Raw genomic sequence first — 72089 nt, 5'->3', positions numbered from 1 at the left:
ATCGACAGTTCGTGTAAAGAGGGAAATCCATCGTCGACTCCCTTCAAAATGGTTCAAATGGCTCTAAGCACTATGGGACTTAACAGCTGAGGTCATCAGTCCCTAGACTTAGAACTACTTAAACCTAACTAACCTAAGGACATCACACACACCCATGCCCGAGGCAGGATTCGAACCTGCGACCGTATCAGCCGCGTGGTTTCGGACTAAAGTGCCTAGAACCGCTCGACCACAGCGGCCGGCGGTCGACTCCCTGTCCGGCATAAATTTTCGTTGTTGTTATTCTAATATACAGCTGAAGATGGTTCATATTTGCAACTGCGAGTACATTTACTGAATACCAGGCCAAACCATAAGTAGTTAAGGTAACAGTAATGAACATGTCCCAGCTACAGTGTTGTGTTAATGATGTTTCACTTCTGTATGGAAATGGAAGAGAGGAAGGAAATGGGTAAATATCCCAGGAAGGCTCAGAGTGAGGTGATCCAGTAGTTAAAGCGCTGGGATCGCATTTAAGAGAAATGTAGTTAACCGTCCGAATATACCAACATTGGTTTCCAATCACTTCAGGCGAATGCCGAGAATATTTCTTTAAGATGATATAATGAATCACTATCCTGTAACATTACCTTTTTCTTTTTATAGAGACAACCAATACCATGTATACTATCGATTCCTGCATAGGTTAAATTTATATCAGCTGTTTCAGTAAAAGAATTCATATGATTTTGTATACGATGTATTTTATTTCAGGCTAAAATGTGTAAAAAAGAAATTAATGTGTTACAACTGATATGTACTAACAGTTAAAATTACTCTCCTTTAAAAATATTTGAAATTACGAAATTTCTGGTATACTAAAATTCGTATTATTAATTGTACAATCTAACTCTAATAATTAAATTTATTTCTGGATTTATTCATAAAATAATGATATAATTTGGTGAAGATTTTTCTTCGGTAAAGAAAGATTGTAAACTCTTTTGCTTTGTAAATTCTTTGGAATAATGTGAGTACCGCAGAATGTAAGTAGTGGTGGGCACGTCTCTGACGGAAGTACACGTTTTCTAAGTTTGTCACCAACACTGTAATTAATAATTTTTTTGAATGTGGAAAATGTAAAAACGATGTGATTTTGAAAGATGTGACGAAGAATAAAATTCAAGAATAATACAGACAAATCTTCATGAGTTATTTAGTCATCAAAAATCTACAAAATCGAAATTTCACCTGCAGGAATGTACCCCTTGACAAGATTTTGAGCCGTCGACAACAACAACGAGATAATAAAAAGTGTAAATGTCGTTTGACTAGGGCCTCCTGTTGGGTAGACCGTTCGCTGGGTGCATGTCTTTCGATTTGACGCCACTTCGGCGACTTGCGCTTCGATGGGGATGAATTGGCGATGATTAGGACAACACAATACCCAGCCGGGAATCGATCCCAGACCCTTAGGATTGACATTCTGTCGCGCTGACGACTCAGCTACCGGGGGTGGACAACGAGATAGTGAACACCTTTCGAAGCTTTCAAAATTTGTGCAAATACAGAATTTTAATAGTGATGTGTGGGAGGGTAAGATTACAATTTCCATGACTGGTTTCCAGCCTCATCTTGTCCAACCCACACTTACGCTGCGTATCTAATCGTTTCTTCCTTTTCCCCTTTGAAGGTGGACCGATCAGTATCTGATGATGATGATGATGTTTGGTTTGTGGGGCGCTCAACTGCGTGGTTATCAGCGCCCGTACAATTACCCAATCTTTGCTCAGTCCAATTTCGTCACTTTCCTGGATGATGATGAAATGATGAAGACAACACAAACACCCAGTCATCTCGAGGCAGGTGAAAATCCCTGACCCCGCCGGGAATCGAACCCGGGACCCCGGGCTCGGGAAGCGAGAACGCTACCGCGAGACCACGAGCGGCGGACCGATCAGTATCGTCAGTGTGGTCCTCATAGTAGGATACATCTGGATTTTAGATGGATATGTTTATGGATAAGTGGTACTCATGACTGTAAGCCGCCGATTCTACTTTCCAGTCCGGGCGAATTTGGCTGACGAGAATTGTTTCTGTAACCGAGAGTCCAACCTTCTTATTGGCTGATAAAACAACAGGGAGATGTGGAGAACTCAGCCGGGGAGGTTGAGTCTCACAAATCGGAGACTGTCGCATGTGCTGTTTTGGAGGGATTCCTCTTATGCTTCCCAGTTTATACTGCAGTCGCTAAAACAAATGTTCTGTTGGACTTTTCCGGTCAAAAGATGACGCAAAACAAATGGATTAGCACTAAATTTTGACAAGTACACATATCTTCATGTACGTACGTCCTCCGCAAGGAACCATACGGTGCGAGACTGAGGTTTCTCTACACCACTGCTAGTCAATTCCTTTCCTGTTCCACCCGCAGATGGAGCGAGGAAAACATCTACCTATATGATTCCATATAAACCCTGATTTCTCTTATCTTTGTGGCCCTTCGTGGGAGGTATAATTTGCTGGTGGCAGTGGAATTTTTCTGCCTTCTGTGGCAAATGTCGGTTCCCTTAACTTTCTCAATAGTGTTCTGCAAAAATAACGCCTTTTGTTCTCCAGGGGAGTTTCCGAGTGTTGATCAGATCAACCAGTAACAAATCTAGCAGCAGATAAAATTCAATTCTACTCAGACATTTTCACAACATATAAAATTAGGTTTCCCAAACAAGTGTAAAAATGTTAAGTTTCTGGGTTACAGATAGACCACGAACCTTATAGGAAAACCCACTGGCTAGAATTACTGACACGTCTTGGTTCAGCTATGTCTACAGTACACATGACTATTATAGATGATTTAAAAGTGAAAAATAAAAATACTTTATTCTGTATATTTCCACTCACTAACGAGTTTTGGAATCATTTTCTGGCGAAGTTCAACGTACAGGAACAGTATTTTCATCATACAGAAGCGTGTTATAGGAATTATATTTGGTATTAATTCCATTAAGGTCATTCCGAAAGTAATGCCTCCTATTTTTTTGTGGTTTCTCTGGATGTCCGTGCCAGATGTCGTTAGTGTAGCGCTACTGCTTGAACCTTACCCTTTCTCTTGCAAGTGGTTCCCTTGTTTTGCTGTAGTTGGCGCCAGCAGAGGAGTGTAGTGTTTCAAAATGGAGTCTGATATGGATGCGCGTGTAAAACAGCAATGTGTCATTGAATTCTTCACTCCAGAAGAAATCGCGCTGATTGAAATCCATCGACGCTCGCTAGAGGTGTATGGAGACGATACAATAGACGCGAGCAATGTGAGGCGATAGTCGCGGCAGTGTTAAGGTGGTGAACAGGGAGTGCATGACAAGCCACGGCCCGGTCGACCCTGAACAGCTGTCATCCCTACCAATGGAGAGGGTCTTGATCAACTCATCTCTGCTGATCGGCGGAGAATTGTGTGCAAAGCTGAATGTCGGCTGTAATACCTTGAAAACACTGTTGGAACACTTGGTTATCGCAAAGTCTGTGTAAGAAGGGTCCCGAGTATGCTCATAGAAGAAAAAAAAATCTCATCGAATGAAATTTTGTCGGGACTTGCTGGACTATTATGAAACTGAAGGTGACAATTTTCTGAATAGCATCGTCACCGGAAATGAGCTGGAATCAAAAAGACAGTCCATGAAATGGCGACATGAGAATTCTCCGGCAAAGAAGAAATTCAAGACAGAGCCGTCTGCAGGCAAAGTGATGTGCACAGTCCTCTGGGACAGCCAGGGTGTGGTTAATTTGGATTACATGGAGAAACTGTAAATTCAGCACGCTACAAAACGACAATGACTAAGCTGAAAGCCCAAATTTCTAGGACAAGGCTAGAGAAGAAGACCAACTTTCACCTACAACATGATAATGCCAGGCCCCACACCAGTTTTGCGACCACGCAACTCATTGCAAAATTCGTCTGGGCTGTCTGACCACACCCACCGTACAGTCCCGATTTAGCGTGTTCAGACTTCTATCTCTTTGGATCTCAGAGAGCCGGCCGTTGTAGCCGAGTGGTTCTAGGCATTTCAGTCCGGACCCGCGCGACTGTAAGGTCGCAGGTTCGAATCGTGCCTCGGGCATGGATGTGTGTGATGTCCTTAGGTTAGTTAGGTTTACGTAGTTCTACGTTCTAGGGGACTGATGACCTCAGATGTTAAGTCCCATAGTGCTCAGAGCTATTTGAACCATTTCATCTCAGAGACGTACTACGTGGGTAATATATTCAAGACTCGGATGCTATTGTCAAGTCTGCAAGGAAGTTGTTAGCATCAACTGGTTCCGATGTTTACAAGCGCGGCATACAGGCTCTGGTTCATCGTTGGCAAAAGTTCATAACAAACGGTAGTGATAATGTGAAAATGACAATCTGTAGTTGAAATACTGCTCTCTCTATCTCTGCTGTTGTGATTTATGTATCTCCTGTAGTTTCCATGAATAAAAATAGGACGCATTACTTTCGGAACGACCCTCGTAGAACATCCCGCAGAGACCTCTCGGAAACACTGTGTTGTTTTTGCAACTGCTTCACGCTGCATTTATTTAGCAATGTTCTTTATCCAGAATGAGATTTTCACTCTGCAGCGGAGTGTGCGCTGATATGAAACTTCCTGGCAGATTAAAACTGTGTGCCCGACCGAGACTCGAACTCGGGACCTTTGACTTTCGCGGGCAAGTGCTTTACCATCTGAGCTACCGATGCACGACTCACGCCCGGTCCTCACAGAAGTCGTGCTTCGGTAGCTCAGATGGTAGAGCACTTGCCCGCGAAAGGCAAAGGTCCCGAGTTCGAGTCTCGGTCGGGCACACAGTTTTAATCCGCCAGGAAGTTTCATATCAGCGCACAATCCGCTGCAGAGTGAAAATCTCATTCTGGAAACATCTCCCAGGCTGTGGCTAAGCCATGTCTCCGCAGTATCCTTTCTTTCAGGAGTGCTAGTTCTGCAAGGTGCGCAGGAGAGCTTCTGTAAAGTTTGGAAGGTAGGAGACGAGATACTGGCAGAAGTAAAGCTGTGAGGACCGGCCGTGAGTCGTGCTTTGGTAGCTCAGATGGTAGAGCACTTGCCCGCGAAAAGCAAAGGTCCCGTGTTCGAGTCTCGGTCGGGCACACAGTTTTAATCTGCCAGGAAGTTTCGATGTTCTTTATCGCTTCAGAGCTGTAATCGGCTCGTGAATGTACAGTCGGTAAAATTCTTCACTCTGTTGTAACTCTGCGCGCTGTAGCCTGGCAACAAAAGCTGTCACATCACGCTAGAGGCAACGTGAGAGTGCTGTGTGTGCGGTCCCGGCTCTGTGTGTGTGTTTCTAAGGTACCCCTTATTTGCCGATAAGGGTGCATTTTACATTATTTCCAATCTTGTTGTTTCACAAATTTTAAATGAACGTATCAGCGTTGGAGTACACACGGAGTAAGGAGCGAGCAGTAAGTACCCACGCTGGCTAGCAGAAAGGGCGGGCCAAATGGCCCTTTCAGAGCCAGGGAGATGTGTCGATGCAGAAATCGCTCGTGGCGTCAGCAAAGAGATAGGCAGAGAAACATTTATTCTGGCGCGAATCAAGTAATTGTTCTTAATTAATATTTGCTAGCAAAAGTTGCCTTTTGCCATTCGCACGTCAGGAGTCTAGGGGTTATAAATACTATCTTTCAGTAATTTTACAATGCCAGAAACCGTTGATATTAATAAATAAATGAATGAATTGGTATAACCGAAGATGTACGATCTTATACGAACTATACCGATTGTTAGTTCAAGTCACAGACTGTGCGCCATAGTCGGCAGTCGACGCCTTTCCATCTAGTGATGCGGCAGACCATGCTCTCGTACCGTTAATAGTTAGTTCACAATCAGTGTGAACAAATCCACTTTACGGTGTTTCTTAAATAAACGCACCATAATGGCATGTCATGTAGGTAAAATATAGACAGTAGTACTGCACTTTTAGAATCCGATGGCGCTGCTACGGCTGTGTAAGGTGACACAAAACTACGAGACCGTCTCCACGTAACAGGTAGGAAGAACTCCTACTCGGTGGCTGACAAAGTCAGTTCAAGGACAGACTGGATTAACTAGCGCAAACAGCCAGTGGGAAGGCCAGTTATACTGTACGCCCCTTACACCACCGTCTACGGACTCATCGGCTAAACAGTGACATTTCTGAGTACGAATGGGATGGGTTGAGGGGGGAGGGGTTCTTCAAGGCTTCTTGCTCAGTGGCTGTAAGTCTAAAAGCTGCAGAATTGTTAACGACTCTAATTCAAGTGCTTCGGTGCTGTATATCAATATTTTTATCTGTACTGTACGTGCAGCCTGTGCAGCCTGATATCCTTGCCTGCCTAGTTTTCCGAAAATGGTTAATAATAATTTATTTCTACTTTTGGCGTCGCTCTACGAATTGAGCCACGATTTTACAAGTCATCCACGATTTTGATCAATTTATAGAGTGTTACCCACTTTTGCACAAATTACTTTGATTTCTCCATATATTTAGACGCTACAGCATGACCCATTTTCGGACCTTTGGGATGGCTACAGAGAAGCAAATCCGCAAAGCGTGACGTGTAAGCTGCACTCGTGTCTCTTCTTGTGTACCTCAGTCACGAATTCAAAGTAGACTAATGTTTTATGGACATTGCATGAAGAACAAAGGTTCCTTCTATTGGGTTGTGAAAGAACTAAGGTGACATCTTTTTTACCATGTACGTGGACTGCCGACCACGCTCTTACTTAACATACTGTATGGCCTCAAGAAGAACGGGCTCCGGACGGTCACGTGGTACTACCGAGAGACAAGACCGTCGTCGTGTTCGGCGTACGACTCTCGAGCATCGTACTCCATCAACGGCAGCTATCTGAGTAACAGTTGGCACCACAGCGATACAACGAACCGTTACAAATCGGTTACTTCAAGGATAGAATGAGATTTTCACTCTGCAGCGGAGTGTGCGCTGATATGAAACTTCCTGGCAGATTAAAACTGTGTGCCGGACCGAGACTCGAACTCGGGACCTTTGCCTTTCGCGGGCAAGTGCTCTAACCAACTGAGCTACCCAAGCACGACTCACGCCCCGTCCTCACAGCTCTACTTCTGCCAGTACCTCGTCTCCTACCTTCCAAACTTAACAGAAGCTCTCCTTTGTCAGTTGGTTAGAGCACTTGCCCGCGAAAGGCAAAGGTCCCGAGTTCGAGTCTCGGTCCGGCACACAGTTTTAATCTGCCAGGAAGTTTCACTTCAAGGACAGCTTCGATCTAGACGCAGTGGAATCAAGTGAGAGTTCACTAGAGGACAGGATGGAGATCTGTTGTGTTTATGATGAATGCTGGTTCTGCCTAGGTGCCAGTGATGGCGGTTTGAAGAGGCTAGTTTATGGCCTGCAACCATCCTGTCTGCATTTAGACAAACTGCAGCCACTCCTAGGGTTATGGTCTGAGGTGCGGTATCGTATGACAGCAAGAACACTCTCATTGTTGTCAATCGCACCTTGGGTGCAGATTTGCCTGGTTATTCGATCTGCTGTGCCGCGCGCGGGATTAGCCAAGCGGTCTAAGGCGTTGCAGTCATGGACTGTGCGGCTGGTCCCGGCGGAGGTTCGAGTCCTCCCTCGGGCATGGGTGTGTGTGTTTGTCCTTAGGATAATTTATGTTAAGTAGTGTGTAAGCTTATGGACTGATGACCTTAGCAGTTAAGTCCCATAAGATTTCACACACATTTGAACATTTTTGCTGTGCCGCCATTCATGAACAGCATTCCAGGAGGCGTTTACCGGGAGTGTAACTCTCGCCCACATATTGCTGTTGGAACCCAACGTAGTGCGCAGGGAGTCGACATATTGCCTTCGCCTGCTTCGTCACCAGATCTGTCTCCAGCTGAGCACATGTGGGGCATCGTCGGACGACAGCTGCAGCATCAGCCACAAACAGCATTAACAGCCCATGTACTGACCGAACAAGTGCAATAGTTACGAACACCACCCCCACAAACTGGCGTCTGGCACCACTGCAACATAATGCATGCACGTTCGCACGCTTACATTCAACATTCTGGCGGTTACGGCGGTGATTAATGTACCAGCATTTTACATTTACAATAGCTTGTGTCGCACTTACATTAACCTGTGATCTTGGAAAGTTAATCACTTAAATATGTTACTTAAATATGTTAAATATGTTATTTAAATATGTTAAATATGTTACTTAAATATGTTACCCTGGCGTGCAACAGGGGAGTGTTATGGGACCATTGCTTTTCACAATATATATAAATGACCTAGTAGGTAGTGTCGGAAGTTCCATGCGGCTTTTCGCGGATGATGCTGTAGTATACAGAGAAGTTGCAGCATTAGAAAATTGTAGCGAAATGCAGGAAGATCTGCAGCGGATAGGCACTTGGTGCAGGGAGTGGCAACTGACCCTTAACATAGACAAATGTAATGTGTTGCGAATAAATAGAAAGAAGGATCCTTTATTGTATGATTATATGATAGCGGAACAAACACTAGTAGCAGTTACTTCTGTAAAATATCTGGGAGTATGCGTGCGGAACGATTTGAAGTGGAATGATCATATAAAATTAATTGTTGGTAAGGCGGGTGCCAGGTTGAGATTCAGTGGGAGAGTCCTTAGAAAATGTAGTCCATCAACAAAGCAGGTGGCTTACAAAACACTCGTTCGACCTATACTTGAGTATTGCGCATCAGTGTGGGATCCGTACCAGATCGGGTTGACGGAGGAGATAGAGAAGATCCAAAGAAGAGCGGCGCGTTTCGTCACAGGGTTATTTGGTAACCGTGATAGCGTTACGGAGATGTTTAACAAACTCAAGTGGCAGACTCTGCAAGAGAGGCGCTCTGCATCGCGGTGTAGCTTGCTCGCCAGGTTTCGAGAGGGTGCGTTTCTGGATGAGGTATCGAACATTTTGCTTCCCTTATACCTCCCGAGGAGATCACGAATGTAAAATTAGAGAGATTAGAGCGCGCACGGAGGCTTTCAGACAGTCGTTCTTCCCGCGAACCATACGCGACTGGAACAGGAAAGGGAGGTAATGACAGTAGCACGTAAAGTGCCCTCCGCCACACACCGTTTGGTGGCTTGCGGAGTATAAATGTAGATGTAGATGTATTCCTGAAGTTTCATTATGTACATTAATTCTTTTTGGTGTTGCGTTTCTTTCTGTCCGTGCAGTTTGAGATGGCACAGTAAAATATAATTATCTATAAATTCTGAAATACTGATGTGGAGAAAAAAATGCAACAGATCGAACAAGAGTTTCACCATAACATTTATTAAAGTTAAGTACTTTTTTATGTTGTACATCGTTGTCAATCAAGAACTCAACATTCATTTTACACTTACTTATATCAAAACCATGAAGAAGTAATTCTTGTAGGTAGACGACTCCATCGTCTAACCAGTTTTCTGCTCAACGTGTCTTGCGCTAGCTTACGATGTGTGCATGACAGTATTGTACTGCCTCTGGCGACTTCTTCGATTTAGTCTTGACAACTTCCGGCATCTAGAGTTTTTATGTGGTGTATGTGTGGATATGTGTGGAACGTAGCGTCACAACCTCATGCATATTATAGACGTCACCTGATTTTCGCTAAGTTTCAGACAGTCGAAAAATTTTCTGTGCGGGGCACCTGGACGTAACAGTACTATGTGTCTGCCTCTATGCTTTTGACGTTCGCGCCATTCGCGGTAAATCTGCGTATAACGACTGAAACAGGAATGACATTCTGTAATGCTCCTCTTTATTAACGAATCAAATTTTCCCATAATGAACTATAGCATAATCTTATTTCTGTAATAAATGTACTAGGAATTTATATTCGTCCACAGTTCTGATTCAGGTTTCTCGTGATTTCCTCAAATGTTTTAGTGCCCGAATAGTTGTAACAACTACGTTATACAGACATCACTCGCCACTCGAATGAGAACTTCGGCTTTAAGGATCCCGTAATCTTTGGGATAATAATCGTATGTTCTTGCCTTTCTTTTTCCTCTTCCTTGCTCATAATGCGTTCCTTACGATTTATGTCGGAGAACAAGAGGTTGCTAATCTGCCAATGAATGTATGTTGAATAGTCAAATTATTCTGCTTACTGTTGGCCGAAAAAACATTACTGTAATGTGCTTTCTAGACGACACTTAGCTGCATTGTCGTCCGACTGAAGTCGTCAGTGACTCCATGGTGAGGAAATGGCACGGCTGATTAGTTTCAAATTGTAACGGTGTATACGTTGACGGAATTTGATTTGGGTGTTTGATCCGTGTATGCTTCACTTCGATCATTGACATCGCAGAGTGAAGTTGGAAGCCAGGACGGTAACTGCAACCGCGCTGTCGGCGCCTACGCGCGCGAAGCTCTTATCTTGTGTACGTATTGTACGGCGGTCGTTCTCGCTAGCCTGACGTTTGTCCTTGCGATACGAGTGACCTCCAAAGGTCGTACAGGTATGTTCGTGCTCCACTGCGACCTTGCTTCGTCATAAAAGAGCTCTCACTGGCGGCTGCTTTGGAACTGTGAATGCCTACAGGTTCACGCCCGATTAGATTCAAATGTAAAGTCACTGTGTGCACACTCCTATCCATGCTACCTGCACTTCCTGCTTAGAACGAGTTAGATAACGATGTACTTAAGCCAGTCGACTCGATGCGCGAGGAGTGGGCTTATAAAACCCTGTTACGTCATCAAGGATTTGGTTATCTGTGATTTGTTTAAAATCATTTCAGATCTATGCAGGAGGAGTTCCTTCAAATAGCTAACTGTCGATTTTCCGCTACCTCGTCGCACAACTATTGCGGCGCTTTCAGTCCCATATCTGAAATGGTTCAAATGGCTCTGAGCACTATGGGACTTAACATCTGTGGTCATCAGTCGCCTAGAACTTAGAACTACTTAAACCTAACTAACCTAAGGACATCACACACATCCATGCTCGAGGCAGGATTCGAACCTGCGACCGTAACGGTCACGCGGTTCCAGACTAAAGCGCCTAGAACCACACGGCCATACCGGCCGGCCCCGTATCTGAGACAACAGCTGGAGACTTAGATCTAACATCTACATGTGTTCTCCGCGCGCCACCTTACACCTTGTTCTGCCTCCACACACCATCTTTTCCTCCCTTTCCTACTCCACTCACGAATAGTACGACGGAAAATTTGCTGTCGTTTAAGTTCCATAAAACGTCTAATTTATCTAATCTTTTCTCCCGATCATTCTCCCAACTCTGAGAAAGTATACTCTCGAAATATCTACAGTAAAACTCTCCTTGATACTCAAAGCCTCTCTTACGCCGTCTGCCACTAGAGTTTGTTGAGCGTCCTCGTAACACCCTCCCGCCAAGTAAACGATCCCGTAACGGAACGCGCCATTCGCCCAACGAGTGTTCTGTGAGGCACTTCTTTCGTAGATGAGTGAAATTTTCTGAAGGTTCTCTCAGCGAATCTCAATCTGGCATCTGCTTTTCGTACTATTCACTTTATGTGGTGATTTCATTTTAGATCGCTAAGGATGGTTACCCTTATATATTTCACGGTAGTTAAAGTCTCTAGTTATTTGTGTCTACAGTGTAATCGAACAGTAATGGGCCTCTTCGCCTCTCTTGGATCCTTGCTGCTTGAAGTACCAGGCAGAGCTCCGTGTTCTGTTAGCCGTATCTCTGCCTCATCATTGAGTAGATGCTTCTCCCAGCAGATGATTGCCGAGTGAGGTGACGATATGATAAGATACATTGTGGAGAGCGCTGGGTCAAACCCTCGTACGGCCATCCACAAACATATTGTTTGTGATTTAAGGGAAATCCTGGCTTGGTCTTCTGAAAAAGACACGGCTGATTCCCTTCTCCATCCTTTTCCTACTGAGAGTGTGCTCCATCCTCAATGACCCCGTCGTTCACGGAACAGTAATCCCAATCATTCTTTCCTAGCCGTTTAGCGTTGCTTACCACTGATGACATAATCTCTCTCATTGGTACCATACATTGCCCCTCATCTATAAATATATATCATCTGTCCAAATGGTCTATCTCCATGCCAAATGAGACACTTCCTTCTGTAATTGTGCATACATATTTCACATGGCACAGCACAGTGCTTGGTGGAGGGTACTTATTAGCAGTGTCAGAAACTTTTTGTCTTATTCACGAATAGAGCGAGAAAAAAGACAAGTCTACATGCATCCATATGTGCTCAGGTCTTGCTTACCTTATTATCTTGACGCCACTTTTACAATGTTTGCAATTCTTTCACAATTTAATTTGAATAATGGTTCTCATAATTAACCAAACAGTGTTTCGTGAGAAGACATCGCCTCTTATTTAACACATTCTTACTAGATTGCTGTCTCGTCTGTGTTCGTTTGGCTCAAATTTTGCTATTGATTTTAAACTAAGTTCCCGATTAGTTACAGGCTTCAAATTTAAAACTTAGCTCAGAACTCGATGACAATGCAATATTAACTCGCTTTTTTGTTGGTCTGTTTGGTATCGGTGTTGGTCGAGGGCAGTAAGGTTGGTAATGCCTGACATCACAGCTGCACATCAGGACTAACGTGTTGTGGAGGTAGTATTGGAATGCATCCCAGGCGGTGTGCGAGCAGATGACCACTTCTGAACAGAGAGAGAGGGGAAAAGGAGGTGGACAGAGAGGGAATGAGGAGGAGATGTCTGCAATATTGTGACATATGCATATAGAGTAGAAGACGCTGGTGAAAAAATCTATATGTATATAATTATTTGAATAAAACATATATATAATCTCGTCAAAATGTTAAAAACCCATTGAGCAGTTTCAGATGCAAAGGACTAAAAATACATAAAATAATTATTTAAATAATTTTGCTTTTGCATGCAGTATGCCTATCTGTCATGTTGCTGTCAGCACGTCTAAAGATTCATTCGATCTTCTCTTTTTAAGCTTACTTGATAACGAAACCGAACAGTGAAGCAGTACTCAAGAATTGTTTGTACTAACGTCTTATCCCCATTCTCCAGCTCTAATCCTTCTATTGCCTTCTGTACTACTGGTTTCACACGTTCTTTATATTTCGTATTCCTCAGCAAAATTACCCTTGGGTGTTTAAATTGTTTCTCAGGTACACCCAACACAAGCAACATTGGGTCCTATCAGTAGAAAAGCATGCCAGACAAACATCTATGAAAACCTAACGCACGACTGTACAACGTATGATTAAAAGTACCTGGACACCTATTCGTGGACATTTAGGTCAATGGGGCGTGTCCAAGCTCCGGTTTATGTCAGGTTGTCAGGTTGAACTTGAGAGACTTTGAGTGATGTATGTGAATGTCTGCGGAGGAATGGAAATCCATTCTTCCTCGAGAGTCGAAACCAATGAAGGTAGTGATGTTTAACGTTGGTGTCTGGAGCGAAGTCGACGTATTAAATCGTCTCAAACGTGTTCCGTTGGATTCATGTCTGGACTCTGGCCAGGCCAGTCCGTTTCAGGAATGTTATTGACACAAATCAGTGCCCCATGGATGCCGTTTTATGGCAGGTACATTGTCATGCCGATACAGACAATTATGGTCTCCGAACTGTTCCACACTTTACACACTATATAAGGCTCTACAATGTGTTCATATCCTTCCACATTTAGCGTTTTCTTAAACGCACTCAGGAACCACAGCCTAACCACGAAAAATGTGTCCATACTGTAATACCACAAGCTCTGTACCTCACTGCAGCCTTTACACGTGGTAGCAGTTGACGTTCTCCAGCCATTCCCCAAACCCAGACCCTTCCATCGGACTGTAGCAGAATATAGCATTGTTCATCATTACAAATACTCGTTTCCAGTCATCCACTGTCGGGTGCCATCGCTCTTTACACCACAACAAGCGTCGCTTAGCAATGGCTACAGAAATACACTTTGTGATAAAAAGTATCAGGACACAAGGCTGAAAATGACTCACAAATTCGTGGCATCCTCCATCGGTAAAGTTGGAATTCAAAATGGTGTTGGCCCACTCTTAGCCTTGATTATAGACTCTTGCAGGCATACGTTCACTCAGGTGCTGGAAGGTTTCGTGGGGAATGGCAGCCTATTCTTCACGGAGTGCTGCACTGAGGAGACGTATCGATGTCGGTCGGTGAGGCCTCGCACGAAGTCGACGTTACAAAATATCCCAAAGATGTTCTGTAGGATTCAGGTCAGGACTCTGTGCAGGCCAGTTCATTACAGAGATGTTACTGTCGTGTAACCACTCCGTCACAGACCGTGCACTACGAACAGGTGTTCGATCGTGTCGAAAGATGCAATCGCCATCCCCGAATTGCTCTTCAACTGTGAGAAGCAAGAAGGTGCTTAAAACATCAATGTAGGCCTGTGCTGTGATAGTGCCACGCAAAACAACAAGGGGTACAACGACCGCACCATAACACTACCGCCTCCGAATTTTACTGTTGGCACTACACACGCTGGCAGATGACGTTCACCGGTCATTCGCCATACCCACACTGCTATCGGACCGCCACATAGTGTACCGTGATTCTTCACTCATACAACGTTTTTTTTCATTGTTCAAGCGTCCAAGCGAGGCGTCGTTTGGCATTTACTGGCGTGATGTGTGGCTTACGTGCAGCTGCTCGACCATGAAATCTGTTTTCTCACCCCCCGCCTAACTGTCACAGTACTTGCAGTGGATCCTGATGCAGTTTGTCATTCCTGTGTGATAGTCTGGATAAATGTCTACCTATTACACATTACGACCATCTTCAACTGTCGGCGGTCTCTGTCAGTCAACAGACGAGGTCGGCATATACGCTTTTGTGCTGTGCGTCTCCCTTCACGTTTCCACTTCACTATCACATCTGAAACAGTGGACCTGGTGCCATTTAGGAGTGTGGAAATCTCGCGTACAGACGTATGACAGAAGTGACACCCAACCACCTGACTGCTTTCGAAGTCCGCGAGTCCTGAGGAGCGCCCCATTCTGTTCTCTCATAATGTCTAATGACTACTGAGGTCGCTGATATGGAATACATGGCAGTAGGTTGCAGCACAATGCACCTAATATGAAAAACGGATGTTTTCGCAGGTGTCCGGATACTTTTGATCACATAGTGTATGTGGATTGTGAGGATGTGCCCGCTCATTGTATCCCATTCTTTTTATCTCGCTACGCACAGTCATTATGTTACCTGTGCTACCGACACCACTTTGAAATTCACGACAGATCCCTTCCGACGAGTTGTTACGATTTTTTTGCAACCACTCTCCGCAATATTTGACTGTCTATGTCCGTTAGGACATGCGATGCACCTGGTCTTGCTTTAACTGTGGTCGTTCCTTCGCGTTTCCAATCCAGTTACATCACCAACGGCCGACTTGGGCAGCTTTAGAAATGTTGTTAGGTAGGTGACATGCAACGACTTGTCCACGGTCGGTGTCAATTAACTCCACTGACCGACCCAGTCGTTGGTTACTGCTTCTCTACTGACAACACAATACTCCATTTTATACTGGCGGCTCAGCCTCTCGTGACACCTAATGGTCGTCGTTTTTTGTTTCCCGTCATTAGTTACTTACTTCTCTGTTCTTAGAAATGCTTTAGACGAACCATACCTCCAACACTCTGTCAATTGTGCACTGCACAAGGGCATCCGGACACTTTTGATCAGATACCATATATTGATTATTTGGTGCATTCGTGTTGCTCACAGTTTTACTTGTACAACACAGTTTATTTAAAGACTGCTTTCTGTATCAGGCATCCATTTCCGAGATAACTACAATAACAAGAAGGAAAAAATGACTTTCGGATTGAAGTGCATTTATTTGTTGCAGCAAATATAGAAGTTTTTAAAATAACAGAGTACAACGACGAATGAATCGACATAAGAGCAAATAAGTGCTACTTAATTTTCGTTTTCTGAGACAGTCATCTGGTAACAATTAGCCTTCCGTAAAACAAACGTATTCAATAGATTTCTTGTGATAATTTTCGGTATACGGCTTCTGTTTTATACATACTTCCTCACAGAATTGTTTACTTATTTTTATTGCGCGTCAGTTTTACATTAGGAGAAATAATTTCAATAAAGTTGTTACTTGTTCAGCTGAAACAGTTTTCAACGAGCTGCTTGTGTAGAATGAAGAAAGACCGTTCTTTATCAGATGTTTTATAGATTATCTCAACACAGGAGACAGAGCGGGAAAATTTGTATTTAAGAAGAAAGTCTTTACATGTTGAACCGATTCCACTGATTTCTCTAGACCTCACAAAAAAGCTTAGGCTCCAGGTTATGTCGTGATCCACAGCATGCTATATTATTCTTATTGTAATGACAGGACAGCGCATTTGTTAACTAAATGAGCTCGTATTCACGTGAAAAAGCTTCAATTAGGGACTGGTCATCTTAACTTAGGTTTTCACTGTCCATTCTGTATCTCTTCAGGCAAATCTCTGGACGGGTCTTTAAACATGGCCTTATTTTCTTCCAATGCCAACAGGTACTCGGCATCTAACGTCAGTCTACATGTTTAAAATTTTCTGGCTGCAAAATAATATGAAATGCAAATTTGAGGATGTAGCCAACAGACGCAATCTCGTTACACACCGCTTATAGTTGCTCATAGAAACCCAAGGTTCAATCGGACCCGGAACGAAGCAGACGTAATTTTTTCTCACTAAACCAGCGTTTGTTGATTACTGTTCCTTATCTCTCTCTTGAGGAGGCGTTAGTCAACTCCATTGTTCGTTACGCAAGATGTTAATTCCACAACAGCACTAGATACGATGCAGCTGTAAGCGGACAACATTATAAATGTTATCTTAAAACCTTTATCTTTACGTCAGCGTTTCCATTATAGTTGTTCCGTCACCTCTGTGAGCTTACTAGAGATTCATACTTGGAGACTGGATGCCGACAAGCACATTTCTGGTCAGGAAAAAAGAAACACTCTGAAGAAGTGAAGTTATGGCAATGGCATTTAGGTTCCACACGAGGCCAATTCCACAGCCACCAAAAGCATTCATAACAACCGTAGTTTTGAACCAAAACAGTTCCCACTACGTTATATTACGGGACGGGAGATTAATTCGAAATATCCATATTTTGTGGTAATAATACCGATGTAAGCGATATGTACTTGTTTTTTCTCAATCCAGAACTGCATGAAGTTGCACCCCGCGCTGTCTATCCTTGCATGACTTTTTATCTCTTAATAACTACTGCAACCTACGTCAATTTGATACTGCTTACAGTTTGATCCCTAATTCTCCCTCTACAATTTTCATCATCATACTTCCCTCATTACCAAATTCACTAATCCTTGATTGCTCAGGACGAGTCCTTTCGGTTAATGCCATCTTTTAATCAAGTTGTACCATAAATTCCTCCCCCCCTCCCCCCCCCCCTTTCGATTCCGTATCTCCTTACTATTTATCCCATCTACGCATTTAACCTTCATCATCCTTCTGAAGCATTACGCTTCAAAACTTTCTTTTCCGGCGTAACACCAAACGCCAGCACGTCGGCCTGAACGAAACAGCACAGAGGGCCGTGAGACGCCGTCAGTCAATAGACCTCTGCCTAGGATGACACCACGACAGGAGCGGCACCCATACGGAGAGACTATGAGCGCCACTCCAGCTAGGCTCGGCTGCACTAGAAGACACGCACTAGAAGAGCCGTACTAGAAGACGAGCCGTCATCCTAACTCTCGAGTCGTGACTTATGTTTCGCTTGCATGGAAATTGTATATATCGAAGGATATTGATTATTTGCATGTCGCCAATTGCTTGTGAACCTGTTTGTGAAAAGGCAAAGTATTGTCAATTCAGTTTACTGTAATAAACTTCCTTAATAAGATTTGCTTGAATGTTGTCTAGCTATCCGAGAAAACAGCGTCGTAGGCACCCTATATAAGACGATTGGGCAGGATGTCACACTTTCATTCTCTTCTAGTCCGAACTGCTTATCGTTCACGTTTCACTTCCGTACAAGGTTACGCTCCACACAAATACCTTCAGAAAAGACTTCTTAACACTTAAATTTAGGTTGGATGCAACATGTTCTTCTCTTCCAGAAACGATATTCTTGCTATTGCTAGTCTGAATTTTGTATCCTCTCTAATTCGTCCATTATCCGTTATTTTGCTGCCACAGTACTGAAATATATCAACTACTTTCAGTATCTCAGTTCCTAACCAAATTGTTTTAGCGTTCCCTGATTTAATTTGGCTAATTCTATAACCCGTGAATGACTTTTGTTGAACATCTCCTAGCCTCTTTTCAAGGCATCATCTGTTGCGTTACACTGATCTTCTAAGTCCTTTACCGTCTCTGAAAGATTTACAGTGCTATTTGCAAACCTGAACCGTAATTTCCTTCCCAGATTTCGTCTTGGTTTCCTTTACTGCTTGCTTGTTATATAGACTGAATAACACTGGGGATAGGCTACAATTCCGCCTCTCCCCATTCTCAATCACTGCTTTCCTTTCATGCTGACTCTTGTAACTGCAGTTTGGTTTCTGTACTGTAACCCTCCACCCGTCACTTACCTGGTTTTGGTGTGTGTTCATCCCAGGTAATTGACTAACAGATCAACAGAGAGTGCAAAACTGCCGCAATGTCGAATAACGCAAAGAAAGTAATAAGGCCCTGTAACTCCTGATTGAACTACGGTGGCAGTGTTTACATTTATTGATTCAGAATTGATCCCTTTTAATTAAAAAAAGGGTGCACATTGATTTTATATTCAGCTATTGAACACCAGATGCAAATATTGAACATAAAATTAATCAAGAAAGTGACTTGGGATTTCAACTACTTGATTGAAAACAGATCCAGTCGATTAGCACAGATTTATTTTAACTCACGACCTTCAATTATCACATTACATGACTGTCCTAACAGGCAATGGTAATAAATTGCGTTTGCGTGGAGTAAAGCGCAATAAATCAAAAGTAATTCCTATCGACTGACCCAGGCGTAATGCAAAGTGTGAGAAGAATTCTACAATACACGGCCCATGAAACCCTCATGGAAACTTTGCCGACGTGATCCAACAAATTAATCAGTGGCCAGAGCGGGCGCAATATCACCGAATACAGCGTGGCGGAGCGGTGTCGTTGTGCGGACGTCGGCCGACCTCGTGGTGCTGCAAGGCTGCGCTCGTCTATTCACTCCTAGCTATCTTGCTCAGTACATAGCTGAACCAAAGCTTCCTATCTCCAAGCTCAATCGTTCCATTTGTTAAGTCCTAAACTGCAGAGATGCTCACTCTTTCTCAGGCAAGCAGAGTAAAGAACGCCGCGTCCGCACTCTAGGCAAGCTGGGAACGGAAGACTGCTACAGGGACTTCTCCCAGTCCACTCTTCGCCTCGGTTTCCCCTCCAGCAAAATCACTTACGCCAACTGCAGCACAAGACGCGTTAATTATGCGTCGCTTCCCAGCACCGACCAATGCTTGCTCTGGGAAGTGAACAACTTCCCACAAAATTTCTCTTCCTCTCAACTTCTGCTATTTAGCTCCTCCCAGGCCACCCATCAAGGTTAGCGTCTGCACAAACACCAATTTTTCCGGAATTCTGACTCCCAGGAGAGTACTTCAAATTCCTTGATCCTATGATCCCATAGGAGGCCAGCATATTTCATTCTGTCGTTCTTCACCTGATTTACTTCAGACTCTGCGGACCGTGAATTCAGCGTGAAGTTGCTATAGGTACGAGCATGCATATTTTGACCTCTGTTGACTGCTCCACCATAGCTTTGCGCGGCTTTCTCGCATGTATCACTGAAAATGGGACGACGGACATTTATCAACAGCCGTACAAGTTCTCCATCTGCTTCCCAGTACACCAGCATGGGGTCAACCAACCCACTCACTGTCACTCATCTTAAGGCAGCTGGAGGCCGTGCCCCCTTACCACTTTCTCAGAGCCTGAGCTGCCCTAAGCTGCCTATTGTCACTTCCCTTCACCGCTCCCCCGCTGGCCACGGTCACTCGAATACTTCCCTGGGATAAACTAGCCTCCAGTAAATCGACGCGTTTCCACAAAGTTTTCATGTCGTGTGAATTACTTTAAAACCATCACCCGACGTTAATATATTCCAATACATCCATACTATACGCTCTAAAAGATGCATTGTACCTTGCCAGTCATTTTTGTTCAGCCCTACTGTTTGCTCAATGTGAGTTAGGTGATCTTTAATGACTTCATGTAAGGGGCATAGTTCTTGCCATCTCACAGTACAAATGGCAAATAACCTTTTGTTCTCTGTATTTTATTTCTAGCTTCAAAATTTCAAAGAGTTCGGTCCAGCCATTATTGTAAAAAGCTGTCTCTAAGATTACAAATGCTATACAGGGTGTTCGGAAATACCCGTTACTGACTTCTAGGACTTAAAAAAAAGAGAGGAGAGAGTACATAATATTTTGAGTAGGAACCCAAGTTCAGAAACCTACCGTTTCTATGTTAGAGCCGTTTGAAAATATGTTTGCTAGGTAGGTATACAACGTGATAGTCATGGTGGGGGCTGGTTACGTCGGATCGGCTGATGTCATTTGACATTTAGCCCGCCTCTCTGACCTTGTTAGAGCGTCATTCACGTCTCTGTGAGTGTTGGAGCAACGTGATTGAGTACACATTTGCAGAATACACTGACATGATGCTTCTGAGTGGTGAAGCTCGCGGTAATGAAAGAACTGCTAGTCGCCCCTATCAAAATATTTATGCATGACGTCTGACTCCATCGAATACCATTTTCACCACAATTTCACAACGGCTTCGAAAAAGTGTAGGTTAGCTTCACCGTCAGCAGGCGTGATTGTGGCGCTGCAAGAAAACGGCGCACACCCGAATTGGAGTAGACGGTACTGCACCACCTTGAAGAGAAACCGTCAAGGAGTACATGAACAATTTATTTGGCTATTAGTAAGTGGAATTGTCAAACAAATGGTGTACTGGGTAACGCCTAATGAGTGAAACCTTCCCGTCTCCTCTATACCTCTTTTGTTAATGATAACCTTCCCTTTTACAATAAACTATGAAACCTTTCCTTAGGATTTCTATCTCTTGCTTAATAATAACAAATGAAATCTTCCCTTTGAAATTTATCCCCTTTCTCAATCTTCGCATACAAATTTAATTGCTGCTTTTTTAAAAGTGATTTTCGGAGTATTTCGACGAAACATAGAATGTATCGTCGTCGTGTGGCCCTCAGTCGTTATCTGCAATAATCCAAAACTGTTCCTTACCTTTTTTATTTTTACTGTTACTGGATCGCCATCTGACTGCTACATCGAACTGCGACATGAATATACTTACTCTGGTTTACTATACTCTATTAACTGCTGGTGGGCTGTCATAATAAGTGGCTGTATTTATTAGCAAAGCTGACGTTATTCTTTATTAGCAAAGCTGACGTTATTCTTTAATTAATTTGACTGAAGTTACGTAATTCATAGTTACACTTTTTCTTGACAACAATAAAATTTTTGAAAAGTTTTATGTTGATGGTTTTTGGGATGGATTATAATCAGTAATGCAACATTGCTGGCTAAAATTAATTATATTCTGAAAACGCTTCAAATATTTACTGTTGGTAATGAAATCATTTTACAAACGTTCAAATGGGACTTACTTTTTACAATAATCTTACAACTAGCATTGCGCAAACATACCTTCAGTAGCCTTGAGTTTCTCAAAAAATTAATTAAATAATATTAGTTCCTCTTATTATAATAGTTAGCTAATGTCTCTGTACATCCGTTTATAACCTCTTGTAAATCATAGCTAGCTTATTATAATAGTTAGCTAATGTCTCTGTACATCCGTTTATAATCTCTTGTAAATCATAGCTAGTGGCTGGCAGGCACACCGCTCCTCTCAACCTCTCGCTTCAGACCTGCTACCAACTCGCTTCACATCTCGCTTACTACTGACTTCCTACGAACGCTAAAGTGCGGTCTCTCCTGCCAACTATGCTTTCTGGTGCAGACAATCCCTGCTACCATTACAAAATGTATCAATGCGCGGTCTTTCCCGCTCTTTTCTTAAAATGTATCCATACGCGGTCTCTCCCGCCCTTTTTAAAATTATATGAATTTGCGGTCTCTCTTGTCAACAATATTTTGGTGCAGACATTCCCTGCTACCACAATTATTTCCAACATGACAAATGTTAATTATTCCTACTTAATCCTATTAATAAAATATAAACATCTTTCATAAATTTTGATTTGACAATAGACAATAGAAATATACACGTCTTACATGAGTTACTTGTAATTTATTTATTTATTTATTTAGCGTATGGCATTACATATGAACAGTGACTAGCAATTGTGGATTACATAGTTTTACAAAATTTTACAAAAATATATTAATTTCATAATTTATAATTTAAAAAATAAGTCTATAAATTAAAATCTAATCTGTCGATCCATTCAAGGGCTGCCTCTGTCACTTCAAAGAAATCTTCCAAGTTCCCATGGCAGGCTCTTCCGCTACAGCTTGTTACAACGTGAAGGATCGTCTGGTGTTCATTTCCACAGTCACAATGAGAAGATGAAGCCCTTCCCCATCGGTAGAGGTTTTCAGCACAGATGCCGTGGCTTGTGCGGATCCGATTAATTGTTTTCCAGGCACGTAGCGTTAGTTTCATACCGGCTAGTCTTGTGTCAGGTCTTTGGAGGGTCTGAAGTCCCTCATGGGCAGCAGTGTTCCACATTTCTGTCCACTTTTTGTTGATAAAGTAGCTGCCTGTAGCGATTCTGCCAGTAGGACAGATTTGCCAACACATTTTCAAATGGTTGTAACATGAAAACGGTACGTTTCCGAACGTGGGATCCATTTAGAAATATCATCTACTCACTACCCTCTACAAGTCTTAGAAGTTTGTAACGGACATTTCTGAAGATCCTGTATATGTATTCACTTCTAAGATAAGCTGTAGGTCAGTACTGCCGTGTGTAATCCTACATTTCCCGACAACCCAAACTGATTTTCCCCGAAGTTGGCTTCTAAATGTTTTTCCATTCAAAACACATATACATACATCAATATAATACTGACAGTATATTGAAAATATTATTGTATTTATAACTGTGTTGTTGTGATTTTTACTTACATTCATTTTGTGCTTGTTATTCTATATGTGCTAAATGCACATATTACAGATTTCTTCCAGTAATTAATGCTTTTCATATAACCTGTACTGTAGTATACTGCACATACTTGCAGTGCTTAATCACACGACTTACTGGGGATCCTGGGAGATGTAGAAGGGGAGAGTGAGCTGGGATGTTGAGTGGGGTTGTATAGGAAGGTTGGGTGGCAGAGCACTGTGTGTGTGTGTGTGTGTGTGTGTGTGTGTGTGTGACATCACTCTCCCTTCCTCTATCCCCATCCCAACAATCCACTCCACTCTCCCCTTCTACAGCTCCCATGATCCCTCCGCCAGTCATCTGACTGAGCAGTATAAGCATAAGCAGCATGCTACAGTATAGTTTATGATGTGCAAAGAAATATTTACTGGAATAAACCTGTACTGCGCATTTAGTACACAAAAAACAACAAAGGGTTGCATGCACAGGACACAAGATGCAAGTAAGTTAAAAAACTTAATTTGAAGAAAAAGCACAACAATATAGCTATAAGTAAAAATAACTAATTTAAACAAACTTCCAAGGAATCATTATAAATCTCATGACAAAATATTTATAATTAAATAACTTTATATATACACTCCTGGAAATTGAAATAAGAACACCGTGAATTCATTGTCCCAGGAAGGAGAAACTTTATTGACACATTCCTGGGGTCAGATACATCACATGATCACACTGACAGAACCACAGGCACATAGACACAGGCAACAGAGCATGCACAATGTCGGCACTATTACAGTGTATATCCACCTTTCGCAGCAATGCAGGCTGCTATTCTCCCATGGAGACGATCGTAGAGATGCTGGATGTAGTCCTGTGGAACGGCTTGCCATGCCATTTCCACCTGGCGCTTCAGTTGGACCAGCGTTCGTGCTGGACGTGCAGACCGCATGAGACGACGCTTCATCCAGTCCCAAACATGCTCAATGGGGGACAGATCCGGAGATCTTGCTGGCCAGGGTAGTTGACTTACACCTTCTAGAGCACGTTGGGTGGCACGGGATACATGCGGACGTACATTGTCCTGTTGGAACAGCAAGTTCCCTTGCCGGTCTAGGAATGGTAGAACGATGGGTTCGATGACGGTTTGGATGTACCGTGCACTATTCAGTGTCCCCTCGACGATCACCAGTGGTGTACGGCCAGTGTAGGAGATCGCTCCCCACACCATGATGCCGGGTGTTGGCCCTGTGTGCCTCGGTCGTATGCAGTCCTGATTGTGACGCTCACCTGCAGGGGCGCCAAACACGCATACGACCATCATTGGCACCAAGGCAGAAGCGACTCTCATCGCTGAAGACGACACGTCTCCATTCGTCCCTCCATTCACGTCTGTCGCGACACCACTGGAGGCGGGCTGCACGATGTTGGGGCGTGAGCGGAAGACGGCCTAACGGTGTGCGGGACCGTAGCCCAGCTTCATGGAGACGGTTGCGAATGGTCCTCGCCGATACCCCAGGAGCAACAGTGTCCCTAATTTGCTGGGAAGTGGCGGTGCGGTCCCCTACGGCACTGCGTAGGATCCTACGGTCTTGGCGTGCATACGTGCGTCGCTGCGGTCCGGTCCCAGGTCGACGGGCACGTGCACCTTCCGCCGACCACTGGCGACAACATCGATGTACTGTGGAGACCTCACGCCCCACGTGTTGAGCAATTCGGCGGTACGCCCACCCGGCCTCCCGCATGCCCACTATACGCCCTCGCTCAAAGTCCGTCAACCGCACATACGGTTCACGTCCACGCTGTCGCGGCATGCTACCAGTATTAAAGACTGCGATGGAGCTCCGTATGCCACGGCAAACTGGCTGATACTGACGGCGGCGGTGCACAAATGCTGCGCAGCTAGCGCCATTCGACGGCCAACACCGCGGTTCCTGGTGTGTCCGCTGTGCCGTGCGTGTGATCATTGCTTGTACAGCCCTCTCGCAGTGTCCGGAGCAAGTATGGTGGGTCTGACACACCGGTGTCAATGTGTTCTTTTTTCCATTTCCAGGAGTGTATTATAGACCCCTCAAAATGCCTAACACGAATCGGCGAAACGTGTCTGGCGCACAAGAATAAATTTCATTTGCAACAGAAGGAAGTTTTTTTATCTTTACGATAAAACGTAATAGAGTAGTGAAGTATGGGTCTTGAAGAGAATGTGCAGATCCACTTTTTAAAAATACGGTAGCATTGATGCTAAGTTTGACATTTGTGGGAAAATTCTGAAAAAAAAAAACCCTTCGGGTACGTCGTAACACAACACGTTGCTCACACTGAACACAACAAGGAAGTGAGAATATCTTTGTCCTGCTGCACGAGGTTTTACTCAGCAGAAGCGTCCCTCTTCTTGTTATTCTTGTTATTCTATATTCTCGTATGTTCTTTATCAACCTGCAATGGGGCACCGCCTCACATGCTTTCCAGAAATGTGTATTCTGCCAGTTGCCCTTCATCCACAGTTCCCAGTATATCGTGACAGAAAAGGGCAGCTGAGGTTTGCACGAGCGATGTTTTCTAAAACCATGATGATTCCTGGACGTACCGGTACTCTTCTCAGTGTCAATTAAGTTTATTATATTCGAACTGAGAATACGTTCAAGCATTCTGCAGCAAACAGAAGTGAGGGATATTAGTCGGTAATTTTGCTGGTCCGTTCTTTTATCTTTCTTATACGAGGTGCATTCAAGTACTAAGGCCTCAGATATTTTTTCTAATTAACTACTCACCCAAAATCGATGAAACTGGCGTTATTTCTCGACGTAATCGCCCTGCAGACGTACACATTTTTCAGGCTTCTTTAGGAGTCTGTTTTGACCACTGGAAAATCGCTGAGGCAATAGCAGCACGGCTGGTGAATGTGCGGCCACGGAGAGTGTCTTTCATTGTTGGAAAAAGCCAAAAGTCACTAGGAGCCAGGTCAGGTGAGTAGGGAGCATGAGGAATCACTTCAAAGTTGTTATCACGAAGAAACTGTTGCGTAACGTTAGCTCGATGTGCGGGTGCGTTGTCTTGGTGAAACAGCACACTCGCAGCCCTTCCCGGACGTTTTTGTTGCAGTGCAGGAAGTAATTTGTTTCGTAGGATGCACCTGTTACCGTAGTGCCCTTTGGAACGCAATGGGTAAGGATTACACCCTCGCTGTCCCAGAACATGGACACCATCATTTTTTCAGCACTGGCGGTTACCCGAAATTTTTTTGGTGGCGGTGAATCTGTGTGCTTCCATTGAGCTGACTGGCGCTTTGTTTCTGGATTGAAAAATGGCATCCACGTCTCATCCATTGTCACAACCGACGAAAAGAAAGTCCCATTCATGCTGTCGTTGCACGTCAACATTGCTTGGCAACATGATACACGGGCAGCCATGTGGTCGTCCGTCAGCATTCGTGGCACCCCACCTGGATGACACTTTTCGCATTTTCAGGTCGTCATGCAGGATTGTGTGTACAGAACCCACAGAAATGCCAACTCTGGAGGCGATCTGTTCAACAGTCATTCGGCGATCCCCCAAAACAATTCTCTCCACTTTCTCGATCATGTCGTCAGACCGGCTTGTGTGAGCCCGAGGTTGTTTCGGTTTGTTGTCACATGATGTTCTGCCTTCATTAAACTGTCGCACCCACGAACGCACTTTCGACACATCCATAACTCCATCGACTGTCTATGAATTTCAATTGGTTTCACACCACGCAAATTCAGAAAACGAATGATTGCACGCTGTTCAAGTAAGGAAAACGTCGCCATTTTAAGTATTTAAAACAGTTCTCATTCTCGCCGCTGGCAGTAAAATTCCATCTGCCGTACGGTGCTGCCATCTCTAGGACGTATTGACAATGAACACAGCCTCATTTTAAAAGAATGCGCATGTTTCTATCTCTTTCCAGTCCGGTGAAAAAAAAAAAAACGGAGGCCTTAGAACTTGAATGCACCTCATATACTGGAGTCACCTGCGCTTTTTTCCAATCGCTTAGGACTTTGTGCTGGGCGAGAGCTTCACGATAAATGCTAGCTAGGTAAGGGGCCGATGCCGTTGAGTACTCTTTGTAAAATCTAAGTGGGATTCCATCACACCTTGTGATTTATTTGCTTTCAAATCTTTCAGTTCTTTTTCTATGCCAGGTATGCTTATTACTTTGTCGTCCATACGGGAGTATGCCCGATGGTCAGATGACGGTATGTTTGTACGATTATGCTGTGTGAACGATTTCTTGAAAGTAAAATTTAAAACTTCAGCTTTCGGTTTGCTATCCTCCATTGAAACGCCAGACTGGTCAGTAAGAGATTGAATGGAAATATTAGACCCGCTTAACGATTTTACATCCGACCAGAATTTTCTTGGGTTCTCTGCCAGGTCTTTTGCCAGCGTGTGACTGTAATAATTGTTGTATGCTTCGCACATAGATCCTTTAACAGACGCACGAATCCCTACTAACTTTCGCTTGTCGTCATTTATGCGCTCCCTTTGGAACCGAGAGTGCAACAATCTCTACTTCCTAAGCATCTTTCGAATTTCGTTATTAACCCGTGGTGGGTCTTTTCCATTCTTTATCCACTTACTAGGCACATAACTCTTTAGATCACGATTTACAGTCTGCTTAAACTTCGCCCATAATTCTTTTACATCCATCTTACTGGAACTAAGAGATGCCAATTCACTATCTAAGTCAGATGTTAATAACTGCATATCTTCTCTATCTAACAGAAACACTCTCCTAGCCATCTTAACTGATTTATTAATTTTGGTAACCACAGTCGCTATAATGACATCATGGTCGCTAATCCTCGTTTCTATACTGACATTGTCGATAAGGTCCTGCCTAGTTGTAGCTACCAGGTGTAAGATATTTACACTGCATGTGGGCTGCCGAACTAGCTGCTGAAGATAATTTTGAGAAAATGTTGAAACGTCCCCTTTGAACAATTATACATGACTGTGCTTAAACTGACACACAATATTTTTAGCGCAACGCAATCTGACTTTCAAAAATCCCTACAAAAGAATGGCCCTGACTAACATTAACCTATACGTTTCACAAATCACTTACCTCACCAAAAATCTTTGTTACTCGAACTACTGCAATACAGCGAGCGCCACTACTGCCAGCTAAATAAAAGATTCAAACTACTGAAGGCACTAACTACTAATAGGCATAGTTAGCAAATGAAAGATTTTGATAGAGAACAAACAATGTATTTACCTTAATAGTATTGAAAAATCATAATATACATAGCAGTTCATGACATCCAGTCTTACAAATTTCAAAACTCCGCCATTTCTCTCTCCACATCCACCACTGCTGGCGGCTCACCTCCAACTGCGCAACGCTACGCGCTGTTCACATCCAGCTGCCGCTGCCCAACACTACAATGGCAGACAACAATGTAAACCAGCCACAGACTGCACACAGCACAGCCAGTGATTTTCATACAGAGCGCTACGTGGCGTTACCAATATAAAAACCTAAACAGCCTACTTACAATGTGTCCAAAAACATTTCGTACAACTGTCTGTATCTATCTCCCTGCAATGAATCCATGGACATCCCAGTCTATACTCGGCAGGTTAAAATTCCCTCCAACTAGGGTTGCATGATTTCGATATTTACGCGTTATTGACCGTAGACTTTCTTTGAATGATTCTAGAACTGTCACAGCAGAATCGGGTGACCGGTAAAAACATCCAACAATTAACTTGGTTTCACCTACACCTGTTATAGGCGACCATAACTTCACTGTCACACTCATCTTCGATCTCAACAGAGACAATATTTTTGTCAACTGCAGTAAACACTCCTCCTCCTATGGCTTCTAACGGCTAAATGACTCAGAGCTTTCCACTTCGGGTTTCAGCCAGCTCTCGGTCACACATTAAGGTGTGTGGTGGAAGGTACTTTTTGTGTACTGCTCTCAGTACTCCTCCCACCATTCCAGTTCCCGCCCTCCTTTCTAGTTTCAGTCGTGAACGGTTTGTGGGATGAAACATTACCGCTAAGACTCCGCGTGAACTCGAATCGCTCTAATTTTATCTGCATTTTCTTTTCGCGAAGAAACAATATATTGGCTAACTCTTCTAGGAATGTATGTTCTCTGAAGTTTAATTGTAAGTCGCACCCTGATGTAGAAGGCCTCTCTTGCAGCAACTGTAGTTGGCTGATAAGGCACTTTCGTGCTTGTTAAATGAGCCTGTAACGACACGCGTTACTCGTATTTTGGATCTACATCTACATCCTACTCCGCAAGCCACCTGACGGTGTGTGGCGGAGGGTACCTTGAGTACCTCTATCGGTTCTCCCTTCTATTCCAGTCTCGTATTTTTCGTGGAAAGAAAGATTGTCGGTATGCCTCTGTGTGGGCTCTAATCTCTCTGATTTTATCCTCATGGTCTCTTCGCAAGATACACGTAGGAGGGAGCAATATACTGTTAGGTTCCTCGGTGAAGGTATGTTCTCGAAACTTCAACAAAAGCCCGTACCGAGCTACTGAGCGTCTCTCCTGCAGAGTCTTCCTCTGGAGTTTATCTATCATCTCCGAAACGCTTTCGCGATTACCAAATGATCCTGTAACAAAGCGCGCTGCTCTCCGTTGGATCTTCTCTATCTCTTCTATCAACCCTATCAGGTACGGATCCCACACTGGTGAGCAATATTCAAGCAGTGGGCAAACAAGTGTACTGTAACCTACTTCCTTTGTTTTCGAATTGCATTTCCATAGGATTCTTCCAATGAATCACAGTCTAGCATCTGCTTTACCGACGATCAACGTTATATGATCATTCCATTTTAAATCACTCCTAATGCGTACTCCCAGATAATTTATGAAATTAACTGCTTCCAGTTGCTGACCTGCTATATTGTAGCTAAATGATAAGGGATCTTTCTTTCTATATATTCGCAGCACATTACACTTGTCTACATTGAGATTCAATTGCCATTCCCTGCACCATGCGTCAATTCGTTGCAGATCCTCCTGCATTTCAGTACAATTTTCCATTGTCACAACCTCTCGATATACTACAGCATCATCCGCAAATAGCCTCAGTGAACTTCCGGTGTTATCCACAAGGTCATTTATGTATATTGTGAATAGCAACGGTCCTACGACACTCCCCTGCGGCACACCTGAAATCACTCTTACTTCAGAAGACTCCTCTCCATTGAGACTGACATGCTGCGTTCTGTTATCTAGGAACTCTTCAATCCAATCGCACAATTGGTCTGATAGTCCATACACTCTTACTTTGTTCATTAAACGACTGTGGGGAACTGTATCGAACGCCTTGCGGAAGTCAAGAAACACGGCATCTACCTGGGAACCCGTGCCTATGGCACTCTGAGTCTCGTGGACGAATAGCGCGAGCTGGGTTTCACGCGATCGTCTTTTTCGAAACCAATGCTGATTCCTACAGAGTAGATTTCTAGTCTCCAGAAAAGTCATCATACTGGAACATAATACGTGTTCCAAAATTCTACAACTGATCGACGTTAGAGATATAGGTCTATAGTTCTGCACATCTCTTCGACGTCCCTTCATGAAAACGGGGATAACGTGTGCCCTTTTTTCAATCCTTTGGAACGCTACGCTCTTCTAGAGACCTACGGTACACCACTGCAAGAAGGCGGGCAAGTTCCTTCGCGTACTCTGTGTAAAACGGAACTGGTATCCCATCAGGTCCAGCGGCCTTTCCTCTTTTGAGCGATTTTAATTGTTTGTCCCTCTGTCGTCTATTTCGATATCTACCATTTTGTCATCTGTGAACAATCTAGAGAAGGATCTACAGTGCCGTCTTCCTCTGTGAAACAGCTTTGGAAAAGGACATTTAGTATTTCGGCCTTTAGTCTGTCATCCTCTTCTCTGTTTCCTCTATTAATCCCATCTGGTACGGGTTCCAGACTAATGAGCAACATCCAAGTTTTGGTTGACGGTTTTGTGAACTATTTCCTTTGTTGACGTACTACGTTTGTTGCGGATTCTTGCAATCTCAGTATGGCATCTGCCTTTCCTGCGATTGGTTTTATTGGTCGCTCCAAACTGAAGTAACTGCTTAGAGTGATTGTTCCGCAATTGTGTGATCATAAAATGGTGGGTCTTTCTGTCTATGAACACGCAATACGTTACATTTGTTTATGTTGAGGCCAACTGCCACTCACTGCACAAAGTGGCGATCCTCCGAAAGTGTTCCTGAATTTCGCAACAATTTTCCGGCGTTGCTATTTCTCAGTACAAATTAGCATTATCCGCGAAATGTCTTACGGAACTTCTGAAGTTGTCTACTATGTTCTTTATATTTATTGTGAAAAGTAATGGACCTGTAACACTCCCTTCGGCTACGACAGAATTTACTTTTACGTCTGAAGATTTCTCTCCATTGAGAATTACAATCTCTGCACTGTTTGCTAGAAACTCTTCATTCCAGTCACACAGTTGGTTCAATATTCCCAATGGGAGAAATTTATTCATTAGGTTTCAGTGCGGAACTGTATCAAATGCGTTACGGAAGTCAAGAAACACGTTGTCTACATAGGCGCCAGTATTTATACACGCTGGCTGCCGGGGACGTACAGAGCGAACTGGTTTTACTCGATCGTTGTTTTGGAGCACATGTTAGTTGCCACGTAGGAGATGTTTGGTCTCCGAAACTATGTTTTATCAAGTAAATACTTTAGCGTTGTGATGATTTCTGACCCAAGTGACAGGATATTTCTCAAAACTGGCAACACCATCACTGAAAAAGAAACTAGATTCTACGGCAATATCTTGGACAATCTCCTTTTTTTCTTACACTTTGAAAGTTTACCGTCTTACCTCTTTGCCTAGGGACGCCAGATGAAAGTGGATGTCGTCAAGCCCTGAATTAAAATTGCGCAACGGATAACTGGGGAGGGGAGCTTGAAAGAGCTACCTTTCTGTACGATACTAGGCAAGGGGCTGGAGGGCTCACACGCTGCTGTGTGAGTCCCTGCATTCTATAGCTATAATTTTAAATAAATTCCTTTAACTTGACTTCTTTGTGATTTTTAAGGTATGTTAAAGATTGATGACAGTTGATTACCTATTTATTTTAAACATTATCACTCGACTTTACAGCGATAGCAGCAATTGTTTCAGTTTACAGATATTACAATTTTACAACTTATAGCGCGGGTATATTATATTCTAATCTGCCCGCACATTTCTACGGGTAAGACGGAATTGCGTTGGCCAAATGTATACCACCAAAGTCTCCCAGTATTTTACATAGGACATTCACTATGTGAGTAGGATAACGGGCAAACTGGGGACCAGATACTTTAACACAGGGGGTCAAATTTCCGGAATTAAACGAGTACATTCATTACCTTACACAATACGAAGCTGGAAATAAAAGAATTAGTACAAATATTCAAATACCTCTCTTCCATGCGTGAACATTGAGACAGACGCACTGAGGGCACGTCTGCTCACATACCCGTCTTCTGTAACACTCATAGAATATGGCGGGCACCCGGAGGTCTTCCTGGGCCCCGGTGGAGGGGATGGTCGAACCACTTGGCCGTGACCAACCTCTCCACCCCAAATCTTGTGACACTGGAAAATCTTTGACTTTTACATGCCTGTGCTGTCTCTCTGATCCCCTAGCCAGGAGTAAGGTTGGCACTACTATGCTACAGAACTACTTCCCAACAAAGATTTGGCCACGCTTTACGGAAAGGTGTGAGGAGGATTAGGAAAGTTCACGTGCAGATTCACATCCACGTACAAGAAATGCATAATACACGACACATATAAATACGTATTATGAAGCCTGATACATTTCTTTCCACCAGTCCACATGGGTTCTGTTGCACCCGTGGCCGGCCGCGTCGTGTAATAAAATTGGCTGCGGAGCCGCCTCTGTTTCTATTTCCCGGTGCGAGCGAGCAGCGAAACCTGCTGCTTATAGAGCGGAAACTACTGTACCGTTTCAACTTGTTAATGTGAATCACATCATATGAACAAAAATGGGGTTTCACTGACTTTTATCCAGAGAAGGAGGAGTTTTACACGTGCTACAGAGTTTTAAGAGTGAGGTTAGTCTTTAGATGACAATTTTGTCTTAACGTTATTGGACACTACTTTTAAGAATCGTTATTGAGCCAACATTGAACAAAGGTGCTAAGCAAAAGTCTAAATAATTCTTCCGTCACTTAACTAATCAATTACAAAAAATTCCTTTGGGAACATTAGAACAGTTGTAATGCTTTTTTTCAAAAAAAAAAAAAAAAAATCAGACATCTTAGGAAATATTTGCGAGTAAATCAACAATGACAGACTGTTCCTAGCATAAATTTAAATAATAACAGATTGACGTTTCTAATATTATATCTTTTTTCGTGTAGTAATTTTTTTCATTTTAATACCCCCCTCACTCCTCCTCTATGAACAATGGTCCTTACTGAGGTGGGGGTGGCCTACTTGCATCAACTATATAGATACCATAGGTGCAGCAACAAGGGAGGGATGCCTGTAGAGAGGCCAGAATAGCCAGTGAACCCTGAAAACGGACGGCAGCCTTTCGAGTAGTTTCAGGGGAAACAGACTGGATTTGTAAGGTTACCCTAATTGCCTTTGCTATGATGATACTGAGGACGGCTGAAAACAAGGGGAACTACAGCCGTGATTTCTTCCCCGAAAGCATGGAGCTGTGCTGTATATCTCAATGACGATGGCATCCTCTTGAGTAAAATATTTCGGAGACAATATAGTAGCCGGCCGTGGTGACCGTGCGGTTCTCGGCGCTACAGTGTGGAACCGCGAGATCGCTTCGGTCGCAGGTTCGACTCCTGCCTCGGGCAAGGATGTGTGTGATGTCCTTAGGTTACTTTAAGTAGTTCTAAGTTCTAGGGGACTAATGACCTCAGAAGTTAAGTCCCGTAATGCTCAGAGCCATTTGAACCATTTGAGATAATATAGTTCTCCATTTGGATGTCCAGATGTGGACTACTCAGGAAGATGTCATTATCAGGAAAAACAGAAATAGCATTCTGCGGATGCAGCTTGGAATTTTAGGTCAATTAATCCAGTAGATAGGTTAGAGAATTTAAAAAGGAAAGTGGAAAGGATGGAATATATAATCGAAATTAGGTCTTGACTTTTAGTCAGGTGAGTACAGGATGATCAACACAAAATCAGATAGGCATAATACAGGAGTAGGCATAATAATAAATAAGAAAATAGGAAGGCGGTAAGATACTACGGGGCAGTCTGATATGGCAACAGAAGACAGCAAAATGAAAGCTGAAGTTTTCAATTTTTCAATTAAGAAATCATTCACGCACAAACGGTAGTATAATATTCGCACAGTTTTCCGTGTGGAGGACGTAGTTCAGAAGCAACTGAAAGAGTTGAAAACAAATAATTTGCAAGGTTCAGATGGAATCCCGGTTCGGTTTTACAGAGTATCTGCCCCTTGCTTAGCTTGTATTTATCACGAATCTCTCGCCTACCGCAAATCCGAAGCAACTGGTGAAATCGCAGGTGACTGCTGTATATAAGAAGAATAAGAGAACCGACAGACAAAATTACAAACCAATGTTCTTAACATTGGTTTGATGCAGAACTCTTGCACATATTCAGGTTCGAAAATAATAAATTTCCTTGAGATGGAAAAGTTTCTCTCCAGAAAGCAACAAAGATTTAGAAATCATCACTCGCGCGAAACTCAGCTTGTTATTTTCTCACATAATATACTCTAATCATGGACGAAGGGCAGGAAACAGATTACATATTCCCAGATTTTCGGTAAGTTCTTGATACGGAGCCCCACTGGCTGATGTTATCAAAGGTACGGACATATGGATTAGGTTCCCAGATAAATGAGGGGTTCGAAGACTTCATATATTTTCTTCCACTGTAAGTAATTCGCCTTCACTGTGCTGGGGCAGAGATGAATGAGCGCGTTGCACAAGTAGTGGGTAAGATCATTGACTCTGCGTTTAATTTTATCTGTGGTTCGCCTGCTCGCCTGTCACTTGTGCAGCGCTGGGCACTCTTATTTGAGGCACAGTAGCGAGCAGCTGAGTTTTTAGAGAAGGAAATTGGATACTTGTGAATCAGAGAGAAATTATCCGGAATATTTTTATTTTTATTATTTTTATTTTTGAGGAATTTTTCAAAGTAGCCTATTCATGCGCAAGAATGAAATATTTGTTTCTCAGACAGCTAATGACTTTCAAGGTTAGTTATATTTGATCTCTTTGTTTTCATAATGTCACAAATAACGCATTTGATTGGAATCTCTGTAAATTTTTTTATTGAGAGAATTACGTAATTTTTAATGTCTTTTTATGGTGTACAGTCTTTTTTTGGCAATAATCAGAATTTAATTTTTCAAGAACGATTTTCTTTAAAGTGAATTATTCCTCGATCACGCTTAGTAAAATTTTGAATATTTTGTCGCGTGCGCATCTCACCTTACGCCATACGGAGACGTCGATTGTTTCTGACAAGGAAAAAACAAATTTTGTAGTGAGTAATTTATTTTTTGTTTACATGTTGCATCTGTTGACTTCTATTTGCTTTCGAGAACGTCAATACATTAGACACAAAACAACATGCTCAGCATGAGGTAAGTTACTTATATTTCAGGGCAGATCTCACTTTCCATTCTTATGTGGAAATATAGTCTGTAGTCAGAATTATCAGGTGTTGTGCTAAGCAAGTACATTAATTTACAGAGAACTGTGTAGGTAATCTTAAACAGCTATTTTTTTCTGAGTTGAGTAGTACTTTATTTTTGTGGACATTTCAAGTGAGAAATTGCACTTCATGCCCCACAACTTTCATAATGTACTTCAATATTGAGTTACAGTTAAGTAATTTCCACTGAATACATAATTAATTACTTTTGGCATTTAATTAGATTAATTTTCATTATTTCAAACTCAGTATTTCACTAAGTTTAAAGTTTTGTTTCATGACACTGTTTACATGCACAACATAAGGTCAACCAACCATCAGTAGTGCTCAGAAGTTGAATAGAATATCTAAAGCACACGTTACACGGTGAAAACGTTTCTGGAAAAAAGAGTATTCAGTATTTTCATTTATAGGTAAATTTTTACAAAAAGCTTACAAAGTAATAGACCTTAGTGCGTTGTTCTCGACGTCGAATGTCCATCAGAGACACAGGTATTGTCAGGAGTGCCCCAGGGAAGTGTGATATTACTGCTTTTTGTACCCTAAACACATAAATGGTCTGGCGGACAGGGTGGACAGGAATCTGCGTTGTTTCCCCACGACGCTGTGGTGCGTCGGCACGTGTCGTCGTTGAGTGAATGTAGGAGGATACAAGAGGACTTTGTTGGACAAAATTTCCAGTCTGTGTGATGGCATCCAGTTTGCTCCAAATGTAAAATAATGTGATGTAATGAAGATAAGTAGAAAAAATAATCCAGTAATGTTCGAATACATTATTAGTGGTGTGCTGCCGGTTAAATATCTTGATGTAACGCTGCAGAGTGAAATGAAATGGAACGAGCATGTTAGGTCGGTTGCAGGGGGGAGGGACAGGGGGGGGGGGGGGCGAAAATAGTCGACTGCTGTGAATTTTAAGTTAATTTGTTATGAGCGTTTTCGGAAAGTGTAGCTCCTCTATGAAGGAGACCGCGTATCGAACACTCGTGGGACCCACTCTTGAGCACTGCTCGAATGTTTGGAAGTCCCACCAAGTCTGACTAAAGGAAGACATCGACTCAATTGAAAAGCATACTGCTAGATCCGTTACCAGTGATTTCGATCAACGCGCAGGTATTAGGAGATGCTCCGTGAACTCCAGTGGGAAACCCTAGAGGTAGGACGACGTTCTTTTGGCGAAAACCTATTCAGAAAATTTAGAAAGCCGGTAGTGGAAGCTGACTGCAGAACGATTCCGCTGCCACGAAAGTGCATTTCGCATAAGTAGCACGAAGATAAGAGAAATTATGACTCATACGGAGTCATACATGGTAAGGCTGCGTTAGTTGTACCACAGCCTAAGTCGTACGCCAGAAATACCTGATCCCATGTTTGTGAAGTGCGACATCAAGTGGTGTAAAACTGAACTAAATACTCGTGCGAGTAAGCAAAAACGAAAGAGCGAACCGCTGACAGTCTTGGCAGAAAAATAATTAACAAGTAAGTTTGACTGTTCTTATTACAGTCTCTCGCTCATTTGTAACCAATTTCAAAGAACAATATGATGATAAAGTAATTTTTTTGTACCTTATCTACTTTCGTGGAGCTCTGCCATGTATTGAAGCATAATTAAACGGTAGGAAACTTCGAAGTTATGCATGTAGTTCTGGTTTGGACCGGTAGATGTATCACTGCCAACATCATACCTGTGGAGCATTCGCATATCGTACCAGCACGACTTACGCATGGATGGAAATTACATACCAGTTAAAAATTGTTTGTTTCTACTAATCAATATGACCAAGCTGGAATAGAATAACTTGAATCAGGAGAATATGGACAGTAAAACATCGGAATGGTGAAACTGGATTTAATGATGCACGTGGAAGATATAATGCACCAAAGCCTACACTGCGTCGTCATGTGAAGGGTTTAAACAAAACATCAAAATTCGGAAGCTCTAATGATTTGACAGCAGAGAGGAAAGATGAATTAGCAGAGCCTGTAATTAAGTTAAAGTCTAGATTCTTCGGAGTAACTATTACTGAATTAAGGAAATTTAAATACCAATTTGCTGAGAAATATCATCCACCGCACCGCTTCAATAAAGAAAAAACGACAGCTGTTAAAAATGGTATTACAGGTCTATGAAACATCATCCCCCTTTGTCGTTGCGAGTTCCCGAAGTAATATCGAAGCCACGAAGGAAGAGGTTTAAAAAGAGCGAGTTAAGGAGTTTCTTGATATATATGAGGAAATACTAGATGAATATAAGTTTACTGCTGACCAAATGTACAACGCATTATTCACAGCTCACGAACCGTCTAAAGAAACAGCCCGAAAATGCAAACACAAAGTGGCCGCAGTCACAAGCTGAGGAAGGGGTCTTATGACAACATGTGTACATCCAGTGAATGCAGGTGAATTGATCCCTCCAATATTAATATTTAAGTGCAGCAGAAAAAATGATCCTTAAAAAGGGGAACTCAACTAATTACAGCTTTTGTATACTCGACAAATGGATGCGTAGCATCAGAACTGTTTTTCCGATGGATAGGACATTTCATAAAATGTACAAAAGTAAAAGAAAGCAAGCAGAGACAAATGTTACTTTTACTGGAAGGACATAGCACATACAACAAAAATTTAGAAGCAGCTCAGCTGGCTCGTGATTATGGTATTCTCGTGATATCATTTCCTGCTCACACGACATATCGTCTACAGCCATTGGACAGATCGTTCTTTATAGCACTAAAAAACAGCTACAATGAAGCGGCATCTTCTTCACTATATTCAAATCCTAACAGTGTCATAAAACAAGCTGCCATTGCAGAACTCCTGGGTAATGCATACCCCGAATCAGTTTATATGGTCAGAGCACTAAACGGTTTTAAGGCAACAGGCTTTGGCCATGTGACGGAAATGTCGTCAAAGAAGAAGACTTTGTAGCTTTTCCTGTACACATTCTTGATCAGTCAGACAAGAATCGGCTGATAGAACTGAAGCAACAACGCAAAAATCTGGAAGGCCGTTTGTTACTGCACCGCCACTCAGTGATCAGTCTGGACCCTCTACAACGTGTCAAAAAGTGGACCCGAAAACAATATTAAAACATTTGTCGAAGTTAGCAGCCAACAAATAAAGTCTTACTTGAACACTTCATCTCCTATCCTGTGTACAAAAGCAGTTATCAAGAAAAATACGAAACGACCTAAACCAAGAGTGGAATTAATATTAAGTCCTTACAGGAAGGAAATAGAAGCTATGAAAGGACAAATAAAAAGAAGAAACCTTTTAAAATGTAAACTCCCACGGCCAGAAACGTCACAGTTAATGAAATAGTCTGGCCTTTTATGCCGTGGTCGATTGGACGCCACATTAAAACCCAACGTATAGTCCCCATCTGTGGCGGGCATTCTCAATGGGGATCGTAGCTGCTTTGAGTGTCCCATTAACACTGTGGCTCGCTACTGATCGTCAGTAGCCAGTCATGGCGTGAAATAGGACACTCGCCCACCAGGTGAAGGACCGGTAGAAACTACTTCACGAGCAAGGCGACTTCATGAATAATAGCTACTACGAAATTCTGAAAGACATGTAATAGCCTTACTTTGGGTGGGGTAGTTCGTTTTACCAGATATCAGCAACCGTGGCCACACTGATCTTCAGTGCGGCACAGTACTCGACCTGGCGCAGTAAAAACTCCCTCTACGATAGCCAAATAGGGGGGAGAGAACATATTTTGGGAATTTTCTAAAGTTTCTTTTAAAGTTTTTAATGATATTAAATCCCTAAACTATGTTTTACATATTATGCTTACGAGCACTTTTTATACTCGTATACAGAGCGCTCTTTGAATGTTACTACCTTAACGATCGCCAAATGGAAGGAGGAGAAGATATTTTTGGAATGTTTTAAAGCTCTTTTAAAGTTTTTAATAATAACTTCATCTATGTTTCACATGTTACATTTAGAGAAATCTTTTATGTATTCTACCAGTCCATGGAGGGCACTTTTGAGAGCTACAAACTTTGCACCTGTTAGGATCCTTAAAAAAATTTAAACTGTTTGTAAATGGTTTATAATATTGTTTTCAACCGTTTTAATGTTTTCAAATTTCACATCACTGTTTCATGCAGTCTACTCTCTACATTTTAATACACCAAACAATACGTTATATCGCAAGTATAGGTACTTTAGATACGATACGTAGTCATTTTCGATATCAAACGATTCAGATGAATCAACTGGGCAAAACTTCCAGTTAACATATCGCAAGGATGCGTGGTACCACGCTTCTTCCGGCTGAGCGTGTGAATGGCAGGATGGGGCTGCGTCTGGTCTCATCTTCAGTATGAGAAACATTCCTTACGGCAGCATGCGGAACTAGCGTGGAACGGTCTTCCAAGATGACACCTAAGGTTTCTTTGGTCGTCACTATGCATGATTGCAGCACTGCACCGTAGGTAGTGAAGTCTAGAGAAGATACTGCCTTTTTTATCCCAGACAGTTTGTTCACAAAGGTATGGTCCTGTGATTATGAGCATTAGCATGTTGTTTGAAACCTGCTTCAGGGAGTTCGCTGGTTACTTTTCACTGAAGTGTTTAGTAGAGGTGTCTGATTTCGAAAGAAAAATTGTACACTGACCAAATTAATTAGATCAGAGTTGATATCACGTATTATAGAAAGGTAAACCTTTAAATTACAGTGATACATTAGTAACACGTATGACAGTAAACTTCCATGTACAACATAAGGTATTTAAATATGCGAAATTGCAGTTCTGTTACAGACAGCAAAGGACTAGTAATACCAGTTGAAGAGACTGGATAGTGTCTTACAAAGATCTTATAAGATAAATATCAACAAAAGTAAAATAAAGTTAATGGATGTAGATGACTCAAATGAGGAGATACTAAATTAAGTAGATTACGAAATGAGGTACCAGTACTAGTAGATGAGTTGTGTCATTTGGGAAGAAAATAACTGACGATGGGCAAAACAGAGGGCAAGAAAAGCATTTCTGTAAAAGAGAAATTTGTTGACAATAAATATAAATTCAAGTGATAAAAAATTTTCTCTTAAGATATCTGTGTGGAGTGTGGCTATGTACGGAAATGAAACGTCTACGATAAACAGTTCAGGCAAGAAGAGAACAGAAACTTTTGAAATGCATTGTTACAGAATTATGCAGCTCGGATTACCAGTGAGGAGATGCTGGAGAGATTTTGGGAGAAAATAAATTTATGGCACAACCTGACTAAAAGAAGGAGTCGGATCATTGATAGGCATCAATGAATAGCCAGTTTAGTTACGGAGGAAAGTGTAGGGTGAAATTTGTAGAAGGAGAAATAGGTTTGAGCTTAGTATGTATAAGATTCAAATTGATGTCAGTTGCTGTAGTTATACGAGGTGAAGAGCCACATAACAGACTAACGTGAAGAGATGCACAGAGCCAATCTTCGAACTGAAAATCACAACATACATTTAAATGTAACAGGTTATTGGAAAACTACAAAATCTGGAAAGGGAAATGCAAAAGCTCAGTTTAGATATTGTAGGGGTCAGTGAAGTGAAATGGAAAGAAGACAAGGATTTCTGGTCAGATGAGTATAGAGTAATATCGACAGCAGCAGAAAATGGTATAACGGGAGTAGGACTCAAAAATGGTTCAAATGGCTCTGAGCACTATGGGACTTAATTGCTGAGGTCATCAGTCCCCTAGAACTTAGAACTACTTAAACCTAACTAACCTAAGGACATCACATACATCAATGCCCGAGGCAGGATTCGAAACTGCGACCTTAGCGGTCGCGTGGTTCCATACTGTAGCGCCTAGAACCGCTCGGCCACCCCGGCCGGCGCGTAGGTATCATTATGAACAGGAAGGTAGGGCAGAGAGTGTGTTACTGTGAACACTTCAGTGATGGGGTTATTCTTATCAGAATCGACAGAAAACCAACATCGACAACGATAGTTCAGGTGTATATGCCGTCGCAAGATGAAGAGGAAGAGACAGAGAAAGTACGTAAAGGGTGACGAAAATCTAATAGTCATGGGAGACAAGAATGCAGTCTTAGGGGAAGGAAGCAGAAAAGGTTACAGGTGAATATAGGCTTGGGACAAGGAATGAGATAGGAGAAAGACTAATTGAGTTCTGTTTGAGCAAGTAATAGCGAATACTCTGTTCAAGAATCACAAGAGGAGGAGGTGTACTTGGAAAAAGCCGGGTGATACGGGAAGATTTCAGTTAGATTACATCATGGTCAGGCAAAGATTCCGAAATCAGATACTGGATTGTAATGGTCACGAAATAGGTGAAGTTACGGGATTCTGTTACCTAGGCAGTAAAATAAACGATGACGGACGGAGCAAGGAGGACATCTAAAGCAGACTAGCAATGGCAAAAGGGCGTTCCTGGCCAAGAGAAGTCTACTAATATCAAATATCGGCTTTAAGTGGAGGAAGAAATTTCTGAGAACACAGCGTTGTATGGTAGTGAAACATGGATTGTGGAAAAACCGCAACAGAAGAGAATCGAAGCATTAAAAGGGCAAAAACTGTAGAGAAAGACAGAGATAGAAATACATCCAGCAAATAATTCTGTCAAACCATGCATTAACTTATGCCAAGTGGTCTCGTCTTGGAGCCATTAGGATGCGACAATAATGTATGGTTTTGCGCGAAATGTGTGCAAAAACGATTGTAATAATTGCACCTGTATCAAAAAATAGTTCAAATGGCTCTGAGCACTATGGGACTTAACATCTATGGTCATCAGTCCCCTAGAACTTAAAACTACTTAAACCTAACTAACCTAAGGACATCACACAACACCCAGTCATCACGAGGCAGAGAAAATCCCTGACCCCGCCGGTAATCCAACCTGGGAACTCGGGCGCGGGAAGCGAGAACGCTACCGCACGACCACGAGCTGCGGACGCACCTGTATCAAATTTTAAAATAAGACAAAGTTCTTGTGGGATAAAGAATATATCCTGCTAAGCTGATGTAACAGTACCATAACTGCGTAGTGCAGTCGGTGTTGATATTCGTGAAGGCGGATGTGTGGTCACATGAGACCACCATCAGTTACCTCTCTTTCTTGCTTGTGCTGTCTGACCTGATTCGATAAACTGAGCTCCTTACGTCGATTGCAGATGTCGCCAAGTGAACAAACGAATTAGGTCATGCTAATTAGCATGCTTATAAAAACAAACTGTTCACGATTGCTGTTTTTCTTGTGCAGAGAACGTTTCTCAGGCGAACTGCGGCATACACTGTGCACCAGTTTAGAAACAATATAGTAAGCCATTACCCTGATCTTAATGGACCCTTGCGCACAAAGCACGTTCTTTTCATTCCGAGCTTAGCACATATAACCATTGTGGTGCACTGTGTGCGCGTAAGGAAGAGAGAAAATAATAGACGTTGCTGTGTATCTCACGGCTGTTGTCACAGTGATGAAACCAAGATAGTAGGAGAGACCAGCATCTTAAGACGTCGATCGGCTGAGAACATTAAAAAAGGCTTTACCTTTATCTGTGCTATGCATACTTTACATCTTTCCACGACCATTTCTGGTGCTGATGAAATTATCCGTGTCCTGCACGCACTCACATAATTTTCCACCGTTTAACCTTTCTAATCATCTCACAACATAATACTTTCCTCCTTTGGCCAACCTTCCAATAAGAGATGCGTCACTGTGCTTAACAATTTCCATTAACACAGTCCTAAACCATATGTATAATTTTTGCAGTATGTTCTTCATATTTATTTCTGTTTGAGCAACCAGCGTGGTATGCAGTGTTAAAAACCATAGGCAAGCTGGTCGAGGTGGTGACAGCAAAAATATTGACTGTCGCCAAGGAAGTAAGCTTCCTTAGTCAAAACATAATTCTTTGGTGTCACATACCGTAAAACAATCGAAGAACACGTTTCTTAAATGTTATATTTTGAACCTATCACAGTAATGGGGAGTCTCTAATACTCACAAAAGCTGCACTGTAACAGCCGCGGTGGAAAGTGTGTTAAAAATTGTAGTAACAGTTAAGGTCCGAACGGTAGAGGCATCAGAACAGGCAAGAAAAAAGGATATACGGATATCCTTTCTCAGGAAGTTTCATATCAGCGCACACTCCGCTGCAGAGTGAAAATCTCATTGTGGAAACGTCATATATTGGTCAGACTATCAGGACTGTGGGGGACGGGTGTACTGAGCATAAGCGACACACACGCTTACAACAGCCTAGCAAATCCGCCAGTGCAGAACACTGTCTTGGCACCGATCGTCCTATGGAATATAACAATACGGAGATTCTGGCATGCACTTCCAGCTATTGGGATATTGTTATTGAGCAAGCTGTTGAAATTAAATAGAGATGATGGTTAAATAGAGATGATTTTTTTTTTAATTCTACAGGGAATCCCGCTCTCTCACTTGTCAAAAAACAGAGGGACAGAGTTTATCGTTCATTATTTTCATGGAGATTCTCTGAAAACCAAGGTTTTCAATTCGCTAGCACAACTCTTACTTACCTTGGGAATGGCAGGGTGTGCTGGTGTCGAAATATCGGCGGTTGTCGGCCACGTCACCGGGCCACATTCCCATAATTTCTCTGAACTTTGACATTCTCTGGAATAGGGGTAGTTCTGTGGAAAGACAACAAAATTTTAACTTTGGCTCCTAATTACCATAGACAGAAGCAATGTTTGTAGAATGATGGCACTAAAATCAACATTCAGTGCCCCTCTGCTGTAAAGGATTATAATTATAATGTGGGAGGTGTGCACAATGCCGACAGACTTAGATCTGCATATTGGCTGGGGAGAAGATGCAAAAAGTATCTGTGAATGCTTATGAACCGTACTCTGAACTGTATGGACAGATTCCACTTCTGGAGTTTAGGGGAAATGTTGCTGAGGGATTGATGGTTCCACCGAATGCGAAGAACATCAGTCTCAGGGTTGCAAGGGAAGTTCTGACATAACGCATGTGCAACAAAAGAAAGAAATTAGTCTCAAAGGATATGAGATTAGGAAATTAAGATGTTAGTTAATTTTGTTACTTTTGCAGAAAACAGGAGCAGATGCGAGGTGTATAGTAAAAGAAAGGTTCCATAGAGACCAAATTCAAAGCCGACCATTGTGGCCGAGCGGTTCTAGGCGCATCAGTCCTGAACCACGGGATTGCTAAAGTCGCAGGTTCGAATCCTGCCCGGCATGGATGTGTGTGATGTCCTTAGATTAGTTAGGTTTCAGTAGTTCTAAGTCTAGGGACTGACGACCTCAGATGTTAAGTCTCATAGTGCTTAGGGCCATTTGAACCAAAGTCAGAATGTTTATTTTCTGGAGTATTTCTTTGCTAGAATGAAAATAAAAATATTTTTGCTTAATCTAATTTAGTAACTATTTAATTACCTTCCTAATGTTAACTGATTTGTTGCCTTAGCACAATCTAACACATATTAATATGTTACTTTGAAAAACTGCTGTACGGAGAACTGTTGGTCGGCCAATCACTGGAAGGCCAGATGGTATTCAGAAGTACCTACCCCCATTGTAAAATGTAGTAAAAATTAGAAGTCTGAAAAAACCTCGCTGTTGATTTGTTTCTGTTTACTGCTATGGTCCATAAAAAGCTGGAAAATTATTTTATTTCAAATAGTTCATGCAACAAAGGATTATGAAAGACGATCGATGTGAAAGGTATGCAGAAACTATAAACCATCGAGAGGTGACTGTGAAAAACGACGAAGTCACCACAATATTCTTCAGCTGTGGAACAAATATGTATATAATATGATGATTCCAAACAAAAAATATTTCGATTAACTTTCATTTTTTGTACGTTCTTTTCTGTTCTTTTCGGCCAAATACGCGGCGAGCTGTCAGCTAGGTAGATAAACGCGTTTGCTTCAAAGTTTCGAAAGAGGACTTTTGCTGCCTGATGTATATCTTTGCCGCGACGTCGTTTGACTTCAAACGGCAACGGTAACCGTTGAAGGAATGCACGGACAGGCAGTAGCCGAGTTCGACGACCACAGTGTGGTAATTGCTGCCGACACGCTATAAAAGATCTGACCCAACAAAATTCTTTGCTGAACCGGCGTTACTCCTTCCTCCTCCACACACACACACACACACACACACACACACACACACACACAACGTTCTAGATCTCACGTGTTCTGTAAAAGGCAATTCAGCGACCGCTTGCAGGTATTACTTAAACTGTTTGTCTCCTGAATTGAACAATACGTTACACCGGTGCAAGATGTTTAATTTTTCTATTTATAGTCATTGTGCTGTTTTACTCGTTTTTCATAATTACTCATTAGTTGAATTTTAAACTACGGCGTCCTCCTTTGATGCATCTTAGTTGTAGTCATTAACACCTACACAGTTTTCTTCCCCATCGATACAGCCTTGTCAATATTTCTTCCTTTTGATGGGGAACGTTTACGTGATGCCTGGGAGATGATCACTCGCTTCTATACTGATTAACTTGTGCAACAAATTGTAAATACGTGGGAACATGAAAAATTACTAACTTCGTTTCGAAGATTATTTATGCTTTAACACAATAACAAACGCCCAAAAAAGGAATACATAAAGAGATTTCATCGTTGTGGTCATAATCCTTGTTTTCTTTTCACTTCCATATTGCTTTGTAGTAGACGTAGCTGTACATTTTCTTCCTGTATGATGATAACTGGTTGGAACACAATGTTGTTTTCGACTTTGCATATTCCAGTTCAAAAGCATGTTTGTCAGACGTTTCCGTAAGAACAGCAATTTGCCTTTTTTTCTAAATTTCTGGCTTCAATCTCTATGTCGTGAATTTGAAATGGCCGAACTTCTTTAGGTACAGTAAACAACGTTCCAGTGGACTTTCTAGGAAATATGTTCTCAGGAATAGGCGCTATTGCTCTTGAAACAGTTGCGCTGAATGATCAAAAGTGCGGGTATGATTGGAGGCGCCGCCCTGTCGGTAACGTAAGGTAGCATATAGTCTACATCCTGAAATACTTCACTATTTACGCCGGCCGGTGTGGGGAGCGGTTCTAGGCGCTTCAGTCTGGAACCGCGCGACCGCGACGGTCGCAGGTTCGAATCCTGCCTCGGGCATGGATGTGTGTGATGTCCTTAGGTTAGTTAGGTTTAAGTAGTTCTAAGTTCTAGGGGACTGATGACCTCAGATGTTAAGTCCCATAGTTCTCAGAGCCATTTGAACCATTCACTATTTACGGGCTTCATCCCTGTAGCTCTGAAGTCTCCCTCGATGTTGATAGTTCTGGTTGTCAGGGCCAGTGCTATTCATAAGATACTTTTAATTTCATAAACTGTCTTTGGACGCCCGTTGTTTCACATCCATGAATCACAAGTAATGGTAGTAATGTTTTTCAACCACTCATCCTGATGGATTTGTACCATATTCACAGTCTGCGTGCGATATGTGGCCTGAAGGTAACTGTGCTGAGGAGCATGAAATGTGGTATACAGCTGTCAGCAATATACACAGCTAATTCCAGTTTCACCAGAACCACTCACTCACCTGGTGTGATTCTGCCAATTAGGCGGGCTGCGTACACCCATAGTACACGTCAGTTTCGTAGGCATTCCAAGTGTCTGTAGGCCCAGTTTTAGAGTGCTGGCAAACTGTTGTCAAATTCTTGAAAAACGCTTCAGTGTTTGTTATATTAACGCTCGTAGTTCCCGATAGACTAGCAGCTTGAAGTGACCTGTTGTATACGCATCTGTTTCTTTCCACTCACGATGAGAACCAATCCAAGTCCGAATTTTCAAATTGAGCCCTATGTGGTGATATACTCCGGTTGCAGACAACTACGAACGTATAAGTGAGTCTTCTACTTTTGGTGAAAGCCCGAAAAAGAAGTTTAAAACTTTTTTCTAAACATTTAACAAAAAGCAGTCGTGTTCTGATCGGAATAACTATATGTAAAATAATCCAAAGAGTTGGAACACTGTTTGTTTTTAAATTTTTATATTGGTTTCCTAGTTCCTGAATATCAAACCAGCAATTTTCATATACCCGTGCTTTGTCGCATACGCTATGTACATTTTACGATATGTCTCGTTACTGGGGTTCATGAACAAAAGTATTTAAAAAAATTTAATACTTTTTAATTTAACGTTTCCAGGATTTCTTAATTGCCAGATACGAATCTGACGTCTGCTTTCTTATCCTACAAGCCAGTAATGAGTTTTTTTGTAACAGGCTTCTTGTTCTTTACACGGCCTTGTTCTAATGATTTGTATTGAACGAAAGTATTTAAAAAAAATTTAATACTTTTTAATTTAACGTTGCCAGGATTTCTTAATTGCCAGATACGAATCTGACGTCTGCTTTCTTATCCTACAAGCCAGTAATGAGTTTTTTTTTGTAACAGGCTTCTTGTTCTTTACACGGCCTTGTTCTAATGATTTGTATTGAACGAAAGTATTTTTTAAAAAAATTAATACTTTTTAATTTAACGTTGCCAGGATTTCTTAATTGCCAGATACGAATCTGACGTCTGCTTTCTTATCCTACAAGCCAGTAATGAGTTTTTTTTGTAACAGGCTTCTTGTTCTTTACACGGGCTTTTTCTAATGATTTGTATTTTCCTAAATTCTGTAGACTTCCGAATATGACAGCTTAATCTGCTGAAACCGGTGCAATAAGATATTCCAATTTCACAGACAGAAAGTTGACAGCTATGAACAAAATTATAAATTCTTCGTTAGCTCCACATTTAAAATGCTTACAGTTTCTTGTCCTCCGGGTCACGAATTGCTCACGTTTAGTTTTCATAAAAAGCAAGACGTACAATTTCAGAAGCTTCTTCCCAAGCTCCTTATCAATATTTGATTTAACTATAGCTCTTTTACTGAAGAAAGGTCTCATCTCTCGTGTTACTTTGCTTCACTTTTGTCTCGACCGTCACGTGCAATCTTCCTTCCTACGTACGGGAATCCATTTACTTCTTTCGTTACTGTGTCGTTTCTAGTGCTGATATTAAGCACATTACTCTCATCTGGCTCCTCATCGGCTTCGTATTTGTTTGCACATATGACGCATTTCATGCTAAGGATGCTGGACACTCATTTCAACCTGTCTAAGTGTTTGAGACAGAGTACTGAGAAAATTTAGAGAACCGGAATTTGAAGCCGACTGCCAAAGGATTCTACTGCCATCAACATACATCGCGCTTAATGACCACGAAGATAATATGCGAGACATTAGGGCTCATACGGAGGCATATAGACAGTCATTTTTCGCACGCTCTATTTGCGAGTGGAACAGGAAACGAAGTGGCTAGTACTGGTACAGGGTACTGAGCTACGGAAAGTACGGTGGCTATCGGGAGTATCTATGTAGATGAAGATCCTTATAGCCGAGAAGAAGAGCAATGTCGTCTGTTAACGTTACCGTCGGCGTGTGCCCCTACCCTCGTCTGAAATTTTCTCCCAGTATCTTGACTGTTTCTTGCACGTCCGCGCCAAACAACATTACTCATTGGTGGTCGTCAGGCAGCGTCATATTCTTCTTCAAATGTTCACTAGAGAAGTTTTAAAAGGAGTATGATGCTGTCCACCGACTCAGAAGATTTTACCATCAACGACGACATTCAAGAAAGCATGTTGACTTATTTTACACTTGCCATCCGCCCAGATTCGTAAGGGAAACACGGCCATCTATATATCGCCGGATTTGTCTGGCGACGCGGTAATAGATTACACTAAGCCTACTCATGAATCAATCTGTTATCGAAAGCCGCATCAAAATCTCTACAGTCGCTCCTGGCATTAGCCTTCACATACGCATAGAGAGGGACTTTATAGTTTGTGTAGATACATACTGTTGCATATTTCTTTTTATCGCGTTTCTAGCTCCCTTTTTAAACTGCACTGTGTTGTCTATACAGGGTGGTTCATTGATAGTGACCGGGCCAAATATCTCACGAAATAAGCATCAAACGAAAAAACTACGATGGCGCTGCCATAGCTCAAATGAAATTCAACAGCGTTTTTTTTTTAAATAGGAACCCCCACTTTTTATTACATAACGTATAAGTACGTGGTATCACGTAACATTCCGCCAGTGCGGATGGTATTTGCTTCGTGATATATTACCCGTATTTAAATGGACCGTTTGCCAATTGCGGAAAAGGTCGATATCGTGTTGATGTATGGCTATTGTGATCAAAACGCCAAACGGTCGTGTTCTATGTGTGCTGCTCGGTATCCTGGACGACATCATCCAAAGTGTCCGGACCGTTCGCCGGATAGTTACGTTATTTAAGGAAACAGGAAGTGTTCCACCACATGTGAAACGTCAACCGCGACTTGCAACAAATGATGATGCCCAAGTAGGTGTTTTAGCTGCTGTCGCGGCTTATCCGCACATCGGTAGCAGACAAATTGCGCGAGAATCGGGAATCTCAAAAACGTTGGTGTTGAGAATGCTACATCAACATAGATTGCACCCGTACCATACTTTTATGCACCAGGAATTGCATGGCGATGACTTTGAACGTCGTGTAAAGTTCTGCCACTGGGCACAAGAGAAATTACGGGACGATGACAGATTTTTTGCACGCGTTTTATTTAGCGACGAAGCATCATTCACCAACAGCGGTAACGTAAACCGGCATAATATGCACTACCGGGCAACGGAAAATCCACGATGGCTGCGACAAGTGGAACATCAGCGACCTTGGCGAGATAATGTATGGTGCGGCATTATGGGAGGAAGAATAATTGGCCTCCATTTTATCGATAGCAATCTAAATGGTGCAATGTATGCTGATTTCCTACGTAATGTTCTACCGAAGTTACTACAAGATGTTTCACTGCATGACGGAATGGCGATGTACTTCCAACATGGTGGATGTCCGGCACAAAGTTGGCGTGCAGTTGAAGCGGTATTGAATAGCATATTTCATGACAGGTGAGTTGGTCGTCGAAGCACCATACCATGGCCCGCACGTTCAGAGGATCTGACGTCCCCGGATTTCTTTCTGTGGGGAAAGTTGAAGAGAATTTGCTATCGTGATCCACCGACAACGCCTGACAACATGCGTCAGCGCATTGTCAATGCATGTGCGAACATTACGGAAGGCGAACTTCTCGCTGTTGAGAGGAATGTTGTTACACGTATTGCCAAATGCATTGAGGTTCACGGACATCATTTTGAGCATTTATTGCATTAATGTGGTATTTACAGGTAATCATGCTGTAATAGCATGCGTTCTCAGAAATGATAAGTTCACAAAGGTACATGTATCACATTGAAGCAACCGAAATAAAATGTTCAAACGTACCTACGTTCTGTATTTTAATTTAAAAAACCTACCTGTTACCAACTGTTCGTCTAAAATTGTTAGCCATATGTTTGTGACTTTTACAGCACCATCTATAACAAAGCGAAAAAAGTTGTTGTCGTCTTCAGTCCTGAGACTGGTTTGATGCAGCTCTCCATGCTACTCTATCCTGTGCAAGATTCTTCATCTTCCAGTACTTACTGCATCCTACATCCTTCTGAATCTGCTTAGTGTATTCATCTCTTGGTCTCCCTCTACGATTTTTACCCTCCACGCTGCCCTCGAATGCTAAATTTGTGATCCCTTGATGCCTCAGAAATGTCCTACCAAGCGATCCCTTCTTCTTGTCACCACAAACTCCTCTTCTCCCCAATTCTATTCAATACCTCCTCATTAGTTACGTGATCTACCCATCTAATCTTCAACATTCATCTGTAGCACCACATTTCGAAAGCTTCTATTCTCTTCTTCTCCAAACTATTTATCATCCATGTTTCACTTCCATACATGGCTACACTCCATACAAATACTGTCAGAAACGACTCCCTGACACTTAAATCTACACTCGATGTTAACAAATTTCTCTTCTTCAGAAACGCTTTCCTAACTATTGCCAGTCTACATTTTATATCCTCTCTGCTTCGACCATCATCAGTTATTTTGCTCCCCAAATAGCAAAACTCCTTTACTACTTTAAGTGTCTCATTTCCTAATCTAATTCCCTCAGCATCACCCGACTTAATTCGACTACATTCCATTATCCTCGTTTTGCTTTTGTTGATGTTCATCTTATATCCTCCTTTCAAGACACTGTCCATTCCGTTCATCTGCTCTTCCAAGTCCTTTACTGTCTCTGACAGAATTACAATGTCATCGGCGAACTTCAACATTTTTATTTCTCCTCCATGGATTTTAATGCCTACTCCGAATTTTTCTTTTGTTTCCTTTACTGCTTGCTCAATATACAGATTGAATAACATCGGGGACAGGCTACAACCCTGTCTCACTCCCTTCCCAACCGCTGCTTCCCTTTCATGCCCCTCGACTCTTATAACTGCCATCTGCTTTTTGTACAAATTGTAAATAGCCTTTCGCTCCCTGTATTTTACTCTTGCCATCTTTAGAATTTGAAAGAGAGTATTCTAGTCAACATTGTCAAAAGCTTTCTCTTAGTCTACAAATGCTAGAAACGTAGGTTTGCCTTTCCTTAATCATTCTTCTAAGATAAGTCGTAAGGTCAGTATTGCCTCACGTGTTCCAACATTTCTACGGAATCCAAACTGATCTTCCCCGAGGTCGGCTTCTACCAGTTTTTCCATTCGTCTGTAAATAATTTGCGTTAGTATTTTGCAGCTGTGGCTTATTAAACTGATAGTTCGGTAATTTTCACATCTGTCAACACCTGCTTTCTTTGGGTTTGGAATTATTATATTCTTCTTGAAGTCTGAGGGTATTTCACCTGTCTCATACATCTCGTTCACCAGATGGCAGAGTTTCGTCAGGACTGGCTCTCCCATGGCTGTCAGTAGTTCCAACGGAATGTTGTCTACTCCCGGGGCCTTGTTTCGACTTAGGTTTTTCAGTGCTCTGTCAAACTCTTCACGCAGTATCGTGTCTCCCATTTCATCTTCATCTACATCCTCTTCAGTTTCCATAATATTGTCCTCAAGTACATCGCCCTTGTATAGACCGACCCTCTATATACTCCTTCCACCTTTCTGCTTTCCCTTCTTTGCTTAGAACTGGGCTTTCACCTGAGCTCTTGATATTCATACAAGTGGCGCTCTTTTCTCCTAATGGTCTCTTTAATTTTCCTGTAGGCAGTATCTATCTTACCCCTAGTGAGATAAGCCTCTACATCCTTACATTTGTCCTTTAGTCATCCCTGCTTAGCCATTTTGCACTTCCTGTCAATCTCATTTTTGAGGCGTTTGTATTCCTTTTTGCCTGCTTCATTTACTGCGTTTTTATATTTTCTCCTTTCATCCATTAAATTCAATATTTCTTCTGTTACCCAAGGATTTCTACTAGTCCTTGTCTTTTTACCTACTTGAACCTCTGCCGCCTTCACTACTTCATCACTCAGAGCTACCCATTCTTCTTCTACTGTATTTATTTCCCCCATTCCTGTCAATTGTTCCCTTATCCTCTCCCTGAAACTCTGTACAACCTCTGGTTTAGTCAGTTTATCCAGGTCCTATCTCCTTAAATTCCCACCTTTTTGCAGTTTCTTCAGTTTTAATCTACACTTCATAACAATTAGATTGTGGTCAGAATACACATTTGCCCCTGGAAATGTCTTACAATTTAAAACCTGGTTCATAAATCTCTGTCTTACCATTATATAATCTATCTGATACCTTCTATTATCTCCAGGATTCTTCCATGTATACAACCTTCTTTTATGAATCTTGAACCAAGTGTTAGCTATGAATAAGTTATGCTCTGTGCAAAATTCTACCAGGCGGCTTTCTCTTTCATTTCTCTCCCCCAATCCATATTCACCCACTATGTTTCCTTCTCTCCCTTTTCGTACTCTCGAATTCCAGTCACCCATGACTATTAAATTAAAGTGGTCCAACTAAAACATTTATATTTCACACACGAAAATGTAATGAGAAATGGGGGTTCCTATTTAAAAAAAAACGCAGTTGATATCCGTTTGACCTATGGCAGCGTTATCTAGCGGGACAACCATAGCGCCATCTGGTTTCCCCCTTCAAGCTAGACAAGTTTCGTTCTTTGTAGTTTTTTCGTTTGACGCTTATTTCGTGAGTTATTTGGCCCAGTTACGATCAACGGACCACCCTGTATGTGACACAGCTCGTTCCCAGAGCAACTGTCTTTGACTCAAATAGTCCCAGGGAGGTTGAGAAAATAATATTTATCTTTTTTTTTTGTAATTATTTGTTGTTTCCAATATTTCAAGACATTAACCTTGCAACATCATTACTAATTGAGAAAATGGCTCTAACCGAGAGCAGTTTCAAATCTACCGACTCATTTTAGGCATGCGTATAAAGCACGGAGGAAGGAGTCAAGCGCAGATGTAGCCAGCAGCTTATGGAGAACGCCGTCTGGTACAGTCGCTGACGTGCGGAACATTGCATCACGGCCCGAGCTGACACTGTGTTTCGTAGACGTTACGTTCCGGGCGGTGGCTGTCACTCCCACAGAAGACCACTAGGAAGGGGGGGGGGGGGTTAGAAGGGTGAAAAGGGGGGAGGGGGACGGGAAGACTGGGTGCCGAGACGTCACCCACTGTGGTCATGTCCGCATTTCGCAACGCAGAGGCTCGCCCATTGTGTAACTCCACAGCTGGTAGCTGCTTATCGCAGCCAGACAGTGACTTGAACATGCAACTTCCGTGGATGGAAACGCTGGTGAATGCAGCAATACTAGAGCTTAGAATTCATCGTTGCGTGCGAAGTAACCAGTTCAATGGGTAGTAAAGGCGTCATTATCAACCTCCTCGTCTTGCTAAGACTACTTCGTCTTCTCAAAATTGGTTTTCCATCTTTTCTGTGGTCTCCCTTTACTACACTTCCCTGTAGATGCTCTGTCTTGCCTATCGTTTTTCAGGGAATATCCATGTCGAGATATGTTTGCCCAATTAGATAGAGACGTCTGTAAATAATTCCCCACAACTTTTTTTTTTTCTCAGAACATATTCTTTATTAAGAATTAGAATTTGGCGATAATATCTGTCAACATTTCTTTCAGAGGTACTATTTTTTCATAAAAAGCACTCCGTCTTCAGGCAACGAGTGGCCTACCGGGACCATCCGACAGCCGTGTCATCCTCATTGGAGGATGCGGATAGGAGGGGCGTGGGGTCAGCGCACCACTCTCCCGGTCGTTATGATGGTATTCTTGACCGAAGCCGCTACTATTCGGTCGAGTAGCTCCTCAATTGGCATCACGAGGCTGAGTGCACCCCGAAAAATGGCAACAACGCATGGCGGCCTGGATGGTCACTCATCCAAGTGCCGACCACGCCCGACAGTGCTTAACTTCGGTAATCTCACGGGAACCGGTGTATCCACTGCGGCAAGGCCGTTGCCCATTTTTCCATATACCCTCCATAAATTTCTAAGGCATTGCGCCAGAACTGTGCGAAAGCACTCATTCTCTGTTGGTGAAAGCTCCTGTCCTGTGCTTGTGAGCATGTTTTCACCGCATGAATTACGCTCTCATCATTTTCTAAGTGTGTCCTACAATGACTCCTTAAGTAGCTGAAACAGATGAAAGTCCAAGGGCGCCAGATCTGAGCTTAGGGGTTGTGACAGGACGTTCCGAACGTAGCCGACCGTGAAACTGAGTTTCTACATTTCCTGGCTCAATAACTCTCTTCACTCATCGCCCGGCACTATTCCTACCAACTGTATCATTACCACATATTGCACGCAATCATGTATGGATGTTCTCCATGGTATCATTCCCACGACCAAGAATTCAATTTCAGAACGTTGGTTATAACGAGTGTCTTGTGAGACGCCACTTTGATGGTTCACCATGGTTTAGCATCTGTCGGAATAGCTCGAACCTTCGCGCACATGCAGAAGTATAAAATTTGAAGATCCTTAAAGGACATATTCCCATATACAGGGTGATTCAAAAGTTATGTCCCATACGGGAAAGAAAGTGGACCAGACCTTTACCGACAAACTTTGAGAGGTAGTAGTACGGATCAAAATAAGAAAAAAAAATTGTTGACACTGTCAACCAACAGATACGCGATCTGTTGTATTTTTTATTATTTGAGGGATTGAAAACACATTATGTCAAGACCTCATATGAAATGTTCTTGATGTGGATTGATTACTAGTTTCAGCTAATTATCTAGTCATCTTCAGATCATAAAACACTCTTGTTTAATGTTGGTGCCATTAATACCTCACACATCGTTAAAAACTTCCTGAAAGTAACAAAATCCATTCATGACATAATTGAAAACAGCTTTTCATCGTTCACGGCCAGCGTAATTGAACGATGGCCATAAAACAAAGGCGTTATGTCATTACGGTTTAGTAACTGAGACTATCAATAGTACATCATTTAGTAACAGATCATCACATACCCTGGTACACGTTGAGTTGATGATATACATACCAGGTCACAGCAACGAGTATTTGTTGATCCATTATGAAATGGTGTACTAATTATGTTGTCATTTACTTGACTGTAACGGCATAATACCTTTGTATTATGACCCTCGTTCAATTACACTAGCCACGAATGATAAAAACTGTTTTTAATTAGGTTATGTGTGGATACTGTACCTTTAGGAAAGAAGCCGTAATGGCACCAACACTAATCAAGAATGTTTTATGATCTGAAGATGGCTAGACTATTAGCTGAAACTAGTAATCAATCCAAATCAAGATTTCATGTGCGATCTTGAATTCATGGGTATTCAGTAACTAACATAAAAAAATATTTCGTAAACATGGGCTCTAAAATGTATAACTTAAGACCTATGACCATTTTTCCATCTTCGATGCCGTGAAACAAATTTTTTCTGATGAAGGCTCTTTGCTTTCCATATTTTGAGTGGTGGTAATATGGACCAAAACAAGAAAAAAATATCCAGTAAACAAGAGCTCTATGAGTACTTTTTCATTATGTAAGATGTTTCTCGCAGTAGCGAAGATGAACAAGTGCTCATAATTCGTAAGATATGCATTTTAGAATCCATGTTTACTAGACACTTTTTTCTCTTGTTTTGATCCAAACTGCCACCTCTCAAAGTTTGTCGGTGGAGTTCTGGTTCATCATATTTGTCGTATGGGACGTGTCTTTTGGATCATCCTGTGTATTAACTGCTGTAAAAAGAGGGCCTTTATCTATTGAATGGCTCACCCTCTAACGAATACTTTCAGTTGTGTAGGTTTTCACTGTGATTTACGATTCATCCCGTACAGTGTTTACTCTGAGATGAGGAAATATTGTGGTGAGCCGTATCAAACCAGTCAGCAGAAAGATGAAAAAAAAAAAAAACACTCAAAGAGAGTTTTTGTTTCAACAGTCTTCTGGCTTTTGATGTGGCCCACCATGAATTCCTCTGCTGTGCCAACCTCTTCATCTTTGATTAGCACTTACATCTTATGCCCTCAGTTATTTTCTGTATATATTCTAATCTCTGTCTTCCGCTACAGTTTTGTCCGCCTACTGCTCCCTCTAGCACCATGCAAATATTTTTCTTGAAATCTTTACACATGTCCTATAATACCCTCTCTTCTTTTTGTGTTTCCTACATGTTTCTTTCCTCGCTAATTCTTCGGAGAACCTCCTCATTTCTTATCTTCTCTTTCACCATCATTCTACAGCACCACATCTCAAACCGCTTCGATTCCCTTCTTTTCCGGTTTCTCCACAGTCCGTGATCCACTTTTATATAATGCTGTGCTCGTATAGTACAGTCTCTGAAATTTCTTAGTTGATACTAGTGAGTGTCATTTGGCCAGGAGTGCTCTCTTTTCCTGTGTTAGTCTGATTTTAGTCTGATTTTAGTCTGATTTTTATGTCCTTGCTGTTTCTTCTCATAGATATTACTTGGGGAGCTCACCCATGCACCATAAGAACTATCGCGTTAGCGCTGTGATATTTCAGTACTGAAAATGCATTTTCGGCATGGTGCAAGTCCAACCATGCCAGAAACATAGATGTGGCGCTTAATAAGACAAGTCGCATAATCACTGAATGTTTAAGACCTACGCCTGTAGATAAACTTCACTGTATTGCTAACATAGTGGCCCCCCCCTCCCCCCTGAAATTAGACGCGAGACAGATGGTAATTGTGACAAAAGCAAGGCTATGAGTACGAAAGTCTACCCTTTCTATGGCAGTCAGCCAGCATATCCTCGGTTGAAATGAATAAAGTGCTTCTTGGCAGCTACTGAAGTTCTTACAGGAACACCACAGCAAGCAGGGGTCCCAAAGAGGTGGGGGAGGAGTCAGCATTTGGAAAAATGGGATAGTTTAGAAGGAAGAGCGCCCTCCTGCTGATCACTTAGAGAAGTGGAGAACATCGAAGGCTCTCAACAGACTACGCTCTTGTAGCACGAGATGCAATACCAATCTATAAAAATGGAGCCTTCCTGTTGAGTGCAAGTGTGGTGCTGTGCTGTGATTATATACTTTGTACTTCTGACACGATAGTAACTAAATGTCCTTGCTCCGTCCGTAATACGTTGAGTACCAGGAAAAACGTCCTAGATACCACCTTTGATTATGTTGGATGTTACAACGCAGCCGTTCGTCACTTTCCAACATGTTTTAATGCGCTGTCGTATAACACCCCTTCTAAGTTACGCTACAGTACAGATCACGTGAACTGTCATTATAAAAATTTATACTTTCATCATATTACTAATGGTTAATTTAGGCAACGAGACTCAAAGTTAACTACTTTATTCTAAAACATACTATGCTCAGTGTACAAAACAATTCGGATTCCAAATAATTTGTATTAGGTCACATAAACCTGTAATTACGTGTTGCAACAAGGTAAAATTACAAACGCCAGTCCCATTCAGACATACTTTTTAATCAGTAAAGAAATTGTAACCTCAAATTTCAATTACTCATTAATAGTCTGAATTAGCTATACAATGCAAGCCAAAATTTCAATTACTAATTAATCGTCTGTATTAACTATATAATAGGAGAGCTATCAAACCAATTTTTACATGTGATATCAATTATGTACCATACTAAGAGACACTAACCAGCAGATCTCTTACTCGAATTAACAGCTACAAAAATATCTTGTATGGTTCCTGCCTATGCAACTTCTAAAGTGGCCATGGAAATGCATCTGCAGCCCTATTTTCTTTATATAGATGTCCCATAACACAAGTACACATAAATGAGCAAACACTTGACACTTTGCAAACAATGAAATGCAGGAAAAAATTATTTATTGTTTCTCTCGAATGTATGTTGCGTAACATTGTCCAAATTAATTTACTTTTAGGTTAATGGCTGAAAATATGCCTCTATTACAGCATTAAGCAGTGGGCAAAGTTGTGACCCTTTTTAACTGAACTGAATCGTCAACACAGATTTCTGACAATCTTTGTTACGAGAATAAGACAATTTGCTCTTTAAAAGCGTTCCCGAATATCGGAAATTCGCATCATACCAAAGCGACGCTAATAAATGGGAGGTTAATTTTTGCTTAGTTACAAATATAGATGAAGAGAGACTGCTGACGAAAGACATTCTTCACATATTACTTCGAAATGAACTGGCAAATTATTTCGAGGGAACGTTAATTCTTTTTGAGCGCCAATGACGGTAGGTGGAGATTCTGCATGAATCTATCAACGCCTCTGGAATATGCTGCCATTTGCTGATTGTTACTAGTACTACTAGAGAGAATTGCTATGGTATCAGTGTAAATCGCATTTTGATGTAATAAAGTACTTGCCCGAACAAGTAAATTCGAAAACACTGTTTGTGTAAAATGCGCATCTTGAGGCGTTTGCACATGCAAGAGACGAAATCAAGTGAAATAGAAGCAAATATTGTCATTGATTTGTTGCATCAGAGTAATTCAGTGCTCGAATGTATTCATTATTTACGTATATACATCTTAATTTATTACAAGTTTCCAATAATTCGTATGAACATCCGACACCAACACTGTTTTGACTAATTACATTTCAATATTATAGTTATATGAAATTCCAATGAATTGCTGATTCTGTGAGACTTTTATTTTCTTAGCGTTGCATTCGCAATATTTTATGCTCCACGAACTGTAAATGGATATTTCAAAGCTTGTGTACCACGTATAGGGTAGGACTGTGACAGTTTCAACATTCCCCGTGATAAATAAAATTATCTACTAGAACTCAGATGCGGAATAGCAGACAGACTCTGCATGGTAAAAAAAAAAAAAGACATGACAAATATAAGAGGTAGGTTTTCAGGCAGAACTTCTATGTAAGAGACATCGGATTCCAAGAAATCTGGTTCAATATAAGTCTACCTGAACTGATGCCGTCGTCATTGGCCTCAGGTTACAGACACAAGGCAAAGATGTAAAACATCAAATTGTAAGGGACAGATAGTATTCACGTGTATCAAGCGTAATATTCATCTGTGTCAAAACACGAGAATAAAGTGTTCCTGAAAATATCACAAATGTTATGTTATATGAAATTATTTAAAATGTTTGCCACCAGGTATTTTTCATTTTTGATCACGTAAACCCAATCAAATGGCGACAAAATTGTAAAATAAAAATGTTTTACCGAATGACTTACCGTAAGTGTTCAACAGGTCAAGTTTTGCTGTTGCAAATTATACCTGAGAGCTTAGATTTGACCTTACGTGCTCTATAACACTGAATTACTGGCTACAAAATACGATTTTTTAAATTTTTCCTTTCAATTAGAGGTTGCTGTGAGACAAAGACGCTGATGTGTTTGATCGTATTTTTATTACAATAAGCCTATTTCGGCGTGACTGCTGTCTTCAGGTTATATCAGGTGGTCTTGATATCGATATGATATCGCTGTCTTCGTTGCTGTCACCACTGTATAAGGTTGCTCCTGTGATGCTAATGGAGCCAGAGTAGGCGTCAAACTTTAGCTGAAACTGTTATTTCTGAACCTGGAAAGTTATGAAAGTTTATTTCGTAATGACGTATTGAGAGTTGAGTTATCGGCAACTTTATTAATAACATCAAAGGGGCTCACTTACACTGTAGTGGCAGCAATGAAGGCAGAGATATTATATAGATAGCAAGACCATCTGATATAAACTGAAGACGGCAGTCACACCGAAATAGGCCTATTGTAATAAAAATATAATAGAACACAGCAGCGTCTTGGTCTCATAGTATAATATATAATGTCCTTATATGGCATGGTACGACGCAGCGGGCCATGACATCTACATCTACATCATACTCCACAAGCCACCTAATGGTGTGTGGCAGAGGGTACTTTCGGTACCATTATCAGATCCCTCGAACCCTGTTCCACTCGCAAATAGTGCATGGGAAGAATGATTGTCGGTAAGCCTCTGTATTGGCTCTAATTTCTCGAATCGTGGTCAATACGCGAGATGTATGTGGGGGGAAGTAATATGTTGTCCGACACCTCCTGAAAAGTTCTGTCCCGAAATTTCAATAGTATCTCTCTCCGTGATGCACACCGTCTCTCTTGTAATGTCTGCTAGCGGAGTTTGTTTAGCACCTCCGCAACGCTCTCTCGCAGCTAAGCGATCCCGCGACGAAACACCAGGCTCGTCGTTGGATCTGTATCTCCTCTATCAGTCCTATCTGAGAGGGATCCCAGATAGATAAAAAATACTCAAGAAGCGAGCAGACTAGCTTATTAAGGTATTAAGGGGCTAAGGTTGCTTTTAGGATGCGGACCAATACGTTTGTATGCACACATTGCTTAAATTATAATGATAAAAAAATGAACATTTGCCGGCCCTTGTTGTCCACAATGCCCGAAGGCGATGTTGCGAAACAGTACGTCAGCATCGTCGAATGGTGTGTAGTTACAGCCTCAACCTTAGCAAGGCTAACACATGGCTCGTCTTCTAATTAAAAATTTCCAAGGAGCACTGTCTACACTTACATCTTTGCTATCAGGGTAAACGATCATCCGAGGCAATATCTCCATGGAGTATTCGATCAGAGATGTGCCCTCTGCTATACCTGACTACTGATTGGTGCTTTGTCCTCAGATGGCGAGCTCTCCACGAGCCTTCAATCTTTTCCATGCGAGCGCTTTTGCCTCCTTAAAACAGAGGGATCCCTCCAGCTCTTCCTACCCCATCGTTACAGTTCTATCGGCCCTATATGTGGAACAGTAAAACTACACTATACTCCGTCCAAATAGACGTCGGAAGGCCCACCGGTACGTCGTGTCGTCCTCAACCCAAAGGCGTCATCGGATGCGAATAGGATGGACGTGGGTTCAGCAAACTGCTCAACCAACCGTTGTCAGTTTTCGTGACCTGAAGCCGCTATTACTCAATGAAGCAGCTCCTCAATTGGCCTAGCAAGGGCTGAGTGCACCCTGCTCTCCCACAGAGTACGACAGACAAGGCTGGCCGCCCATCCGAGAGCAAGCCACATCCGATGTTGCTTAACTTCTGCGATCTGACGGGAATCGGTGTGTCCACTGCGGCAAGGCCGTTGGCATCTGGGCCAGTAAACGTACGGTATTTTTGCAGATTACATTACATTTATAGAAACGCTTCATATCTATGCCACTCAATAAAGACAAGTCATTGTTTAACCTTGTCTTCAAAAATCTCGAAAAGTTCTTGACTGATTACTTCAAACTTTTACATGGCACTCTAATAAACATTTGGACAGACAAATGCCATATATTTTAATATACTGTATATATTAATATATACGTAATACATAAGCAGCCCAGTGCAGCCTGAGTAATTTTTGCGCCATTTTTCCCTACACACCACCATCTGGGATTAGGTCACAGGAGGGATAACAGCACCCTCTGGTGGCAGTAATGTGTACTAGGTCAGTTGGAGTCTAGATTACATGGTGGAATCACTGCTTGAAAAATAAAAAGTTATGTCCATCATAGGCAGAGAGTTGTTTTCACACCACATCCCCCCACTATCTTGGAAGACGTCATGCACTGTGCACGTTAGTACACGTTAGTGCAAGTTAGTGCACATTAGTACACTTTAGTACATGTTAGTGCATGTTAGTGTACGTTATCCCGACAACATGGGTTGGTAAGGAGATGTGACGGTTGGTTGAGGATCATGGTGGAGGCTTTAACTATTTCCATTTAAGTCCAGGTGGATGTGGCATTCGCGAAAATTCATTCCAAGTCCACAGTAGTGGTCTCTGGTGGTGTCAATATGTACCAGGCCTCACGGTGAACACAATGTATGCCACCATTTTGAATAACGGTAGTTACGTCATCAGATGACGTCATGGACGACAGCGCCCTCTGGTGCCGGTACTGTGTACTAAGTCAATTGGAGTCTGGAGCTCTTGGTGAACACAGTGCATGCCGCCATCTTGGATTATGACACAGATTAGAGCGCTCTCTGGTGGTGTCGCTGTGTACTAAGTCAGTTGGAGTCTGGAACTCGTGGTGAACACTCTGGATGGCTGTACTGCATGAAAATGATTAAATAAAGACTTATGTCTAAGTCCTTTCCCCACGAAGCCTTAGAAGGCGGTGGTGGTCGGGTGACTGAGGTTAGTACAAGTGTACTTTCTTTTGCGCCATTTTCTTAACTTAGCAGAGATATGCGAATTGACCTTTGTTTACTGCCAAAATTCAAACTTGGTGCCAGTTCATAGGAAGTGGCAGTCAGGTGACTTAGGTTAGTGGAGGTAGGCCAAGTGAGCTATCTTCCCACGATTTTCTTAGCTTAGTAGAGATAACAGCAGTGTGATGCATTATCCTGTTGGAATTTGAACTTCCGATTGAACTTCCCACCATATATATATATATATATATATATATAATCTCTAAAAATTTGGAAGGTTCTTGATGAGGTGAAACGTCCCCTTAGAAAAATTATAAATGACTGCTTAAACTGACACACAATATTTTTAGCGCAACGCAATCTGACTTTCAAAAATCCCTACAAGAGAATGGCCCTGACTAACAATAACCTGTACCTTTCATGAATCACTTACCTCACAAAAATCTTCGTTACTCAAACTACTGCAATACAGCGAGCACCACCACTGCCAGCTAAATAAAAGATTCTAACTACTGAAGGCACTAACCACTGATAGGCATAGGAAATGAAAGATTTTGATAGAGAACAAATAATGTATTTACCTTAATAGTGTTCAAAAGTCATACTATATATACCAGTTCATGACATCCAGTCTTACAAATTTGCTGTCTCTGATAGACACACGTCCAGATCATCCACTCTCAAAACTCCACCATTTCTCTCCCCACATCCACCACTGCTGGTGGCTCACCTCCAACTGCGCAACGCTACGCGCTGTTAACATCCAACTGCCCAACACTACAATAGCAAGCAACAATGAAAACCAGCCTCAGACTGCACACAGCACAGCCAGTGATTTTCGTACTGAGCGCTACGTGGCGTTACCAACATAAAAACATAAACAGCCTTTTTACAGAGGTTACTATGATTTTTTACATATTGTTCCAATAAACACTTTGGACGGGCTTAGAATACATAGTTTTTAATATATGAAATATATTAATATAAATGGAAAATGTTGTTAGCAAAAGTCTCGAAACTATATTGACCAATTTACTTGAAATTTTTAAACGATAATCTAATAAACATTAAGACAGATATAGGCTACATTTTTTTACAAATGACATTGTAGAGGTTTCTGTTAAAACTGGTTGTAAGAAAGAAAATGCTATGATGTGAAAATGTGCGCTTTAGTTTTCTTTCTTGTTTTATGTACGATAGTAGGACGTTTAAACTATTACGCAAACCGGGTATACAAGGCGTCAAATCAACAGTACCATGGATCGCCCAAGTCAAACTGGACCTAGAAGCAGCAAAATCGATCCAACAGAAAGTGAAGACAGACATGTATACAGAGACAAGATACACAAGTGGAATGTGAGGTCAGAAAATGAAGTCCCAAAGAAACCTAGCACAAAGTGGACTGATGATAGAAAGAGACTCCATGGAGAAAAAATGACAGTATCGTGGAAGATTATAAAGAACGCTCAAAAGAGGAAGAATGATTTGCTTGATCCTCGACGCAAATTACATATATAATCTCCTGACATTAACTTGTTATATAGAATTTATGATGTCTTGTTTTCTTCCTAACAGTGAAGTTGCATTCATGGGTAACTTTGTAATCCTACATGATCGCAGATTAAAACTGTGCGAAATACTGTCATTGGAGGTATTATCCTCATTGATCCAAGTTCTATCATACCCCGAACACCAAAGATCCCATCCAATTTACCCATTCGTTTTAAGCGACTGCAATTCCCAGTGGAGGTTTCGTTTGCAAAACAATAAACGACGTTCAAGGTCAGAGAGATGGGGCGAACAGGAGATAGACATAGAAGGGGAGAGGGGCAATGGGCATAGAAGGGGCGAAGGAGGAGATGAACGGAGAGGGGGGAGGGCGAGAGGAGATGCAGAGAGAGAGTGGGGAGGGGTAGATGGACAGGGAAAGGGGGACAGGTGATGGTCAGTGGCAGAGGGGGCAAGAAGAGATGGACAGAGAGAGGGAGGAGAAAGATAGTAGAAAGTATAGTCAGCGATGCACATTTAGCAATTGCAAAGCATTGCTGGTCTGCTAGTTTAGCTCAAAATCAGAAATGAAAATATGTAGTAACGAAATACACGCCAATAAACACTGATCAGCCAGAACATTATGACCACCTACCTAATAGCCGGTTTGTCCACCTCTGGCACGGTTAACAGCAGTGACGCATCGTGGCATGAAGGCAGTGAGGCCCTACTAGGTTGCTGGAGGGAGTTGGCACCACACCTGTACACACAAGTCGGGGATTCCCGTAAAATTCCAGGAAGGTGGGCGATGAGCTCTGACGCTACGTTCAATCACAGCCCAGATGTGTTCGATCTGGTTGAAATCTGACGATTTGGGGGACCAGCATGTCAACTCGCCTCTGTGTTCCTCGAACCACTCCATCACACTCCTGGCCTTGTGACATGCATATTATCTTGTTGAAAAATGCCACTGCCATCGGAAACATGGGGGGATGTACATGATCATCAACCAGTGTGCAGTACTCCACTGGACCCATGGATGTCCATGTGAATGTCCCCTGGAACATAATGGAGCAGCCACCAACTTCTCTCTGTCCTGCAGTTCACGTGTCAAGGAGCTGTTCCTCCCATAGACATGATAAAAAAAGTTATCGGGATTCATCAGACCACGCTACACTCTGCCATTGCACCAATGTCCAGTGCCGATGGTCACGTGGTGTTAACATTGACTCATGGATGAGTCGTCGGTTGACAATTCGCATTGTTAGGGGTGTTCAGGGCATTTTGTGTTCAGACACACTGGTACTATGTCCAGCATTGAAATTTGATGTTCTGTACGCCACAGTTCTGTTTTACCAGTCAGACCAGCGTACGGCGTCCTACATTTGTAATGAGGGGTGACCGCCCAACCTAACGACGTCTGGACATGATTTCACCTTGGTTTCGCCACAGCACTCCTCGAACACGCGAGAAGTCGTGCAGTTTCCAAAATGCTCGGGCCATCATGATCTACCCTCGGTCAAACTCTGAAAGATTGCGCGCCTTCCCCATTCTACACAAGGACAGCACGCTGACTGATACTACAGGGTGTTTCAAATAGGACTTTACCACTTTGGAAATTCGTATAATTTAATTCATAGTACCTACGGGGGTGATTGTAGTGCCAATTTGTAGGGAAATACATCAAGTTTTGTCTCGGGTAGTTCGCTAGTGCCGAATGGGACCGTAAAGAAAGCTAACAGCATTTGCGTTAAAGATGGCTGCCTTCACTGGACCCGAGCGTGCTAGCTGTGTGTTTTGGTTTGAAGAATCGAAGTCTGCGACAAGAGTTGAGTGTAATTTCCCTACCAAATTCGCTAAAGATCCTCCTAGTAGCCCTACAATTTATGAGTGGCATAAATGTTTTGTAGAAACAGGGTGCTCGGTAAGACATGGGAAATCAGCAGGTCGTCCAAGCACTTCTGATGACGACTTTCAGCGAGTGAGACAACGTCCTGTCAACAGCCCTACGAAATCGATCCGGCTTGCATTTCGCTAATTACAAATCTCACATATGACTGTGTGTTGAGAAGCCATTTGCATAAAACACATTGATAAAATTGACAAACTGCCTATTTGTTTCTGTCTCGGGTTCTTCGGTTGACGTTCGTCTGATGATTTCATTGACGTTTCGCCAGCACGAGTGGCTGGCATCGTCAAAGCTTCACCCTCCATTGCTGGCGAAACGTCAGTAAAATCATCAGACGAACGTCGGCCGAAGAACCCGAGACAGAAGCAAATAGGCAGTTTGTCAACAAGAGGCCACGAAAGCCTTAACAATGCTGATAAAATTGCTCACAAGAACTTCTGTGCTGATATGTTAAATCGATTACACGAGGGTGAACATTTCTTGGAGAAAATCATATTTTCTGGCGAGTCGACTTTTCACTTAAGTGGCAAGGTTGACACACATAACTGTAGGATCTGGGGCAGTGAAAATCCACATCAAACATTCCAACATGTTTGTGATAGCCCTAAACTGAACGCATTTTCTGCGTTGAGCAAGAACAAAGTTTACGACCCTTTTCTTCCGTGAGAGGACCATCAACGGGAGAGTGCACCTGGATATGTTACAATTTTTGATACCACAGATCGATGAATATGACCAAGAACAAAATGTTTACGTCATGCAAGAAGGTGAACCAGCCCCCACTACACGGCTGATGTAAGGATTTTCTGAATCACTGTTTTGCAAGTCAATGGGTTGGCCATCATGCGCCAGTTGCATGGCCTCCACGTTCCCCATGACTGACACCACTCGATTTCTTAAAAAAATTGGGATTCATCAAGGATATCGTGTTTGTACCTCCTGTACCTTCTAACCATCAATAATAATTATACAACATAACCCACTTCCTTATATGATTAGTGGATCTAAGTTTGTTAGATACAATTTGCAGCTAATTACAATGTAGTGGCTACAGCTATACTCTAATTACAATGGGCAGCTATTCTTACACGTATTAGTATTTAATTCCTAAGATCTTAACTAACTCTATTACCTGCAGCGTCACAAATGTGTCAGAAATATATATATATATATATATATATAACTATTTTATTGCCTTGCCCATCGAGCTAATCCCTATGGGCGCGCCCCTGACACTGGGCAGGCCAGAATGTTATTCGCTGCAGGTTCCTAATACTAATTTCCTAATCTAATTTCTACTAACTAGTTCTAACCTAAGTCAATTCCGGTGCATCGTCTAGTCCATGATGTTATTCCCCACTCCCCCTAGTCCCGCACGTAGCGGATTCCAGACTATTAAGGTCCGCCTATCCAGACGCAGGCGGTATAGGAGTAGGGCGAGTGTTTGGCATTAGAATTTCTCTAGTTTTACTGTAATTAATTTATATCCCTCATGTATTCACTTAGCGCTTTTCGTGATACCTCGTCTGCTAGTTTGTTTAGAGTTTGAAAAGTGTCTCGTTGTCTTATGAGGTGGTATGTGTCATGGTCAGGTAGTTGGTCACGTAGTGTGGAAGCAACATCATTGAAGAGGGGGCACTCGTAAATCACATGATCGGGAGTGCCCTCCGGTTCACCACATTCCCTTTTCCCGACCCGACGTAAGTATGTCGGGTAAGGCCCATGTCCAGTGAGAAAATGGATTAGTCCTCTGGTGGGTTCAAAGTATTTCATTTTTAATCGTTCCCTAATGTTTGGAATAAGTTCATATGTCCTACGACCTGTTTCGTCCGTCTCCCATAGTTCTTGCCATAGTTGTTCCCCCTTTTGCCGAATCTCACCCTTGTCCCTAGCCCCAGTGCCTAAAATCTCTTCTATTTTCGTTGCATTTCCCTTCTTAACCCAGAACCACGCGGTCTGCTCTCTGATTTTGATGTCCAGGGGGCAGAGCCCCATTATGACCAATAGCGTCCCCCCCTGGTGATGTTCTATAAGCCCCCACAGATCTAAGTATCATGTTCCTTTGAACCCTTCTCACTGTCATGGCGGGCACAACCCTCGTGAGTCTGTGTGCCCAGACTCCCGAGCCGTAAACCACTATTGATGTTAATATGCTATTGTGGTAGAGTTTTATGAGATGAGAGGGGAGATGAAATCTTTTGCGTCCGATGGATATGAGATTGTTCAATGTTTGAAGGGCTTTCTGAGTTACGGTTTCAATGTGTTTCCCGAAGTTCATCAATGATGATTCCCAGGTATCGTGTGTCACGTCGCCGAAGGACCGGCGAGCGCTCGATTCGTACAGTCGGGTTTCGGATTAATTGTCCCTTTAATAGCAAGTAGGTAGACTTGCTTGGTGATATTGTCACTTTAGTGTTTTGGCACCATAGCTGTAGTTTGTTTAGGGCACTTTCTATTTTGGGATCTATGTCTTCGCGGCTACGGCCGCCGACCAACAGGAGGTCATCTGCATAGGCTATCACCTCTAGCACTTCTTCACTTTGTTGGAAGGTGTCTAGTATAGGCTCCATGTGGATGTCCCAAACAGGGGCCCTAACACGGAACCCTGGGGACATCCCTTCGTTATTGATTTTCCAATTCTCCCGCCAGTGGATGATAGCCAGACCTCCCGCTCCTCGCAATATCTCCTCAGACAGCCATATAGCGGCCCTCGACACTCCTTCTCCCGCAAGCAGGAGAAGAGCGAAGGCCACCACAGGTTGTCGAAGGCGCCACTGATGTCCACCATGATGCCCACCAAGTACTTGTGCGGGGTAGAGCCACAGACCTCAGCCGCCAGGGCGACTGCATCAGATGCCGATCGCCCAGGCCTGAAGCCGAACTGCCTGTCGCTCATCCCACACAGCACTCGGTGTGCAGCCAGTCTGTCAGCTACTAGCTTTTCTAGTATTTTCCCTAGTATGTTAAGCAAGCAGATTGGTCTGTAGGATTTTGTGTTTGTTGGGTCTTTATCTGGTCCTTTTCGAATAATAACTACGTTCGCTGTCTTCCACATCCTTGGAAATTTTCGTTGTCTAAGACACTCATTGTACAAGTGAGTGAGTGGTGCAGTTAGCTGGGGAGCTAGAAACTGCACCACCTCGGCTACAATGCCGTCTGGCCCGGGAGCTTTACCCCTTTTAAGTGACTTTATGTGGGCAGCCACCTCTTCCTCTGAGAAAGGGTAGACTGCCGTGTTGTTGTTGTATTCATTGAGGCTATCAACTCTTAGTTGTTGTTGTTGTTGTTCGGATTCCCCATCCACGCTATCATCAGGCAGCAGGAACCGGAGGAGGACCTCGGCAGTCTCCTGCCAGGATTCCGTCATCCTGTCCCCGTGCCTGACTGTTGATAATTCCAGTGGAGAGTTTATATGGTGTGCCCCAGGGGTCCAATGCCAATTGGCTCTGGACGAAGTTTTCCCAGCTTTGTGTTTTGACAGCTTGGAGTTCCTTCTGAAATCGGAGTTTAGCCTCCCGATATTGCAGCAGCCATCTTTGCCGTTCTGGCCAGACGACACTGCGCTGGTAGTATCCTGTCAACCTTCTGACAGACCGGCGCATATCCTCGAGTTCAGGCGTCCATGGTGATGGAGAGGCTGCCATGGTACGGCAGCTTTCACCGCGCTAGTTATTGCACTTATCAGTTCCTCTGGTCTGTCATTTATGTCTATGTCCAGGTCTGCGTCACCTTCTGGCAAGGCAGGAATGACGCATTACCTCGCTAGATGTTCCCAATCAGCCCTTTTGTAGTTGAGTTGCGTTTCCCACCCCATGGCCCAGCGGGACACTCTCCTATGATGAATGTAATTAAGTTGTGGTTGCTGGTGGTGGCATTTTCTTCGACTTTCCACTGTTGTATTATGTTGCTTGCGTTGGGAGTGGCTAAAGTTAGGTCGACGTTCGTGCCTGGTCCTCCTCCCCAGCATAGGTTGGAGGGTTGCCAGGCTTGTCAGCCAGCACTAGATGCGAGGCCATGATGAATTCTTCGACTTTCTCTCCGTTTGTGTCCCTTGTGTCGCTGTACCACAGGGGGGTGAACTTCTAGCAAGAATTTACGCCGCCACTGAGCAAGTTACACCTGCAATGCTACAGCGAGTTTGGGAAGAAATTGACTTCCGATGGGATGTGTGCGGGATAACCAACAGAAGCCACATACAACATCTTTAGTTTAAGGTAAAAGAACTTTATGTGTTTCCCTACAAAGTAACACTAAACCCAGCTGTATATCTCCTTTCGGTAAATTATATGAATTTTTATAATTGTAAACTCCTGTTCGAAACACCCTTTATATGCGCCTTGCGTGTGTCTGACTGGCAGCCATTCTTCGCCAGGTGGCGCTTCTGTCGCCTGGACGGGCTTATATCGATAGTACATCGACGTTCATAATGTTCTAGCTGATCAGTCTACGTTAAACATCATCTGTAAACGAATGAAACATTGTGAGTGTCATACAATGTTGGTGTTACAATCGCCTCCTCCAACGCTCAGCGCTGGTTAGTGGCATCTGCAACCGAAGACGTTCTGCACCAGAACAGAAGCTCTCCCAGGCTAAACAGACTCAGCGCGAGGGAAAGATTTCGCAGTTACGGAGGCGGATCGCATCATCTTCCTGGTTCCCTCGCCGGGATAACGCAACTTGGACAGGAAGCGGGAAGTTTCGTTCTAAGCAGGGCCGCTTGCAGCCGGTTCCCAGGCGCTAACGACGCTGTCCGCTAATTAGCCAGGTCGGCGGGCTTTGAACAGCCGCTCGTCGTGGGAGGCCAGAAGTCTGCACAGGAAGCCGCCGCAGGCTGCCGACCCACGTCTTGCCGCCGATTCACACCGGACGCCGCCTCCCGCACATGCAATCCTTCCCCGAACTTGCTGCGTCGGCGTTCCAACTAACCGTCAACCGAACAGAGCGCCGCTTCGGGCATTCTCGGCGAGAATGCACGGATGCTACTTTAACGGTATGGTGGGCACACGTGACTGATTCAGTGCCGCCATCTGGACTTACGAGGGTTGGACAAACTATAAATCTGTTCATCATAAGAATAAACCTTATGAAAACAAACACATTCACAGGAATAGAAAAGCAACTGAAATCACTCAACACAGGAAAGTCCACTGGACCTGACGGGATACCAGTTCGATTCTACACAGAGTACGCGAAAGAACTTGCCCCCATTCTAAACAGCCGTGTACCGCAAGTCTCTAGAGCAACGGAAGGTTCCAAATGATTGGAAAAGAGCACAGGTGGTTCCGGTTTTCAAGAATGGTCGTCGAGTAGATGCGCAAAACTATAGGCCTATATCACTGACATCGATCTGTTGTAGAATTTTAGAACATGT

The sequence above is a fragment of the Schistocerca cancellata genome, chromosome 9 (assembly GCF_023864275.1).
Source record: "Schistocerca cancellata isolate TAMUIC-IGC-003103 chromosome 9, iqSchCanc2.1, whole genome shotgun sequence".
NCBI classification, from domain to species: domain Eukaryota; kingdom Metazoa; phylum Arthropoda; class Insecta; order Orthoptera; family Acrididae; genus Schistocerca; species Schistocerca cancellata.
This window is presented reverse-complemented; position numbering follows the sequence as displayed.